The sequence below is a fragment of the Aethalodelphis obliquidens genome, unplaced genomic scaffold, assembly GCF_003676395.1.
Source record: "Aethalodelphis obliquidens isolate GAN/ISIS:26980383/991018 unplaced genomic scaffold, ASM367639v1 scaffold8, whole genome shotgun sequence".
Classification (NCBI taxonomy): domain Eukaryota; kingdom Metazoa; phylum Chordata; class Mammalia; order Artiodactyla; family Delphinidae; genus Aethalodelphis; species Aethalodelphis obliquidens.
In genome coordinates, this window is record NW_020837952.1 from 37,066,606 (window position 1) to 37,138,694 (window position 72,089).

Sequence of the window (72,089 nt, forward strand, 5' to 3'; positions counted from 1 at the left end):
GTGCTATGCCTTGGAAAATCACTGTAGACATTCTTGCTGAAAACAGAGGAAAATGGAAGTACACAATCGTCATTGGTTCAATGAAATTTTGAAATCTAGCCAGGCAAACATTCCCTGTTCCTTCTTCAGGTCTCAGTCCTACTGCCTAGGAAGGATTTTCCCACTTCTCCTGGGTCTCCCCTTTCAGTCTTGGTTCCTCTTAAATTATCTTGGTTCCCTTTAAATTATCTTTCCTTTTATACAAAATGTGCCCTGTATTGGAAGCTGAATAGTTTTATCAGCCTGTCTCCTGCCCATAGAAATTCTGGAATCTAAAGATCTCTTTTTGTTTCTAACTATTTTTGTCCCTTTTAGTCCATGCTGGCAAAATGTTAATCAATAAAATCTTGTCACTGTATTTTTTAAAATTGTAACCATGTGTGGTGATGGATGTTAACTAGACTTATTGAGGTGATCATTTTACAATATACACAAATATTGAATCATGTTGTATACCTGAAATAAAAATAATGTTATATGTCAATTATATCTCAATAAAAAACAAAACAACAAACCCCCCCCAAAAAAAAACCCAGCAAAAACCTCTGTGGACTTCTCATCATTTTTATTAGAGTATACTCCATTAGACAAAAACTTCCCCACAAATCTTTTCGATGTAAGTCCTTCTCTACCTTGGGATTCCTGTAAAGCTGCAATGGGACCATTACTTTAAGATTATTAGAAGCCCCACTGTTTAACTAAGAGAGTCTGCCTGGTATGCCCTTAAGATGCTTAGAGAAACTTTGTCTGTTTCAAGGGGTCTATGAGACATTACCCACAAAGGCTCTTTGGCTTTTGGATTTGATCTTTGGTCTGACACCCTTTCTTAATCTGAGAATCTTCTGCTGTATGGAGAAACTGGGAATGAGAAATACTTTTATATTTGAATGTAGCAAGCACTGGATCTTTTATATATTTTCTTTAAGTTTTCTTGAAAACGAAACAGTTCCCATTTTGAACTCATCTCTCTACATATTTATATGTGACTAAAAGAAGCCATCTGGCATTTTCAACATTCTGGCTGAAATTCTTTTTAGCCAAATCTACCAGTCCACTCGATACCTTTTGTATTTATCGTGTCACTGCAGGTGACATCTTGCTAACATTCTAGTAGCCTCTTCAAGGGCCATCAGGCTTCTGTGCACAGTCTCTTCAAAATCCCTCCAACTTCTGCCCACCACTCTGTCCCAGAGTCAATGTCCCACGTTTTAGGTTTTGTTACAGCAGCACCCAACTTCCAGTTCTCAGAATCTGTTCCAATTGTCTACTATCATGCATAAAACATCTCAAACAGTGGCTTAAAACAACAGTAACACTTATTTTTCTCACAAATCCTGGGTTTGACTGGGCTTGGGTAAGTGGTTCTCACGCAGGATCTTATGAGGTTGTAATAGTGCCCGGGACTGGAATTATCACCAAGGCTTCATCACTCACAACTGACATCTAGACTGGGAAGCCTTTTGGGTACCACTTTCTCGATTTGGTATCTCCACATGATCTTTCTAAGTGATGGACACAGGGTAAATGAACTTCTTACGTGGGGGAAAAGCTCCCAGAGTGACTGTCCCAGGAAACACTGGAAGAGGCCACATGGACTTCTCCATCCTAGACTCAGAAGTCACCCAGATCTCCTCCCTGGAATTGTCAAGGCAGTCACAAAGACCTGCCGGATTTAAGGAGGGGGTGGGACATGGACTCTCCTTCTTGATTTCTCCTTCTGATAAAAAACTTATAGACATATATTAACACTACCTCAGATATGTCTGAAGGACTGGTAACTTTAGCAGGAAAGGCAATCCAAACTTCTAATGATGCAACTGGTTTCTGCCAGTGATGTTGGAAACACCTCATGTATGAGGCAGCTGATCTGTGTGGATGGTCAGGAGAGAGAGATGGTGGTCTTTTTTTTTTTTTTTTTTGAAGAAGGTGATGATATGAATTTGGAGAGAAAATTGGGATCTAGAGGAAGTAAAGATATCAAATTCTTAACACCCACATAGATCCATCTTTTTAAGGAAGTTAGAATATGTTATTTAGAACAGGGAAGGTTGAAAGCCACTCTCTCTTTTCAGATTTAGGGAAATTCCAAGGTGTAACACTATGTTCCAAGAATATCAGGCTTGTGGAATGCACTTTATTGGAGGCAGACAGGAAATTCCCTGCTGCACAGTAATCAATATTTTCACGCCCTGTCCTGCAAATGCAAATAGGAATCTTGCTCTAAATTCTTGTTGCCTTTCAGAAAGTTACAGGGCATATTTTTTCCTGTCCTCTTTCTTTCTTTCCTTGATAGCAGCCAACCGGGGATTCAGTTGTTATTATTATAATTTAACATTTATTTATCTTTTCTTTGAGAATCCCATACCTTTGGTACAGGAAGGAGTAGCTAAGTTCAGAGTCATAATAAAGATTAGGGAGGCAATACAGAGTTGAGACATCTGCATTTGGGCCACCGGATTTGATGTCTCTGAGCCTTGCTTTCTTCTTGTGAGTAGATGAGCTAGTGGATGTTGACTTCTACTAGAATTGACACCTATAAACAATGCTGTATGTGTCTTGGAGTGAATTAAAAAGTGAATTAAAAACAGAAAATATCTTTGCACTAACATTTCTTTTAAGTCCTCTCATAGTGCTACCATTGTGGGATCAGGTGGATGAATTTCTTTCTTTCTTTCAAGAAGTCTGGGTTTTTTTAATGTCTAAACGTTATTAAATCTAGATTAATGTCAGAAAAACAATGCTGGCTGGCACATTCATATTTTTAGGAAGTCTTCATTTCTCTGAGTGTAAGTATCTGGTCTATAATTCTTTGAGAGGAGCAAGCATCTGCCATCAGTGGCTGCTTCATGTGTTTGCACTTTTGGCCTAGGCCTCCTTTTGTACTGAATGTGGACCGTTTTGCATTGCTGTTTATTTTTCAGTGGCTTTGTCCCTCTCCTGCGTCTACACCACATGTTCCACAACGTCTGGTGTATTTGTAGGTACTCAATAAATGTTTGAAAAAGGAATGAATTTGTTTTCCCATCACTTTCCAAAATGCCTATAAACATCGGACCTGAGTTATAAGTTGGGGATGATGATGTTTCTAAACTGGATACAAGCACATAAGCTCTTGTTTCTGCCATTTTGAGAGAATCACGTGAGTGCACTGGCCACCTTTCATCCTTATGTTGCACATTTGCAACATAAGTGGCCACAGTTGTTTACCAACCCTGATTCATTTCCCATCTCTGACCTCGTCTCTCTAATCCACTAATATCAGGTCACTATATATTTTAAACTCATTCAGTTTCCAGGAAAAGATCTGCTGTCATAATCAGCTATCAGCTGAGGACTGAAAGCCATGATATGAAAGTCTAGCATCCTGTGACAAACTTGGATTAGACTACGATTGCTTAAGTGTTGTCACTGCAAAATGCAAGGTCAGAATTTACATACTATTACTCAGCCATAAAAAGAAATGAAATTGAGTTATTTGTAGTGAGGTGGATGGACCTAGAGTCTGTCATACAGAGTGAAGTAAGTCAGAAAGAGAAAAACAAATACCGTATGCTAACACATATATATGGAATCTAACAACAACAAAAAAGTGGTTCTGACGAACCTAGGGCCAGGACTGGAATAAAGACGCAGATGTAGAGAATGGACTTGAGGATATGGGGAGGGGGAAGGGTAAGCTGAGACAAAGTGAGAGAGTGGCATGGACATATATACACTACCAAACGTAAAACAGATAGCTAGTGGGAAGCAGCCGCATAGCACATGGAGATCAGCTCTGTGCTTTGTGACCACCTAGAGGGGTGGGAGGGAGGCGCAAGAGGGAGGAGATATAGGAATATATGTATACATATAGCTGATTCACTTTGTCACACAGCAGAAACTAACACACCATTGTAAATCAATTATACTCCAATAAAAATGTTAAAAAAAAAAAGAATTTACATACTTTTCCTTAATGATTCCTTTCTAGCTTTGGCTTCACTATGCTGAAATCAACTGAAATACATTCTATTATTGGCAATCTTTTATCTTCTAGTCAAATCTAGCTTGGCGGATCTTGTTATTCCTTATTATTTTTGAAACTATTAAACTAAACAATGTGTGATCTTTCCAGGAAATGCTGCAAGGGAGGCGGCTTCTGGACATGGCCTCTTTATTGTTCTATTTCTGATAAATAATCAGTTCTGTTCCCTCTAAATAATTACTGAGATTGCTCTATTGTTCCGATGACCTCTTTTGAGACAGGGATTTTCCCCTCTGCCTTCTTCCCCATTAATTTCTATCTTTAATGAATGCAAGTACAGTGAGAACTTACAGTGTTGATTGTCCCTATAATTGTTATTGCCGGTTGTGGACATTCTCTATTCACAGTAGTGATTCCTACAAGTTTTCAAGTTACCATATGGAAGTGCAGACCCAATGGAGAGAGAGCACAGGGCTCCCTGAGTCCTGTTCTGCCCTGCAGTGCTGAGGCATTGCTGAGTAATCAACAGGAGCGATCTGCTTTAGATTCCGACGTACCTGTTTTCGCAGTCTCCGAGTCCATGACACTTGGGTAAGTGACACTTCTTAGTAAGTCTCAGTGCCCGTGTCTATATAAGAGGGTGGTAACCATCTCATGGAACAATGTCTGGGTAAATGAGATGATGCTTATAAAGTGTTTAGCACAGAGCTGGGAGCATAATGAGTTCAGTCAATGGTATCCATTACTATTGCATCTCAAATAATGTCTGACTTTTGTGAATCTATTGGGAAAAAGAATTCAAAACTCTCTCAGTATAGGGGTGTGAAATACCTAAGTATTTGCTTCCATGTTCATAGGGTCCCTGTTTGAAGCTTTGCAGATGTGGAATACAACATTTTGGCAGGCTTGCCTCAGCGGAGTGAGTCATTTCAGGGTTTCTCCACATGCCGGAACAATTTTTTCTTTACCCATTTTAGACACATGTAGGAGTTCCTGGTAGGGGCCATGCTAATGACATGAAATAAACACAGGTTTTATAGCCAGAGACCTGGGTGACCTTGGGAAATTCATTAACATCACTGAGGCTCCATGTTTTCAGCTGTAAAAGAGGTATAAGACTTGCTTTGAAGAGTGGTCCTGAGTGTAAAAGAGGAGAAATGAGATCTCTATGTAAAATGCTTTAGTGTAACACCAAGCAGTATAGAGAGACAAAACAAGGAGAACCTACTGTATCTCATTTTTTCCTACTAATAAATATCCCTTTTCTTCTCCTCCAACCTCATGGCATATGTTGCAAGCCTTTGGAGTACCTGAAGAGTAGTTGGTAATTCTCCCTTAGGAGAAGACAACTGGGTGATGCTGCATTGGTCTCAGCCACAGTAAACCTTTTGCCCATTGAAGAAAGTAAAGTCTGCTAGCAGAAAGCTGGTACCCTCTCTTACTGGCCTTTAGAAAGGACCTGATTCCCATCAACAAAATGAGTGATTGCTGTTGGAAAACAGGCTGTGTGCATTTATATAGTGAGAGGTGTCTTATGGGATTAGGTGAGTAATGAAAGAGTAATCATTATAATAATTTTATAACCTAGACGTAAAAGAGAAGTGGAGAAGGACCAGTTCTCTTCTTAAATATTTGCCATTTAATATCTTCAGGCAAGTCAATGTGTTTTCTTATAAATCAGCAAGAAGTAGACTCAGGTGTTTTAGGGGAGGAATGGACCTTAGATGCCATGTGGCATGGTCTGCCTTTCAGAAAGAGGAACAAACGCAGGACCACAGAGGGCCAGGGAATACGCCCAAGGTCAGGAACTGCCATTTGTTTTGACTACCTCTGGAGAGATATTCTCATGACAACACACTGCCTCTCCCTGGAAAGTGAGGTAAGAGTTGCCCAATCGAATTCTGAAATAGGTCAGTTATAGATGCCCGTGGCAGCCACCTTCTCTTTAATTATTTAGAAAATGCTTGTCTGAACTTGTTATCAGGAGACACACACTGAGAGAGAAGGAATATATTTTTTCATATGTCAGGAAGCCAGGGGTAATAGAACATCCACATCTGGAGAAAGGTGTGATAATAAATCGCCGTGAAATACAGACTGTTCACGAGCTGTTTTTGAAATCCTGGCTTTGTGAAAAAGAACCAAAGGCAACAGAAAGTAAAATTCGTAACCAGGTGCTTCTTGGTATGGATGTGTTGGACTGAATGTCCATATGACTAGATCACAGAAATGAACCACTGGAAAGAAGGGTGCACTGTTTCTCAAAGGGAGACAAGGGAGGAAACCAACATTTGTTGAGCTTTCCTTGGCCCTGGAAGTGCTTGCAAATGGCAAGGTCAGGACTTGAACCCAGGTTCAGCTAAGCTTAAAGCCCAGGTTATTTCCCAACAAGCCAAAGAAATGTCCCAACTCCATGCTCCTCCTGGCAATGTGGACAAGCAAGCATCTCTTCCAGCAGGTGATTTTAGTTTCCACAGATGGGAATTGTGTACAGGGCTGGGGGAAAGGCCAGCAGCTCCATTGCTTGGCATGAAGGCTGGAACTGCAGGAACTATTGCAGACGAACTAGTCATCACAGATGATTGGTAAGGGAAATCGACTTTAGTGAACCAATATCTGCAGGCATCTTCATCACACCATTATGTAGACAGACTAAACTAATTGGTTAGCCTAATAGTTAAGTACAGACTTTGTTTTGGAACCTAAATGTTTATAAGATACGAGAGAGAAGAAGCTTGCTGGAACACAGACTGCTGGAACACAGTCAAGAAGGAGATTCAGGGAGAGGGAATTCCCCTTAACATGGGAACCCAAATATTTCAAAACTAAAATTTTGATGACACATTATACAAAATAAAACCAAATCCCATATTACAAAAATAATGAACTCATAGGTCATAGTATGTGCTCAGGGCTTTATATGTTATCCCACTTAATATGCAGGATTAGGCTTATGAAGGAGGCTTTATCATAACAAATTTTATAGATGAGGACACTGAAGTTTAGGAGAGTTAAGACGCCCAAACCACCTATACTGCAAATGATATCATCTTTTAAAAGGCCGGTGAGCATTACTGACCCGATGACTCCCCATGCAGGGGACATCCTGGAGAAGATGGAGGGATGGGCTAGAGTTCCAGCGTCCCAGTCCAAGGAGAGGGCCTTTACCCCTCAAGTCCTGCCAGTGGACTAGGAGACAGCAGGTGAAGGAACCTTTTATTGATGGCTGCCTCAGGCATTTTGATTTTAAAGAGCTCCTGTTTGTGCATTCCCAGCACCACTGCCTAGGACGGTGAGAACACAATACTCTCCACTTCTGGACTCATAGTGAATGTATTTGTGAAAGTACATGCCCTTTCACAGAGGAGGAAAGATAGACTAGAACACTTAGAATTCAGTGATTCTACAAGATGGAGCAAAAAGAGTTCATAGAATTGCAAATAATTCTGGGTAGAGTTTAGAGAGTGCTAGTGTTTGGACTTTGTCTGGCAGGCAAAGGAGAGCCATCAAAGGACCATTAGCAGGACAATTGTATGATTTGTCTTAGGCACATCTGAAAGGACATCAACTGGGGAGGAAATTGCATTTTCATTGCAACTCTACCCCAACACGAACTACCTTACCTCTAATAAAACCTTCAAAAGCTTCAAAAATGTTGGCACCTTCCTTGGTTTCAGACATTACAAACAGGAAACTCTACCCATGAACTAACCTTCGCCCTGTCCTTTCCTGAAACAAAGAACAGCTGTTCTCCCACTTGGATATGCCTGGAGGAAAGAAAGGCCCCTAGTATTCTTAGCTGACTGCAAAGAGACTGACTTGACTTCATAAGATTAGTCACAGGTACATACAGATGGTCACAGAGTCAACGTATTGGGACATTTTAGTTTTTACAGGTATTTGTCTCTGATAGGATGCTGTCAACATTGGCAGGGGGGAACCCTGGAATCATAGCTGCTACAGAGAAAATATAATTCATTCCTTGGAAGAGGGCCTGAACTCTAAAGAAATTAAGCAGTAGTGATGTACTAAGTGCTCTTTCTCTAATTATCAGTACACAAGTCCATTCGCACATCAACTAAGACTTTAGAACAGCTTTAGCTATTGTTTGTGATGGTGGGTGTTATGTTCTTTGTTTATATTTGGATTTACTTCTTTGCCTTAATTCTAAGATACACTGTCAATTTAACGACAATGTTTTGGGGGAAGAAGAAGGAGGAGGAAAAGATTAAATTTAATGTTTGTTTTAATTGTGAAATAATCTGATTTCAAAAATGTTGAAATATATATATATATAGGGGTGGATATAGGAAAAGGTATACTCTATCATAAAAATTTCCAGGAGTGAAATCAAAGATTTCTAAAGGTACTAGGAATGTTATAATCAGTGGCATCCAAAGCTCTGTTTTCAGACAGAGAAATCTGAGGCCCAGGAAGGCTAAGAGATTTGCTTCAGGTTCTAAAGGAAATTATTTGATAATGAGCCCAGAGCCAGAAACCTCATCTCCCAACCTCAAGTTTGGTTTGCTTTCCATAACACCAGAACACTCCAAAAAATTTCTGTGACAAAAAAACACTCATCATTTCCACTCACCCTCATATTTATGGCCGGGGAAACTATTCAGAGATAAAGCATGTAAACAAGTAAAATGTGTCATAACTAAGTATATTTTACCAAAGAAACAAGGGAAAGATCATGGCACTTCAGTCCTTAACAAGAACTGTTAATTTATTCAATGGCTGTTATCAGGAGTATGCGACACCCGCATATCAAATTGCATTTTAGTATGTTGAAATGAATGCTTTTACTTGTTCTTTGGTTCCTAAAGCTAATTATTATTTTTAACACCTTTTGATATGCTAAGTGAGGCTCATAAGAGATTTCTTGTGTGTTTATTAGTCATCACCGTCATCTCACATATGTATATATATTTTTACTACTTTCAAAGTGTTAGTAAATTATATTTGAGCCTCAGAAGAACATCATAAAGCAGCTATTACCTTAGTATTTCTCCTAGGAAATACTTAATTGGCAGAAAGATGTGGTATCAGACCATATAGTTTCAAACCCTTCTCCTGTCACCAGCTGTGTGGCCTTGAGTAAATTACTTAATCCCTCTGTGCTTCACCTGTAATATGGAGCAACAGGAGTAGCTGTCTTGTGCGCTTGCTTTTGGAATTAAATAAGGTAATCCATGCAAACTGCTTATCGAGTCACCTGGCATATTCTACCTATACTATATTGTTAGCTAGACTATTTATCCATCATAAATTATGTATTGATAGCCTCTAATAACTAACACTTAATGAATGCTTATTAGGTACCAAGTACCATTCTAAGAACCTGACAGTAGTAAGACAATTTTCACAATGACTGTTTGAGGTGAGAACTATTATTACTATGTCTGTTTTGCAAATGAGAAAATTGAGACACAAAGGTAAACTCACTTGTCCAAAGTCTCGCAGGTGGGAGGTTGTAGAGCTGGGACTCAAACTCAGAAAGTGGTTATAGGCTCTACTCTGCTATCTCCCTATATGTGCTAGGCATGGGGGGTGGGGAGGGGAATAGCACAGAGAACCACATGGTTCCTGCCCTCTGAGAGCTCACTGAAAACCAGTGCAGTCTCCCTAAAAGAGAGGTAAGCTCTCTGCAAAATGGTGACACAAAAGAGAGAGTTCTGAACCCTTCCCTGGAGCTTGGGAAAGTGTCAGTTACTGGCAGTCCTCCTACTGTTCAGATCTGCTTTCTCCGCTCTCCGTGGGCCATGCACAAACCCTGAGCTGAGAATCACAGTGCTACCAAACCTCTGGTCCCTCCCTACGACACTTGCTACCCTATCCTGAAAGGCTACACCCAGATTCCAGGTCCCTGACCATCTCTATATACAGGCCCTGTCATTTTCATGATAACCTTTCTAATATTCTAAATTTCCTTTCTGTGGGTTGCCAGGCAAATACATCCTTGGCCCTCAGTGAGGGCCCCTTGTTCAAAATGTCACACATTACAAAGATGATGATTCAACACACATTTGTGAGTGTGTCCAACCTATATGTTACAGTGCTAGAAATGAATTCATGTTTCTTTATACTACAGTGTCATCTCTCCTGAGGGTGAGGCCTGTATTGCTTCTGCATCCAATTTCTCATACGTATATTATGACTTCTACTTTTGCAAAACAGGACGTTGTTTAACCAAGTACTTATGGGAGGAAGCACGGCCCAGTAAACAGAACAATGATTTGAAAGTCCTGGGTTCTATTTTCAGCTCCACTGTTGACTAGCTGTGCATTCAGTCCTATGAAAGTCAAAAGCAGAATGGCCTTGTGCTGCTGACTTTCTCCGTATGTACAGCTCTGGATGGAAAACAAATCAGGCATCTGGCTCTCAGCCTTGAGAAGCTATGGTCTTTGGAGAATAGATGTGTAGTCACACTTTGTTTTCCTTTTTTAAAGCAAAAGAACAGAACAAACTCTCTTGGAGGGGGGAGGGGTGGTGCAAAATGAGCTGGCAGAGAACGCAAAAGAGAAACCGAATAAACTTTTAAACAATCCAGGGGTTAAGGGACTATGTGAGCCATTTAGAGCAAAGAAGTCTCTGTGGAGTATGTTGGAATTGCCCGTGTTTCAACACAGAAGGGGCTAAGGTTTGAAAGACTTCTCCAAACTTGGACAATAGCAGGCATCCAGAACTCTTCCTATAGGTGCCTATAGGGGCCAGGAAGGGAATGCCAGTGAGTGAGGCTTATGGGCAAACGGGGAAGGATAGGCCCCTTCTAAAGCCATCTGCTTCGACCCAGCACAAGCTACTTGTCATGGGGAGAAGCAGGCCACCGTTGCTTGAATAGCTGAGTTTTCAAGAGAAACTAAACAATTAAAATAGACATTTCTCCAAAGAAGATATACAGATTGCCGACAAACACATGAAAGAATGCTCAACATCACTAATCATTAGAGAAATGCAAATCAAAACTACAATGAGATATCATCTCACACCAGTCAGAATGGCCATCATCAAAAAGTCTACAAACAATAAATGCTGGAGAGGGTGTAGAGAAAAGGGAACCCTCTTGCACTGTTGATGGGAATGTAAATTGTTACAGCCATTATGGAGAACAGTATGGGGTTTCCTTAAAAAACTAAAAATAGAACTACCATATGACCCAGCAATCCCACTACTGGGCATATACCCAGAGAAAACCATAATTCAAAAAGAGTCATGTGCCACAATGTTCATTGCAGCTCTATTTACAATAGCCAGGACATGGAAACAACCTAAGTGTCCACTGACAGATGATAATAAAGATAAAGAAGGATAGGATAAAGGATAAAGAAGATGTGGCACATACATACAATGGAATATTATTCAGCCATAAAAAGAAACGAAATTGAGTTATTTTTAGTGAGGTGGATGGACCTAGAGTCTGTCGTACAGAGTAAAGTAAGTCAGAAAGAGAAAAACAAATACCGTATGCTAACACATATATATGGAATCTAAAAAAAAAGATTCTGAAGAACCTTAAGGGCAGCACAGGAATAAAGATGCAGATATAGAGAACGGACTTGAGGACACAGGGAGTGGGAAGGGTAAGTTGGGATGAAGTGAGAGAGTGGCATGGACATATATACACTACCAAACGTAAAATAGATAGCTAGTGGGAAGCAGCCGCATAGCACAGGGAGATCAGCTCAGTGCTTTGTGACCATCTAGAGGGGTGGGATAGGGAGGGTGGGAGGGAGACGCAAGAGGGAGGGGATATGGGGATATATGTACACATATAGCTGATTCACTTTGTTATACAGCAGAAACTAACACACCATTATAAAGCAATTATACTCCAATAAAGACATTAACAAAAATAAAGTAAAAAAAAAAATTTTGTCATTAGAACTGGATTTTTTTTGTTTTTCCTTCTTTTCTTTATTTATTTGTGCTATACAATAGGTCCTTGTTGGTTATCCTTTTTAAATATAGTAGTGTGTACATGTCAATCCCAAACTCCCTAACTATCCCTTCCCTCCACACTTCCACCCCTGACCATCCGCCATATACAGAAGTTCATTCTCTAAGTCTGAGTCCATTTCTGTTTTGTAAATACAAAGAACTAGACTTTAAATGATGGAGCCTAATCAACATTTAAAGAGGCACTGAGCAGGCAAACCAAACTTCTCACAGCCTAGGCAATGTACTCTCCAACTCTTCTACCTAAGGATGGGATAGAGTTCCACAGGGATTTTAATTATGTGCTCTGCTATGAATGGACAGAAGCTACACATCAGGCAAAAGGTGTTAGCAGTGGCTCTCAAACTTGGTTGTACTCATACCTGGGCCCCAACACAAAAATTCTGATTTAATTAGAGTGGGCTGCAGTCTGAGTATTAGAATTTTTGAATACTCCACAAGTGATTCTAATATGCAATCCCGATTGAGAGGCACTGTGTTAGGGTATTATAAAAAAAAGTGGAAGAATTTCAGAAAGTTGTGTGAATTTTTAACTTGATAAAATACACAGTTAATCCCCGAACATCAGTCAGAGAATTGACATTCACTATGAACTTTTTCTTTTTTTAGCTGGGACTCTTAACTCTAGCATCATTGCTGGTGGCCTTAATATCTTTGAGCTCGTTAGGAACCAGCGCTGACAACTCGAGATTTCTGGGCAAACAAGGGTATTGTTGTAAAGGTCAAACACAACAAAAACCAAAGGACAAGTGCAAGCCTAAGCACAGATAAGTATTTATAGGGGAAATTAATTTGTTGTCCGATGGCCATGAACTAGGGGATAGAGAAAAGTGAGCCTTTTATAAGTGAAATTCAATCTCTGTCCACATTCTAATGGCTGTAAAACTCATCATATGAAGCTAATAATTGGTACATAAAACTAACATTTTCCATTTTTTTTCTTCCTTATTTTGTAGGCCTTATGAATTATAAAAAATATAATTAAGTCTCAGTGGTTATATCTCTGGCTAGTTCTTATTTCAGCTACGGTTTCTCTTGCTATATTTCTCATAAAAGATATCAGCGTGGATTGAGTATATTAAGTCATGTGCAATGGGAAGTTCCTCTTTTCTATAGGTCTCAGAAGAGGCCCAATAGAGTTGGTGCCAAGGAGCCCACATTCTAAAGCTAGGTGGTAGCTTAAGAGACCCCACAACAGGTTACGGAAGTGGTTCTACCCATGTAATCACATTGGCAACCTCCAACCTATCAAGGGTAACTTCAAAGAAGTTGGCACTGAGGATTCTTTGGAGGATGTTATCAATTTAGTAAGTGTCCCCATCCCTACCCTCAACCCCAGATAGAAGTGTTTCTTTAACACAAACCAAAAGAGAGGCACATCAATGGAACCACTCGGAGAGCTTACTACATGTCTTCCAGTCTTTAAGAGACATAGGGACTGATGTCTGACTCATACTTGAAAATACAGGGGACTGTGGCCTGAGCTACCCTTTTCCGGTGTCTAGGACTGAGCTATATTGGGAATAAGCAGCACTTCCAGAATTTGGTGGGGCGAATAAGGATCTGCTCAAGAAAGGCAGATTGGGTCATCTTGGAAGAGACTGCCTGGAAGGGTGACATGACCACATTAGTGACGATGTACCACTAGAAGCCAAGAGAATGAAGAAGTCATCAGTGGCTGGCCTGAGAAGGCATAACTAGAGCCAGCAGAACAGTTACTGAAAGGTGCCCTGTGATGTAGGCAAAGGGAGATGTCTTCAAAAACAACTCACCAAAATGCCCCTTGAGAGGAAATTCAATTGGGATTCCACTACACTCAGAGGATTGCAATGGCAGATTGTAATGGCACCGGTCAAGCTTATTCCAACTTTCCACCTTAGCCTTGCTTTCCCCCACCTCCCCTATTGCTGGAGAGGCCAGAAATCACAGCTAGAAAAGGGGGAGAAGATACTGACTGGGGAAAGTGAGGAAACCCACCTGGACCCTCCCGCTATTTGTGGATTTTCAGTCTGAGTGATAGCTGTGAGAGAAGACAGAGATAACATTTACATGGATTGGACTTTCTACTGCATTAGACTTTTTACCACCTTGAAAAAAAAGATTTTTCATTTATTACCTGTCGGTAATCAGAAAAGCTGATGGAGAACTGCCCAGAGTTGTATTGGTTAGTGGAACCTAGGGGTTAGGGGTGAATAGTGAAAATAGCAGGTTTGAAGGGGCAGAAGCAAAATTAAAATTGCTTTCTATGTGTAACTTACCAAGTCCAGCTCATACAATAAACCAGTTTAACTTGAACACTTAAAATATTTTTGTGGTGTAGATTCAATTTAACAAGGGTGAGATGTGATGTCACAGTCATCTTTTCAAATTCTCATCTTTAATATCAGCTTTGCTACCTCAAAGATATACTGGGTTGTGACAGCATTTCTGCAGAATGCTAATAGATAGTCCCTAAAAAAGAGTTCCATGGTCAAAGATACTGGCAAAAAGCTAGTTTACTCAAAAAATAAATAGGTTTTCTTGCTGTAGGTATTCAAATAGTCTTTAATAGTTTTTTTTTTATAGTTACTTAACAGTATCATTCCAATATTATTTATTTAATTTTGATAGTTCTCACATGGTTATGTTTTTATTTATTTTTTTAACATCTTTATTGGAGTACAATTGCTTTACAATGGTATGTTAGTTTCTGCTTTATAACAAAGTGAATCAGCTATACATATATCCCCATATCTCCTCCCTCTTGCATCTCCCTCCCACCTTCTCTATCTCACCCCTCTAGGTGGACACAAAGCACCGAGCTGATCTCCCTATGCTATGCGGCTTCCCAATAGCTATCTATTTTACATTTGGTAGTGTATATATGTCCATGACACTCTCTCACTTCGTGCCAGCTTACCCTTCCCCCTCCCTGTGTCCTCAAGTCCATTATTAATGTCTGCGTCTTTATTCCTGTCCTGCCCCTAGGTTCTTAGGAACCATTTCTTTTTTTATAGATTCCATATATGTGTTAGCATATGGTATTTGTTTTTCTCTTTCTGACTTACTTCACTCTGTACGACAGACTCCAGGTCCATCTACCTCACTAAAAATAACTCAATTTCGTTTCTTTTTCATTTGTTTCTTTTTACGACTGAGTAATACCCCATTGTATCTACGTGCCACATCTTCTTTATCCATTCATCTGTTGATGGACACTTAGGTTGCTCCCATGTCCTGGCTATTGTAAACAGAGCTGCAATGAATATTGTGGTGCATGTGTCTTTTTGAATTATGTTTTTCTCTGGGTATATGCCCAGTAGTGGGATTGCTGGGTCATATGGTAGTTCTATTTTTAGTTTTTTGAGGAACCTCCATACTGTACTCCATAGTGGATGTATCAGTTTACATTCCCACCAACAGTGCAAGAGGGTTCCCTTTTCTCCACACCCTCTCCAGCATTTACTGTTTGCAGATTTCTTGATGATGGCCATTCTGACTGGTGTGAGGTGATACCTCATTGTAATTTTGATTTGCATTTCTCTAATGATTAGTGGTGTTGAGCATCCTTTCGTGTATTTGTAGGCAATCTGTATATCTTTTTTGGAGAAATGTCTATTTAGGTCTTCTGCCCATTTTTGGATTGGGTTGTTTGTTTTTGCGATACTGAGCTTTATGAGCTGCTTGTATATTTTAGAGATTAATCCTTTGTCAGTTGCTTCGTTTGCAAATATTTTCTCCCATTCTGAGGGTTGTCTTTTCTTCTTGTTTATGGTTTCTTTGCTGTGCAAAAGCTTTTAAGTTTCATTAGGTCCCATGTCTTTATTTTTGTTTTTATTTCCATTTCTCTAGGAGGTGGGTTAAAAAGGATCTTGCTGTGATTTATGACATAGAATGTTCTGCCTATGTTTTCCTCTAAGAGTTTATAGTGTCTGGCTTTATATTTAGGTCTTTAATCCACTTTGAGTTTATTTTTGTGTATGGTGTTTCGGAGTGTTCTAATTTCATTCCTTTACATGTAGTTATCCGGTTTTCCCAGCACCACTTATTGAAATGGCTGTCTTTTCTCCATTGTATATTCTTGCCTCCTTTATCAAATTTAAGGTGACCGTATGTGTGTGGGTCTACCTCTGGGCTTTCTATCCTGTTCCATTGATCTGTATTTCTGTTTTTGTGCCAGCACCATACTGTCTTGATTACTGCAGCTTTGTAGTATAGTCTGAAGTCAGGGAGCCTGATTCCTCCAGCTCTGTTCTTCTTTCTCAAGATTGCTTTGGCTATTTGGGGTCTTTTGTGTCTCCATACAAATTGTGAAATTTTTTGTTCTAGTTCTGTGAAAAATGCCGTTGGTAGTGTGACAGGGATGGCACTGAATCTGTAGATTGCTTTGGGTAGTATAGTCATTTTCACAATGTTGATTCTTCCAATCCAAGAACATGGTATATCTCTCCATCTGTTTGTATCATCTTTGATTTCTCTCATCAGTATCTTATAGTTTTCTGCATACATGTCTTTTGTCTCCTTAGGTAGGTTTCTTCCTAGGTATTTTATTCTTTTTGTTGCAATGGTAAATGGGAGTGTTTCCTTAATTTCTCTTTCAGATTTTTCATCATTAGTGTATAGGAATGTTAGAGATTTCTGTGCATTAATTTTGTATCCTGCTACTTTACCAAATTCATTGATTAGCTCTAGTAGTTTTCTGGTAGCATCTTTAGGAGTCTCTATGTATAGCAGTATCATGTCATCTGCAAACAGTGACAGTTTTACTTCTTCTTTTCCAATTTGGATTCCTTTTGTTTCTTTTTTGTCTTTGATTGCTGTGGCTAAATCTTCCAAAGCTATGTTGAATAAGAGTGGTGAGAGTGGCAACCTTGTCTTGTTCCTGATCTCAGAGGAAGTGCTTTCAGTTTTTCACCATTGAGGACGATGTTGGCTGTGGGTTTGTCATATATGGCCTTTATTATGTTGAGGTAAGTTCCCTCTATGCCTACTTTCTGGAGGGTTTTTATCATAAATCGTTGTTGAATTTTGTCAAAAGCTTTTTCTGCATCTATTGAGATGATCACATGGTTTTTATCCTTCAATTTGTTAATATGGTGTATCACATTGATTGATTTGTGTATATTGAAGAATCCTTGCATTCCTGGGATAAACCCCACTTGATCATGGTGTATGATCCTTTTAATGTGCTGTTGGATTCTGGTTGCTAGTATTTTGTTGAGGATTTTTGCATCTATGTTCATCAGTGGTATTGGCCTGTAGTTTTCTTTTTTTGTGGCATCTTTGTCTGGTTTTGGTATCAGGGTGATGGTGGCCTTGTAGAATGAGTTTGGGAGTGTTGCTATCTGTGCTATATTTTGGAAGAGTTTGAGAAGGATAAGTGTTAGCTCTTCTCTAAATGTTTGATAGAGTTTGCCTGTGAAGCCATCTGGTCCTGGGCTTTTGTTTGTTGGAAGATTTTTAATCACAGTTTCAATTTCAGTGCTTGTGATTGGTCTGTTTTTATTTTCTATTTTCCCTGGTTCAGTCTCGGACGGTTGTGCTTTTCTAAGAATTTGTCCATTTCTTCCAGGTTGCCCATTTTATTGGCATAGAGTTGCTTAATCTCTCATGATCCTTTGTATTTCTGTAGTGTCAGTTGTTACTTCTTCTTTTTTATTTCTAATTCTATTGATTTGAGTCTTCTCCCTTTTTTTCTTGAGGAGTCTGGCCAGTGGTTTATCAATTTTGTTTATCTTCTCAAAGAACGAGCTTTTAGTTTTATTGATCTTTGCTATCATTTCCTTCCTTTCTTTTTCATTTATTTCTGATCTGATCTTGATTATTTCTTTCCTTCTGCTAACTTTGGGGGTTTTTTGTTCTTCTTTCTCTAATTGCTTTAGGTGTATGGTTAGGTTGTTTATTCGGATGTTTCTTGTTTCTTGAGGTAGGATTGTATTGCTATAAACTTCCCTCTTAAAACTGCTTTTGCTGCATCCCATAGGTTGTGGATTATTGTGTTTTCATTGTCATTTGTCTCTAGTTATTTTTTGATTTCCTCCTTGATTTCTTTAGTGATCTCTTGGTTATTTCATATTGTATTGTTTAGCCTCCATGTGTTTGTATTTTTACAGGTTTTTTCCTGTAATTGATATCTAGTCTCATAGCATTGTGGTTGGAAAAGATACATGATGCTTGATTTGTGACCCCAGATATGATCTATCCTGGAGAATGGTCCATGAGCACTTGAGAAGAAAGTGTAATGTGCTGTTTTGGGATGGAATGTCCTATAAATATCAATTAAGTCCATCTTGTTTAATGTATTAATAGTTTGATACATACTGTGAATCTAAAAAGTGGTGTTGGATATTGCAGTTTCATACTCATTTGTCCATTGAATGTTTTTACCCTCTAAACTTCAGGCTTTCATTCAATAATTATTTGCTGAACACCTACCATATGCAGGCATGAGTGATGGGAGTTGAGGATTAATTGAATACATCAGACATGGTCCCTTCCCTAAAAGACCTTATATTCTAGTGGGTTGCTTAGCTTAGTCCCTTGTTCTGTAGAATTCTCTTAAAAGATATCTGCTCTATGCCATGTTTTCAGATTTCTGTCACTGAAAAGCTATTTGTTAACACAAATATACAGATCACCTAAGCACGAAATTGCCTTGTAAGAGAGATGTGATTTTTTTTTAACAGAGAAAGAGAAATACCATATGATATCACTTATATGCAGAATCTTAAAAAAAATGATACAAATGAACTTATTTACAAACAGAAACAGACTCATAGACTTAGAGAATGAAATTATGGCTACCAGGGGGAAGGGTGGAGGGGAGGGATAGTTAGGGAGTTCAGGGAGTTTGGGATTGATATGTACACACTGCTATATTTAAAATGGATAACCATCTAGGACCTACTGTATATCACAGGGAACTCTGCTCAGTATTAAGTGACAATCTAAATGGGAAAAGAATTTGAAAAAGAATAGATACATGTATATGTAAAAAAAAAAAAAAAAAGAGAGATGTGATTTTTTGGGGTTTTTTTTTGCGGTACGCGGGCCTCTCACTGTTGTGGCCTCTCCCGTTGCAGAGCACAGGCTCCGAAGGCGCAGGCTTAGCAGCCATAGCTCACGGGCCCAGCCGCTCCGCGGCATGTGGGGTCCTCCCGGACCGGGGCACGAACCCGTGTCCCTTGCATCGGCAGGTGGACTCCCAACCACTGCGCCACCAGGGAAGCCCAAGAGATGTGTTTTTATAAAAGGGAATAAAACAAGCATTCACAATCAAGCATGACACGAATGTTTCTGTTTCCTTTTCTATCTTTGGTCAGTTTTAGCTAATGATAAAGTCACAAAGCTGTCCACCTCTCTTCTCTTTTTCTCCCTTGGGCCTGACTCCTTCCTCTGTATCAGACATCACATTCCTGCATGTTTCTTCCTCTGCTCACTGAGAAAAGATCTGACATCAACACTCTGAATTTGTTTGGGCTTCCTGTGAGGCATTTCCACAAAGGTTTTGGTTATATGTTGGTGACTACTGATGGATAGTTTTTGGCACTTAACTTTTTTCCAAATCAGCCTAACACTCATGTACACACAGGCATGTACACATGTAAGTGTGCACATGCACACACACACACACACACACACACACACACACACACATACCTTCCCTTAAAATAGGGCAAAATTCAAGGTTCTATTCTCCTTGCAGGTGAAGTAAGATGCCCAGATGCATTCAGTTAGATAAAACAGACATTATTATGAGCTATAAAATAACTCTCAATAAATTTAAGGGGAGTAATATTATGTTCTCTGATCATAAAGTATGTTCTCTGATCGTAAGATGATTAAACTAGAACTCAATAACAGTAATATATCTAAAAAACACTCCAAATATTTGGAAATTAACCCATGCATCAAAGAGGAAATCACAAAAGGTATCTTAAAAACGTTTTGATCTGAATGAAAATAAAAAGACAATATACCAAATCTGTGGAATGCAATGAAAGCAGTGCTTAAACAGAAGTTTATAGCATGAAATGTTTCCATTAGAAAAGAAGAAAAATAAATCAGTTGTCTTAGCTTCTACCTTAGGAAACTAGACAAAGTAGAGGAAATTAAAGCCAAAGTTAGCAAAAGGAAAAATAATAATGAAAGCTACCCTAGTTGAACACATACTGTGACCCAGGCATTGTCTTAAGTGCTTTATGCCCAAGTATCTTTTCTAACCTGGTCACAATCTATGACTTAGTCATGATTATTACATTTTTCAGATGAGGAAATTGAACCTTGCTGAGGTTCAATAACTTTCCCAAGTTCATATAGTCAGTTAAGAGTCAGAATTGTGATTTAAACTCAGATCTCTATGCAACATCCTGCAGATTTAATTGAGCATATTTATACTATTAAGCATATTTTATTATCTTCAAGCTTGATATTTCTATTATATATACATATATATGATATGGTACACATATACAATATAGTACACATATGTATATTTACATATATATACATATGTATATATTGTATATATGCATATACAATATATAATTTATATTTATACAACATATATGTGTATACATAATGTATATGTATGTATACATGTATAAGTATAAACACACACTCACAAATTCTTTATCAACCTAGAATCAAAAGGTCCCATTCCTAGCATGCATGCCTCTTGGCATGTCAGAGAACAGTTTAGAGATCAGCCATTGCTATTATCATCCCTGAAAATTGTTCTATCAATGAAATGATCTACCATGAAGGACATCTGTGGAAACACAGTCTGTGACTACAGCCCATGAATAATTTCCACTTGCTCCTGCCAGTCTTTTAAGTTACGTGTCCTTGAGTCACAGAGACGTGGATGGGCAGCTGAAAGTATCACAGCGTGTTCCATGGCCACCATAATTTATTCAAGTGTTAATAGCTCCTCACAGGGATACATCCAGCCTCCCCCAAATATTAGGCAATCAAACTTGTGTTCTTTACACGAGAAGCCAAATGTATCTCTCTTCAAGCACACAGTAGTAAAGAGCACTGGATGCCTGATTCTTATTCCTGGGACCACTATACAATTACTCTCTCAACTTGGGCAAGTTGCTTTGGGATCTTCTGTTTTCTCACTTTGTATCTTTAGTTTTTTAAGTTGTTTAATGGAAGGGAGGAAGCATCTCCAAATGTCCTCTCCCTGTTGATTATTTTCTACCCCTTCTCTCCTACACAATCTCCATGAAAGTAAAAGTCAGATCTTAATATTCACCTGCTCCAAATCCTCTGCTGGTTTTCCATTTCACTAGAATAAAACCTTAAGTCTCTACAATGACCTGTAAAGTCCCACAACATAATTCTCCCCCTTTCCCTCGGCACAAACTCCTATTATTTTGCTGACTTTACCTATTACTCTTCTCCTTGGTACTAGTTTGCTAGGGCTGCCATAATAAAATACCACAGAATGGGTGACTTAAACAACAGAAGTTTGTTTTCTCACAGCTCTGGAGGCTGGTAGTCCAAGATCAAAGTTTCAACAAGTTTGGTTTCTTCTGAGGTCTCTCTCCTTGGCTTTAAAATGGCTACCTTCTCACTGTGTCCTCACATGGTCTTTCCTCTTTTAACAAGGACACCAGTCAGATAGGATTAGGGCCCACTTTAACGTCCAATCATCTCTTAAAAGGCCCTATCTCCAAACACAGTTCTATTCTCATGTACTGGAGGTTAAGGCTTCAACATATGAAATTCGAGGGGACACAATTCATCCCACGGCACCGTCACTCACTCTGTCCCAGCCAAACTGGCTTCCTGCATGTTATTCAAACATGCTACTTGCCTTTGGACTGTCTATTCCTTGCCTCTCAAACACTGCAAAACATAATAATGTCTGCTGCAATCTTGTAACTTTAAGGATGTGGCTGTAACTTAACAGACACATCAACCCTTGGCTAGAACACTGTAAGATTTATCCTAAGCTTCTTTTTGTCTCCTTGCTTCTCACTCTTTCTCAGTTTGTTCCCTTTCGCTTCCTTAAGTCTTCACTCTAATGCCTTCACAGGTAATGTCTTTACAGTTTGACTTCCCTTGTTTCATTCAACCTAGTCAGGTGTAGAGCTTTCATCTTCACTCTGGCATGGCTACCATATATAGATTGTGCTGATTTATCCATTCAAAAGGAGCACACTGAATACCAGGTTATGATCCAGTCACTGTTAGCGTCTAGGGATACTCAGGAAAACCTTAAGATTGGGATTGCTGAGGACTAATGAATATTGTAGCAGTATATACACAGGGCACTTTCAGAACAGAGAGAAGGAACATTTAAATGAATAGACATCAAGACAGCTTCTGGAAAGAGATGGCAATAGAGCTGAAGTTTGAAAAATAACAGTTAGCAGGCATATAATGGGGAAGATAATTTTCTTGGCTGTGTTAGCAACATGTGTGAAAGTACAGAAGCATGAAAAAGCATGATATAGACAGAGTAATGAGAGGGGTGAGATAATCAGGCTTGACTGAGTTGGGGCTAGAGAATAAAAATCATACGTGCTAAGATACTGTTACTTAAAAGCTCTAGGGAGCATCAACAAATTCTTAACAAGGGAATAATTTGGTCAGATCTCTAAGTTAGGAAATTAGTCAGCCATCACTGAAGAGGATGATTTATAAGAGCTGGTTCTAGACAGAGGAGTCCAGTTAGGAAGTTACTACAGTAATTCTGCTGTGAAAACGTAAGAACCAGAATTGAGTCAGAGGTAACACAAATAGAATGGAATGGATAGCTGTACAATAAATTAAGGAAAATGAATCTACAGGATTGGTGTTGGGTGTAGACGTGGGAGTTGAGTAAGAAGAAAAACCTAGGACAACTCCCAGGTTTCTGGGTTTGGCAGTGAAAGAGATGATGATGTTATTATTCATTATGAGAAGGAAGATAAACAAATTCAGTTGCAGTCATGTTGAGTGAGACATGAAAAAAGACTTCCAGTAGGCAGTTAGTCGTACTTACAGTTTTTTGTAACCACCAGTGAGAGTGTGTAGTTGGGTACAACAAAGTCTCAGTTGGTAGAGGCCTACCTAGCTGCCTTGTTCTCCTTGTAAGAATTCTATTCTTCTAATCACACCATAGAATCTTAAGCAAAAGGAAGAATGCTAGAGTTGCTTTTATACGAAACCAAAAAGACATAGTACATCCACAACACCTCTCCCACAGTGCAGCATCTCTTAAGGTGCATTTGCCCCTTGGATCCCAAAAATGTGGTGGGTGACTCAGTGTGACACGGCATAAACATTAACCACACTATAGTGACTACATAGTAACCTCCTGATCTCTACTGTAAAACAAGATATAGTGATTAATGCAAAAGTACATTGCTTCACAGATAACCAAGTGTTTTGTCGTTGTTGTTTTTTACCTCAAAAATTTAGTGAAGTAGGTAAAAGAGACAATATTTTCTGGTTTTCATTTTACTGATGAGGAATCTGACAACTAAAGAGATTAAGTGACTTGTCCAAGGTCATAGTTAATCTACTGTGAACGAGATTAAGTCTTGTGACTCTTAATTCTGCTCTTTCCAAGATATCACACAGCTTCCCCCAGCAGAGCACACTTACAAAGGACATATAATCTGCTCCCCATACCAGTTTAACAGTAAAAGCAATTTAATCTAAGTAATCAACCCAGGCTTTCCACTTAGCAGTGAAATTGTGGGTGGAAACTATAGAACTTGAAACTCTCTACCTTTCACATTTCTGTATTGATCCTATTTGATGGTTAGTGATATTAAGGGGATACATCCTACATCTAGTGTTTCACAACCAAGCCCTTCAAGGCAGAGTAATCCACAACACAGAAGGTGCTAAATTCCCTTCTTGCCTCTACAGGGTCATTATTCTTGACCTCTCTTTTCTGTCCAGCTGCTCAAAACAACTGGCTTTCATCCTAATAATTATCATCATCATTATTCTATCAGTTTATCAAGAATCCCCTAAATTTTAATGTGGTCTGGAATACCTACTGAGATAATATTCTTCTATGTACTAAGTGCTAGTGTCATAATTACCATCTGCTAAACACTAATATCTCAGAAGTTGTAATTCCCTATTAAGTTCACAACTGTAGCATCATAAATTGCCAAACTGTGAGGCTTTTTAGAAAGTTAAAAATATAACATACGTCTGATTAATCCTGCTTTAATTACTTTCTTTTGATTTTTGTGGTTTCTCAGGGATGCAATTTGCAGGGTCTACGTAAATGTTTTTATTTCATGTGATAAATTAAGACGTGAATCTTTTGTAAAAGAGAGAAAGGAGAGTAATTTGATTCTCTGCAGAGATGGCAATGTATTGGAGACAGCGTGAAATGTTTTATCTTTATCTACTAAAAATTCCAGGCTGAAAAGAGTAAAATTACCTCCTCTCTCTAAATGCTTTTACCCTAGTGGCATTATATAATTATCCACAAAAGGGTGTGTCATATTACACAATCACTACCTTTCCCTTAGCTGGAGATTTCAAAGATAAATACATGAGAAATGATGTCGTTCAAAAGAGGCATCAAAAATTCATCCAGACTAGCTTCCTTGAACTGGTCTCTCTTTTAGTAAATGAAGCTATATATTTTCATTAAAAAAAATGTAAAACCTTAACTTGTTCCTCTTTTTTGACGTGGCCCAGGAGGCCCTTTGTTCATTCTCCAGCCTCACCTCCTTCCACTCTCCCCAACCATGCTGTCATCTTTTCAGCTCACTGAACCCCTCAAGTTTATTCATTGTGCTTCAGGGCCTTTGTACATCCAGATAATTCTTCCTGTCCACCCTCCACAACCACCTCGGTCCATTTGAAATGGCTCCTATCATTTTTTATCCTCTGTCACTTCACCCTGTTCATTTTTCTTGTAGTGCTTATAAAATTTGCAAAAACTATATATATATTTTTTTGGTGTTACTTCTTATCTGTCTTCTCTAGCTCCAGGGCTGCTACCATGTCATCTACAACCAGTGGTTAGTACTGTACATCACTGGTACTCAATATATATTTGTTGAATGGATGAATGACAGGAATTTCTACTCAAATTTTCAGTTGTTGCCTTGTATGCTTACAACTTAATAGCATACCCTATATCCTAAATGCACACATATTTCTATAGGTAGGAGAAATATCACCCACAGAAACAGTTCACCAAGGATGTAAGTACTGGAATTATAAAACTTAGCATCCATTCTGTTAATGTTCACTTACTAATACATTTCAAATATGTTACCAAAATGGAGGATGAGGCTTCAAACTATCAATGAGATATTAACAAATATAATGATGAAATTTTTTGACTAACAGGGCTCTGTCAACTTGGTAGAATGAAATGTACTACCTGTATCATTTCCCTACCTCCCTCAAATTATTTATTCCTTAAGTTACAGAAAAGAGATTCCATAAACTACAATTTAAACTCAAAGGAAATAGTTACTTTATTTAACTTAGTAACATCCAATTTAATACTATGTCTTTTGTTTGGTTTTCATTCATGATGGAGAATAGCCCAAAATTTTTCTTTAAAAAAATCATTCTTAGGGCTTCCCTGGTGGCGCAGTGGTTGAGAATCTGCCTGCTAATGCAGGGAACACGGGTTTGATCCCTGGTCTGGAAAGATCCCACATGCCGCGGAGCGGCTGGGCCTGTGAGCCACAGCTACTGAGCCTGCGCATCTGGAGCCTGTGCTCCGCAACAAGAGAGGCCGCAATAGTGATAGGCCCACGCACCGTGATGAAGAGTGGCCCCCGCTTGCCACAACTAGAGAAAGCCCTCGCACAGAAATGAAGACCCAACACAGCCATAAATAAATAAATAAATAAATAAATAAATAAATAAATAAATAAAAAGCCAAGCATTTGAAGCCCTTTAAAAAAAAAAATCATTCTTCAATTTTGGAAACATTAAAGTATTAAATCATTTCTGAGTCATCAGTAGCTTGAGTTTCTTAATCCCAACTTAAAAAAAAAATCCTGATAAACATGGCCATGTTTTATGATGTACAAGCCAAACTAAAACTTTTTTAATACAAACCAAAATGTATCAGTAGACTGAGCAGTGTTAGGGTGGTAGCAGGGAGAACACTTACTGTACCCCAAACAACTTCATAAATTCTGGTTTCACGCAAGCTCATTCATGAGGCCTCATCCTTGTCTTCTCCTTCAACTACACACACCTGAATTGCTATCTTAGATGGTTCTGCGTTATGGGGAGTTGACAAAAATACAGTCATTATATTAGATCCAGGGGTGACAAACTTTCCCTGTAAAGCACCAGATAGTACTTTAGACTTTGTGAGTCATACAGTCTCTGTCACAAATACATGGACTACACATAAAAGAATATGAGTAGGAGTGTTATAATAAAACTTTACTTACATGAACAGGCTATGGGCTGGATTTCACCTGCAGCTGTAGTTTGCCAGTCCCTGTATGAAATGATCACTACATAGATGGCTTTGCCAAGGGGAATCAGCCATAGGGTAAATTCCACGTCAGCAAACATCTATTAAACACCTACTAAATGCCAAGGTTTTCAGATAGTGTCATAACTAAACCTCACAACTGATCCGTATTTGGTAGATGCGAAACTGAAATTACCTGGCTACTAAGTTGTATAGCGAGACCATGAATTCATTCTCCTCCAGGACTTAAGACCATGGAGTTAAACAACCTGGATTTGAATCTTACCTCAGCTATTTTTCAACTGTGTGCTTTATGAAAAATTACTCGACCTTTGTGTGTCTCAGGGTCTTCACCTGCTTCAGGCAGTGGTCGTAAGAATTAACAAATAAACCACAAATAGTGTTTGGAACACTATCCTGTGCTCAATGCATGTGACCAGCTACAAACACAGTTCTGTAGACACCTAAGGCTCCAGAGAGTTCTTTCAAAGTTTCCATGAATATTTGACCCAAACACTGCTGTTTTTCACTATTTAAAACACTTCAATAAAAAGAAACTTATACTCATGCAATGCATACCAAATTTAATCTGTCTTCCTCCTCTATGCTTAACTTGTGCTGTCAGTTAGCTTTTTTGTGCTCAGATATTAGAGCAAAGCTTTTCCTGTTCTTCCTGTTTATTTAAAGATTCTGCAGTGAATTCAAGGTAAGCTGATAAATATAATTACGACCATTTTTAACTACTTCTCTATGTGAATCAGAATTGTCTTGACATCGTGCAACCAAACAAATATAAAATTAGAGGTTGACATGGGTATAAAATTCTCATTTCTAATTTTGTATTAATCAGAAAAGTTTCATTATTCTCAATAACTGACTTTATAATAAGTACATATTACAAATTACTTAAAAAACCTTTATACTAAAAATGTCTCACTGTTTTTTTTCTGTTTTTTTTTTGTGTGTGTGGTACGCGGGCCTCTCACTGGTGTGGCCTCTCCCGTTGCGGAGCACAGGCTCCGGACGCGCAGGCTCAGCGGCCATCGCTCACGGACCCAGCCGCTCCGCGGCATGTGAGATCTTCCCGGACTGGGGCACAAACCCGTGTCCCCTGCATCGGCAGGCGGACTCTCAACCACTGTGCCACCAGGGAAGCCCCTCTGTTTTATATATTGAAGTTTCATGTAAGTTTTCCTTTGGAGCTAAAAAAAAAGGCATTCCCCAACAAAAACATTTAACTAAAGACCAGTTTGCTTCTTTAAATTAATGCTTTTTTTTTAGACCAAGACTTCAAATTCCTAGCATGAGAATGATTCTTACGTATCTTTTAAAAATATAACACCCTGGGCTTCCCTGGTGGCGCAGTGGTTGAGAGTCCGCCTGCCGATGCAGGGGACACGGGTTCGTGCCCCGGTCCGGGAAGATCCCACATCCCGCGGAGCGGCTGGGCCCGTGAGCCATGGCCGCTGGGCCTGTGCGTCCGGAGCCTGTGCTCTGCAACGAGAAGGCCACAACACTGAGAGACCCACGTACCACAAAAAAAGTTTTTAAATAAAATAAAATAAAAATATCACACCCTGATAATTAGGACAAGGCAAACAGTTACCAAGGAGAGTTCTTCATTCTCCTCTACTCCCTCATCATCATCATTATGCCCTAGTGGCATTAATATATATTTTCTCCTTCGATCTTCCTGACAACCCTCTGAGTTTGCCAGGCAGGTGGTATTAGTCTCATTTTATACATGAAGAAGTTGAATGAGACTGGCTTCCCAAGATCATACTACTAAGCAAGTAGCAGAGTTAAAACTCAAATCAGGAGACTTATGACTACTGCTCCAGGGCTTTCCCCACCAGTTTGATACCAAAAAGATGACTGGGATTTTGGAATGGAGCTTTGGAGGTTCAGTGGTAAACCTTCAACCCATCGCTGAGGCTGGTGGAGATGAAGGCTCACCAAGCACATCTTATTCCTTGGTCTTTTTCCTACATGCTGACCAAGCTCTCTAAGGGCATCCTAAACACTTCTAATGTGCTTTCATTATTTTTCTGGACTCTGTCTCACTTTCTGCAAGAGTCATTTGACATAATGCTTTGCTAAAAATCCACACATAGGTCTCAAACTCAGTCCTGGTTATGGTCTCCTAGAGTTTATGCCCTGTGAAGGCAGGGGCAGTATTGGATATTTATAGCTACAGCAGAGACGTATCCAAATCATACATGTGAATAAATGTATAATGGAGTCAAGCACCACTCTACGATCTTCTTTTTCTTTAGATCTCTTTTCTTTTTGTGACCACTATTTTTGGGCCACTTACGTAGGAATGTTATAATAAGTTTCCAAGTGATTTTTGAAATTTTGATCCTACCTCCCTCCATTTTTTTCTGTATATCACTGTCAGTGTAATCTTCTCAAAGCCTCCAGCAACGTTTCTCCAGTGCCTCTCAAAACAAGGCAAGATTCTCTCCCTGAGATTCAAGTTTCTCCATGATGTAACATGCCTTATTAGTATCTATCATGCATCTTCTCCATAACCCTTCATATAGAGGGCATGCCCACTGCTGCTTTGTGTCTTGGTCATTGCTTGTCTGTCTGCTGTTTCAATTCTCTCCACAGATCCAAATCCTACCCATGATTTCAGACCCAGTCCAACCTTAATTTTCCATGAATTCTTTCTTCCCCAGTAATTTTAGCCTTTTGAATGTTTGTAGTACAAATTTTGTAGTAGTTGATGATACTTGTATTATTTTATGGGTTAGTCCAATACCTGTGGAGACTATTGGCAACCATAAGAATTGCACCCACATTTCCCTACCTCCCCCACTGTAATATCCACTAAATTAGAGTAAATTCTTAATTAAATAATTCACAGATTTAATTAAACTGAAATAAGCCCAAAGCACAGATATAAAATCAAACAGGTTTCTGAGATATGTCCAACCCATAGTCCATGTCTATCTCAAGAAAATTTTCCACTATACTTTTAATAAAAGAGAAACCTAAATTACAATTTATAGTTTGTTCTTCCTCCTTGGGCATTGCCATTGTTATTGATATTCACAAATAAAATATGCCACTGAAGTATCTAGAAACACCCAAGGATGAATTATAGCAAATATTTAACAAACGACTACCTCCTAATTGGTTAAACAAAATGAATGATACATTAGCTAGTCAAACTCCTTTTGCCTGGGAAGATCTCTACCGATTTCCTTTAGTGTTATCTAGAAGATTCGGGAAAGTCTAACCACATTTCAAAAGATTTCACTGAGTGGGGGCATAATTCTACCTTTCATATCCCCCGAATAGAGAGAAAAACTAAACACAGAAAAAGATTCTATTGAGTAAATTTCCCTCTGTGATTCTTCAACCCTTATGTGTTTTTTTTTTTTTAAACTACAGTGGGAATGAAAGACAAATTTTATTGTATTTAAGAAATGAGAAAAGAGGACCTGTAGGTTGTTACTATCAGAGAATATTTTGCCCTGTTCCAGAAGATGAATATGCATTTTTGTCTTGGAGCCAGTCTGTAAGTCAAGTTCCTTCAAAACAGGCAAAGTCTATATAGCTGGTTCACTTTGCTGTGCAGCAGAAGCTAGCACAACATTGTAAAGCAACTATACCTGAATTAAAAAAATATATATTGGGCTTCCCTGGTGGCGCAGTGGTTGCGTGTCCGCCGGCCAATGCAGGGGACACGGGTTCGTGCCCCGGTCCAGGAAGATTCCACATGCTGCAGAGCGGCTAGGCCCGCCATGGCCGCTGAGCCTGCGTGTCCGGAGCCTGTGCTCCACAACGAGAGAGGCCACAACGGTGAGAGGCCCGCATACAACAACAACAACAAGAACAACAACAACAACAACAACAAAAATATATATATATACATATAACAGGCAAAGTCTAGCCTTGTTTCTGGGTATAGCCCATGTGGAAAGGAAAGGGTGAGGAAGAGGGGTCTACCCCGGGCATCAAGTTTTATCCATTCTGATATGTAATATTCTTTTTCCACCTGAAGTTGATGTCAGGGTGACTGGAAAGCAAGAACTTGGTTGACTGAGCAGAAGCAATCTGTTGTATTCTGTTCTTTGAACCCAGAGATAATCAAAGACTGTTATTTCATCTCCTGGCTAACCTAACGTTTGAGTGGAAAATGAACTAAGAATGTGAGATAACTGGTTCATTTGAGCCAGTATGCCTCAATGAAATTGGTCAGACTTAGCTGATATTTTTTGTTCTCTTTACTAGCAACTTGGATTTTTTTTCTATATTCCAGACTCCTCTCTTGCTGTAGGATTTAATCCATTGGATAAGAGTAAATGACTTAAACTGTCATCATATTCACAAAAAGCACAGAAAAGATGATAAGGCTGTAAACAACACAGAATTATATCCCGAGGTAGAAATTCGCTAGGCGAATTGGGACAGAACTCTGAAAATTTAAATGTTTTCCTTGAATTTCTAATTGGAAATTGCTACTATATGTGTTGCTGTTCATTAGTCATTCCAGCGTTGGTCATGTAGAGTCTATTGAGACTACCCCACGCTTAGGGCATGGGAGAAAATGTTGAGTGAACACATTTTTTAAGAAAAAGGGCACTGGACTGGGTGGAAGTTGCAAGACCTCAGTTCCAGTCCCAGCACATTCCTGTGTGGCCTTGGACAAGCATCTTCACCTCTCTGGTCTATCCAGTGTAAACAGAAAAGATTGAATTGGCATAGAATTCCAAACTGTGCTCAGTTAGTGGGTGTGGTAGGGAACAGCAAAGCCTGCCTCAGGATGTTCACACTCTCTTTTCCACTCCCTAGAATGTTCATCACCCCAACTTCACCCCCACTCCCACCCCACCTCCAGATCTGCGCACAGTTCATTCCTTCCCATCATTTAATTCTCTGCTATCGTGTACTCCCTTAATAGTGCCTCCTGCTACTGTACAGCACAGGGAACTCTACTCAGTACTCTGTAATGGCCTATATGGGAAAAGAATCTTAAAAAGAGCGAATATATGTATATGTAAAACTGATTCACTTTGCTGTACGGTAGAAACTAACACAACATTGTAAATCAACCTTACTCCAATAAAATAAAAAACAAGTAGCACAAATAAAATAAAATAAACCAAGTAGCACAAAAATAGTCCCTCCTGGACAGTTCTCTCTAATACCTCCTTTTCCAGTTACTCCCTATCTCCTACCCTGTTTCACTTTTCTTGGCATTTATCACTACTTACAAATATGTATGTTTTTATGTATTCCCTTTTTTGTCTGCTGTCTGCTTCCCTAGAGTATAAGCACTAAGAAAGCAGGGACCTTGTCTATTTTATATGTGCTTAAAACTGTGCCTGGCATGTAGTAAGCACGTAATAAGTATTTGTTCAAGGAATGAAAGGATGAATGAATCCCCACCTGGCAAAGACGACAATATACTTGAAGGGAACAGCAGTTGCCTCCTCCGGGCATCCAGTTTGCCACAGTCCCCACCACTCCTACTGTGTTCCCAGCACTGACATCATTTGTTACCGGAGCTGCTTTCCTTATACTTCACCACTTTTCCACCACTGATGCTCCTGTTTGTTCTATGTAGGTATTTTCATTTATGACATGATGCTCCTGGTCCAAGATGTGTTTGGGCAAAAAAAAAAAAAAAAAAAAAAAATCTGCTGCTAAAAATAATTTGAAAACTCCTAGACAAGAGGACCTTTCAAATCCCTTCCAGCTCTAACAACCAGTAAATTCATGCTTCTCAGCCATTCAGATCTATAAGTATGAAATACAAGACGAGTGTATTCAACTTTCCTTCATCGCCTCCTTTAAATACTTTTTTTTCCTTTTTTTGAGTCAATCCCCGCAGGAGCCGACCATGTGAGCCCATTAAGAGAACAGTTCCTTCCCACCTGCCGCCTGGAGCCAGCCAACAATCTCAGCTTCACCACTCCATTCTTGATTATGTACAGCCATTCCAATCCTGAGTGGCAGGATTTTGCAAAGACAGCTGTTGGGCTCCAGGAACATTTGGAGGAGGGGAAAAATGTGAGGTAGGTTGCTCCATTCTTCTACTCCTTTTTTTACTGAAAGAAAACAGCTGCGATCTTCACATGGAAGATGAAGTAAACAAAAGCTATGGTGCCCAGCACCATTCAGCAGCCAGCATTCAAATGTATTTTCCCCACCACCAATGTCGACGTCATCTCAACCCCCCCTCCCCCCAGGCTCAGTTCCCCACAGCGCGTGGGGAAGCGGGGTCTTTGCATGCCTTGTTCACTTGACCAAATGCTGCAATTCTCTCCAATAAAAGGAGGGAGATTCAAGTCCCCTGACTGGGTCAGCATTCCATTACTGGTTATCGCACACAGCATTTTCAAGTTTCAGCAACCTCTGTGTGAATCAGGCAAACAGGCAGTGTTAATCTCTGAGAGGCAAGCATTCTTAGGTTCAGCGGCAGGAGTATCTGCATCTGGGCTGATGCTGAACTGGCTCATGGGACAGTAGATCTCTTATAGGAAAGTCAAGGTATGTTTAGAGGGACTCTCTGATTCAACTGTGGCTGGCTCATTTCTTTCGTTTCCTCTTCTCTTTTATTTGCTTATACAGAAAACAGAGTATTCATTTATTCCTTTTCCCACCCCCATCCCTCTTAACTGCCAGGGCCATCTGTCCGTCTGAAACCATCTCTGGTTGCACAGTTTTGAATCCAGGTGACAATCAAAATGAAGACGTGATTGTCCCTTAATGTTTTCTCTGAAGGGATTAAACATTTTTGAAAGCCTTTGTTTGTGTTTGTTTCGAGTTCTCCAGTTGAAATACTGTACTCTTTGAATAGCAGGGAATAAAGCCTGTGAGCTGATGTAATGTAAATGTGTTAAGCAGGGGCACTGTTTCCTAAATATGCTAAAATAAGCAACTTCTTTAAAACATGGATGGGACTTTTGATGTTTAACAGAGTTATATTTTCAATCTCTTCTGCTTGGTTTAAAACTAAGATTGTTTGTTTTCGTGTGTGCCACTTAAGGCAGCTTGGTTGGCAAGTAAATGCATTGGAAAAAAAAAAAAAGAATTCTTTTTTGCCCTGACCTCCATAAATTTGGTAACTTAATATATCCAATATATCCATACACATATGATTTTTAAACAAAGATGGGGTAAGGAATAAAGAGGGACTTTGTCTACAGGATTCTTTTATCCCCTTATGCTTCATGTCACCCAGTTGTGTTAGTTTTTTACAAAGCCATTGCCACTCTAAGAAGTATTGATTTTGTCTAGCTAAACATGTCAAGTCAGAAGAAATGATCAGTGGATTACTTCTTCTAAACACTTATTCCCCCAATGGAATCTGCTGATTTTTATAATCTCAAAGAGGCAGATAGAGAAGTTGAAGGAAGAAGATAAAATTTGAAATATTTCCTTCATTTTTTTTTCTCATGTCTATAAATGAAAACCCAAGTTAAGGAATATTGTTTTCTAGGTCTCTTATTCTACCTCCCTATATTATCATCACCTTTTATTGCTGCTGCTGTGTGTGACCTGAAGGAACATGAGATGGCCTTCCTCAAATATCTCAGTTTTAAATTCAGTTCCTATCTCTTAATTGGGTTCGGTCAGTAATGACTCACTGCCCCAAGGTCCAAAAGCATTCACAGCTGAAGAAAACAAACACATTCTCCAATGGGTCCATCTTTCCAACCATCTCCTGGACTCTGGTAGCCTTTCCTGAGCCAAAGCTAAAATCACTCACTACCATTTTGTGATGTTCAGGAATGGCTGAAGTCCTTACAATCCCAGATGGACTGGGAGGAAAACCACTTTGAATAGATGCTTTCCATGATCTCCAAAATTCAAATAAACAATATTTCTTAAAATTAATGGAAATAAGCATATAACAGGTTCAGCATGGGATCAACTCAAGAGGAATTTCTGACTAAAGTACCAACAGCGTTTACTATAAGACAGTTTAGCCAAGGGGGAACCCCAGTAGGTCTCTGCAACAGAACTGCAGGCATCTACAAGGCCAGTGCCCAGGTCATTGCTTCTCACTGTCTCTTAATTAGAAGAATGGTCAGCTGTCATTTGTTAAGGGCACCCTTTGGAACTGTGCTTATATGTGGTATCTTTACTACTCACAAGTATGCCAGATAGGAACTAGGTGATTTTTTTTTTTTTTCCAGATTAGGAACTTGAGTCATAAGAACGTGGCCCTAGGCCATACAATTTGATAAATACCACTTAAAAACCACCTTTTCAAATGTGTCATAAAGACTCAGAGTGCCAATTTCATCCACAGTTTAATGTATTCCTGAAAAGGAGGAATTTGGGAGAGCTAAATTAATTCCTTGCTATGTCCTAGGATGCTTATGTGCTCTTTGAGGGTCATTCATTTTTATATACTAAATACTTACTTGAAAGGATCACTGCCTTATTCCATGTGCTAATTTGTGGAGAGAAGTTTATGTATTGGGGGAATCTAATTCATTCCTGCATTTTATCCAGGAAATGAGAGCCAGATGTTTTTGGACATTTGTTATTTGCTTTAAGTAAAAGTCTAGGTTAAGATAAGAGAGATATATTGATTGGCTATTGCATCTTCCTCTGGAGAAAGTAAACTTTTCCTATCTTACATTTTATCATACCTTAAAACTTCAGGACAGGCTCTAATAAGAGGAAAACTTTTTGAATGTCCTTTTCTTTGTAGATGGCAGGGATGGGAAGGTGCACTCAATTAACAGAGCTCTCAATTAATTTAAATTCGAAGCGAAGGACCCCCTAAGAGTCAGGGACCTTGAGAAAAAGTGCTTTCTAGGAGAGTCCACTGTCAGGTTCACAGAGAGGCCACGGTCCTCCTGCACTCCCGAGACCAGATCCTTAGATTCCATTTCAGGCAGCCACACTCCAACAGTAAGAGGAGCTCGCTGAGCCTGTCCACATGCGTCTGCTGGCTCGCCCGCCTGTCTGGCATCTCTGCACCTCTCCTCTTCCACACTCCCTTCCACAACCTTCCCAGCCAAATGAGCTGTCCTTCCAAATATGACCCTAACTCATGCAACAGCTGGAGGCAAGAGCAAAATAGACTGAGCTCATGTGAAGGGTATTAGCATTGAGTCCTTTTTTTTTTTTTTTTTTTTTCCAGCACTGAAAGATGTTTGGAAAATTCATCTAAGGAACTTTAAAAAATTTTTTTCATTCATAAAGATTGTTGAAGGATTTCTCAGAGTTTCAGTTTAGCAGATCTTTTGGAAGGTATGAATGCCAAGTTTATTATTTTTCCTTCTCCTGTTCCTGAGCTTGGGGAGGATCAGAGAGTCGGGCAAGGAGAGAAGACTCACAGCTGGCTATCCACACTTTTCCTTGGAGATTCTGATGATCTCCATGCCATGGTCCCTGGAGGTTCTTTGGAAGAACCGAGAGATACTGTATTTGCAAGAGAACTAGACCATGTGTTGAAGACCCAGGCTTTCTTCCTCTACTTGCCCTTGAAATTGTCTTCATTCTGATCTGAGAGTCAAAGAAGCGATCTGTCATACGCTTAGGGAAGTACCACAAAATCTGTTAGGCTCTGTAGAAATAAGGTACATTCCCTGCCTTCTTTACACAGTTTTGTTTTGACTTAGGGGACTTGAAAAAAAACTCAAACAATTGAGTCATGGTGAGTTCACGCAGTGCACCTCATATCACACTAACATCATTTTCTTTCTTTGCTTTTTTTTTTTTTTTCTAGTTAGATCAGGGGAATCCCAAATGCATAGTATATCATATTGTCAGCAAGGTGTATGACAAACTCTGGTCTTGAAGGTCCTGATAGAGTTGTTCAGTGAATTAAAGTCCACTTGGGGAGAAGTGGCTAATGTGTGCTGCTGAGCTTAGTCCCTGGCCCTATACCTGACTGGAGATCACAAACCGGGAAGGACAGGTAACGTATTGAATAACAGGATCAGGATTCAGTAGCATCTTAGGAGCCTAGCATGTGGACCAAACCCAATATGATAAAATTTAGCAATACTAATTACTTATGAAATTCTGCATTTAAGTTTTAAAAATTAATATAGCTTTGGGGTAAGAGAGGCCAAGCTTAGTACTCGTTAAAAATATTTTGGAGATTTCTATTGTCCATCATCAGATGTGATGTAACCTCCAAAATATCCTAAGTAATCTTAAACTCAATTAACAATAAAAGTAACATCTGTCATTTATTGAGTACCTCGTATGTGCTAAGGTAACAAACCTATAATGATGGTGTAACTATTCCCATCTTACAGATGAGAAAACGGAGGAGATTAAGTAACCAGCACTAGGTCAAAATGGCTAGCAAACAGCAGAGCCAAGACCTCAGTCAAAGCTGGATGCCATTAATGAAAAATATTTTCTAAGAACTTTGCATTGGTTATTCATATCACCTATGAAGAATGTTATTCATCTTAAGGAAACAAAATTAAATAAAAATACTGACGAGTGTCTAGAGAAAGATGACCAGGAGAATGAAGAGTCTGGAAGCCATGTAATAAAAGGCATGGTTGAAGAAATGGTAAATATTTAACATGAAAAATAGAAGATCTGGATGGATATGGAAGATATCTTCAAAAACTGAAGACCTAGGGTGAACTGGAAGGTATAGACAAAGAAATTTTAACCTTAAGTGAAGTTTCCAACAATAAAATTACAAACAAGGGCAGAGAAAGCTCCAAAAGGATTGAGCACATTAATCACTAGAAGTACTCAAGCAGATACGGAGAGCTATCCACTAGGGTTGTTCCTGAGTGAAATACCACTTTTGGAGACATTTGGCCTAGTTGAGGGATTCTTAATTTGAGATCCATAGGTGAACTTCATGAAGTTGAATCCCTAGAAATTATATGCAAAATTTTTATATGTATATATATATAGTGTTCCCCACACCCCTCCTGGGGAGATGGTGAATGTATTTCTTCAGATCATCAAAGCAATGCCGTAAAATCTGTGAACCAAAAAATGGAGTCCACTCCAATTCTGCAATCCTATTATTCTGTTCTGTAAAACTAGTCTTATCCGTCACAGAGGTGCACCCAACAGAATTGTGTGATTGATTTAATGTTAGGGACAAAGGAGAATGAATATATTCAGGAAAACTTCAAGGTTTTGAGCCTAGTTACTGAGAAGATTTGATACCACTGAGAGATAAAGAAAAGGAAGGTGAAGCAATAAGTCCTAATCAGAGGAAGATAATTAAGTAGAAATAAATAGACAAACTGAAGCCTGTCTAAGATTCCAGCACTGAGTGTGTAATCCAAATAGTCCTTTACTTCATGGCAGAAAAATGCTGAAATCTAGAGATGTATAAATAGAGAAAAAGCTACAGAAATTTAGAACCATTAAATGTTGTAACTCTAACTGGTCTAGAGATCACTTACTTCAATCCCCTAATATTATAAATGAAGAAACCACATCTCAGAAAACTAAGAGACATATTCTTTATCATTGGTACCTACCTGGTTGCCAAACCAAGTCTATGTCTACAAATTTAAGGGGAAAAAAAATCCGTATTTCTAAAACATTCAAATCTGCATTAAGTATACCACTTAAATTTTCCAGGACAAAAAAAGTTAATCTTAACTATAAGTAATACACAAATGTCCATTTTATTATAAGTCCAGACCGTAACACTGACCCTTAAGCATTTTTTTTATCACACATCTTTATTGGAGTACAATTGCTTTAAAATGGTGTTAGTTTCTGCTTTATAACAAAGTGAAACAGCTACATGTATACATATATCCCCATATCCCCGCCCTCTTGTGCCTCCCTCCCATCCTCCCTATCCCACCCCTATAGAAGGTCACAAAGCACAGAGCTGATCTCCCTGTGCTATGCGGCTGCTTCCCACTAGCTATCTATTTTACATTTGGCAGTGTATATATGGCAATACTACTCTCTCACTCCGTCCCAGCTTAGCCTTCCCCTCCCCGTTTCCTCAAGTTCATTCTCTACATCTGCGTCTTTATTCTTCTCCTGCCCCTAGGTCCATCAGAATCTTTTTTTTTCTTTTTAGATTCTATATATATGCGTTAGCATACAGTATTTGTTTCTCTCTTTCTGACTTACTTCACTGTGTATGACAGACTCTATATCCATCCACCTCATTACAAACAACAATTACATTCCTTTTTATGGCTGAGTAATATTCCATTGTATATATATGTGCCACATCTTTATCCATTCATCCGTCAATGGACACTTAGGTTGCTTCCATGTCACTGTAAATAGTGCTGCAATGAACATTGTGATACATGTCTATTTTTGAATTACGGTTTTCTCAGGGTATATGAGCAGTAGTGTGATTGCTGGGTCATATGGTAGTTCTACTTTTACTTTTTTTTAGGAACCTCCATACTGTTCTCCATAGTGGATGTATCAATTTACATTCCCACCAACAGTGCAAGAGGGTTCCCTTTTCTCCACACCCTCTCCAGCATTTATTGTTTGTAGATTTTATGGTGATGGCCATTCGGACTGGTGTGAGGTGATATCTCATTGTAGTTTTGATTTGCATTTCTCTAATGATTAGTGGTGTTGAGCATCCTTTCATGTATTTGTAGGCAATCTGTATATCTTTTTTGGAGAAATGTCTGCTTAGGTCTTCTGCCCATTTTTGGATTGGGTTGTTTGTTTTTGTGATATTGTGCTGCATAAGCTGCTTGTGTATTTTGGAGACTAATCCTTTGTCAGTTGCTTCGTTTGCAAATATTTTCTCCCATTCTGAGGGTTGTCTTTTCAACTTGTTTATGGTTTCCTTTGCTGTGCAAAAGCTTCTAAGTTTCATTAGGTCCCATTTGCTTATTTTTGTTTTTATTTCCATTTGTCTAGGAGGTGAGTCAAAAAGGATCTTGCTTTGATTTATGTCATAGAGTGTTCTGCCTATGTTTTCCTCTAAGAGTTTTATACTGTCTGGTCTTATATTTATATCTTTAAATCATTTTGAGTTTATTTTTGTGTATGGTGTTAGGAAGTGTTTTAATTTCATTCTTTTACATGTAGCTGTCCAGTTTTCCCAGCACCACTTATTGAACTGGCTGTCTTTTCTCCATTGTATATTTTTGCCTCCTTTATCAAAGATAAGGTGACCATATGTGCGTGGTTTATCTCTGGGCTTTCTATCCTGTTCCATTGATCTATATTTCTGTTTTTGTGCCAGCACCATACTGTCTTGATTACTGTAGCTTTGTAGTATAGTCCTGAAGTCAGGGAGCCTGATTCCTCCAGCTCCTTTTGTCTTTCTCAAGATGACTTTGGCTATGCAGGATCTTTTGTTTTTCCATACAAATTGTGAAATTTTTTGTTCTACCTCTCTGAAAAATGCCATTGGTAGTCTGATAGAGATTGCACTGAATCTGTAGATTGCTTTGGGTAGTAAAGTAATTTTCACAATGTTGATTCTTCCAATCCAAGAACATGGTATATCTCTCCATCTGTTTGTATCATCTTTAATTTCTTTCATCAGTGTCTGATAATTTTCTGCATACACGTCTTTTGTCTCCTTAGGTTTTTTTCCTTGGGGTTTTTTTTTTTTTTTTTTTGCGGTACACGGGCTCTCACTGTTGTGGCCTCTCCCATTACGTAGCACAGGCTCCGGACGCACAGGCTCAGCGGCCATGGCTCACAGGCCCAGCCGCTCCGCACCATGTGGGATCTTCCCAGACCGGGGCACGAACCCGTGTCCCCTGCATCGGCAGGCGGACTCTCAACCACTGCGCCACCAGGGAAGCCCTATTCCTAGGTATTTTATTCTTTTTGTTGCAATGGTAAGTGGGAGTATCTCCTTAATTTCTCTTTCAGATTTCTCATTGTTAGAGTATAGGAATGCAAGAGATTTCTGTGCATTAATTTTGTATCCTGCTACTTTACCAAATTTATTAATTAGCTTTAGTAGTTTTCTGGTAGCATCTATAGGATTCTCTATGTATAGTATCATGTTATCTGCAAACACGGACCGTTTTACTTCTTCTTTTCCAATTAGGATTCCTATTATTTCTTTTTCTTCTCTGATTGCCATGGCTAAAAATTCCAAAACTATGTTGAATAACAGTGGTGAGAGTGGGCAACCTTGTCTTCTTCATGATCTTAGAGGAAATGGTTTCAGTTTTTCACCATTAAGAATGATGTTGGCTGTGGATTTGTCATATATGGCGTTTATTATGTTGAGGTAGGTTCCCTCTATGCCTACTTTCTGGAGGGTTTTTATCATAAATGGTTGTTGAATTTTGTCAAAAGCTTTTTCTGCATCTATTGAGATGATCATATGGTTTTTATCCTTCAATTTGTTATATGGTGTATCACATTGAATGATTTGCATATATTGAAGAATCCTTACATTCCTGGGAAAAACCACACTTCATCATGGTATATGACCCTTTTGATGTGCGGTTGGATCTGTTTGCTAGTATTTTGTTGAGCATCTTTGCATCTGTGTTCATCAGTGATATTGGCCTGTAGTTTTCTTTCTTTGTGACATCTTTGTCTGGTTTTGATATCAGGGTGATGGTGGCCTCACAGAATGAATTTGGGAGTGTTCCTACCTGTGCTATATTTTGTAAGAGTTTGAGAAGGATAGGTGTTAGCTCTTCTCTAAATGTTTGATAGAGTTTGCCTGTGAAGTCATCTGGTCCTGGGCTTTTGTTTGTTGGAAGATTTTTAATCACAGTCTCAATTTCAGTGCTTGTGATTGGTCTGTTTAAATTTTCCATTTCTTCCTGGTGCAGTCTCGGACGGTTGTGCTTTTCTAAGAATTTGTCCATTTCTTCCAGGTTGTCCATTTCATTCGTGTATAGTTGCTTGTAGTATGTCTCATGATCCTTTGTATTTATGCAGTGTCAGTTATTTATCCTTTTTCATTTCTAATTCTGTTGACTTGAGTCTATTCTTTTTTTTTCTTGAGGAGTCTAGCTCGTGGTTTTTCAATTTTGTTTATCTTCTCAAAGAACAAGCTTTTAGGTTTATTGATCTTGTTTTGTTTCCTTGATATTGTTTCCTTCATTTCTTGTTTATTTATTTCTGATCTGATCGTTATGATTTCTTTCCTTCTGCTAACTTTGGGGTTTTTTTGTTCTTCTTTCCTCAATTGCTTTAGGTGTAAGGTTAGGTTGTTTATTTGAGATTTTTATTGTTTCTTGAGGTAGGATTGTATTGCTATAAACGTCCTTCTTAGAACTGGTTTTGCTGCATCCGATAGGTTTTGGATGGTTGTGTTTTCATTGCCATTTGTTTCTAGGTATTTTTTGATTTCTTCAGTGATCTCTTGGTTATTTAGTATTGTACTGTTTAGCCTCCATGTGTTTGTATTTTTTACAGATTTCTTCCTGTAATTGATATCTAGTCTCATAGTGCTGTGGTTGGAAAAGATACTTGATATGATTTCAATTTTCTTAAATTTACCAAGCCTTGATTTGTGACCCAAGGTATGATCTATCCTGGAGAATGTTCCATGAACACTTGAGAAGAAAGTGTATTCTGTTGTTTTTGGATGGAATGTCCTATAAATATCAATAAGTCCATCTTGTTTAATGTATCATTTAAAGCTTGTGTTTCCTTATTTATTTTCATTTTGGTTGATCTGTGGGGTGAAAGTCCACTTTGGTGAAAGTGGGGTATTAGGTGAAAGTGGGGTATTAAAGTCCCCTACTATGGCTGTGTTACGGTCGATTCCCCCTTTTATGGCTGTTAGCATTTGCCTTACATATTGAGGTGTTCCTATATAGCGTGCATATTTACAATTGTTATATCTTCTTCCTGGATTGATCCCTTGATCATTATGTAGTGTCCTTCTTCATTTCTTGTAATAGTGTTTATTTTAAAGTCTATTTACTCTGATATGAGAATTGCTACTCCAGCTTTCTTTTGATTTCCATTTGCATGGAATACCTTTTTCCACCCCTTCACTTTCAGTCTGTATGTGTCCCTAGATCTGAAGTGGGTCTGTTGTAGACAGCATATATATGGGTCTTGTTTTTGTATCCATTTGGGCAGTCTATGTCTTTTGGTTGGAATATTTAATCCATTTACATTTAAGGTAATTATCGATATGTATTCTCCTATTACCATTTTCTTAATTGTTTTGGGTTTGTTTTTGTAGGTCTTTTCCTTTTCTTTTGTTTCCTGACTAGAGAAGTTCCTTTAGCATTTGCTGTAAAGTTGGTTTGATGGTGCTGAATTCTCTTAGCTTTCGTTTGTCTATAAAGGTTTTAATTTCTCTGTCAAATTTGAATGAGATCGTTGCTGGGTAGAGTAATCTTGGTTGTACGTTTTTCCCTTTTAGCGCTTTAAATATATCCTGCCACTGCCTTCTGGCTCGCAGAGTTTCTGCTGAAACATCAGCTGTTAATCTTCTGAGAATTGCCTTGTATGTTATTTTTTGCTTTTCCCCTGCTGCTTTTAATATTTTTTCTTTGTATTTAAATTTTGATAGTTTGATTAATATGTATCTTGGAGTGTTTCTCCTTGGATTTATCCTGATGGGACTCTCTGTGCTTCCTGGACTTCATTGACTATTTCCTTTCCGTTAGGTAAGTTTTCAACTATAATCTCTTCAAATATTTTCTCAGACCCTTTCCTTTTCTCTTCTTCTTCTGGGACCCCTATACTTCAAATGTTGGTGCGTTTAATGTTGTCCCAGAGGTCTTGAGACTGTCCTCAATTCTTTTCATTCTTTTTCTTTATTCTGCTCTGCAGTAGTTATTTGCACTATTTTATCTTCCAGATCACTTATCCGTTCTTCTGCCTCAGTTATTCTGTTATTGATTCCTTCTAAAGTATTTTAAATTATCATTGTTTGTTTGTTCTTTAGTTCTTCTAGGTACTTGTTAAACATTTCTTGTATTTTCTCCATTCTATTTCCAAGATTTGGGATCATCTTTACTATCATTACTCTGAATTCTTTTTCAGGTAGACTGCCTATTTCCTCTTCATTTGTTTGGTTTGCTGGGTTTTTATGTTGCTTCTTCATCTGCTGCATATTTCTGTGTCTTCTCATTTTGTTTAACTTACTTTGTTCAGGTCTCCTTTTTGCAGGCTGCAGGTTCGTAGTCCTGTTGTTTTTTGTGTCTGCCCCCGTGGGTCAGGTTGGTTCAGTGGCTTGTGTAGGCTTCCTGGTGGAGGGGACTAGTGCCTGTGTTCTGGTAGATGAGGCTGGATCTTGTCTTTCTTGTGGGCAGCAACATGTCTGGTGGTGTTTTTTGGGGTGTCTGTGACCTTATTATGATTTTAGTTAGCCTCTCTGCTAATGGGTGGGGTTGTGTTCCTGTCTTGCTAGTTGTTTGGCATGGGGCATCCAGCACTGGAGCTTGATGGCCGTTGGGTGGGGCTGGCTCTTAGAGTTGAGACAGAGATCTCTGGGAGAGCTCTCGCCAATTGATATTACATGGGGCTGGGAGGTTTCTGGTGGTCTAAAGTCCTGGACTTGGCTCTCCCACCTTGGAGGCTCAGGCCTGACACCAGGCCAGAGCACCAAGATGCTGTCAGCCACACAGCCAGGAATTGGGGATTTTCCTGCCTTCTGGGAAATGTGAGGTCTTCTGCCAGCATTCAGTAGGTGTTCTGTAGGAGTTGTTCCACATTTAGATGTATTTTTGTTGTATTTGTGGGGAGGAAGGTGATCTCTACATCTTACTCCTCTGCCATCTTGAAGGTTCCCCTGCAATAGGAGACTCCACTGAAGACACCAACCTCTGAGGAGCTAGAAGTGCAGAGGCAGTTTTTTTCAGAGGGTTTGCAGCTTGCTTATTTTTTTTCTTTTCCTTTATGCTTCGTCTAGTTTCACTTGTTCACAGGGTGCTTTATGCAGAGGCCTCGCACCCAGCAGTTCAGATCAGAGTACCCAGTGAGAAATGGCTGTGCTGACACCTCCAAAAGCCAAATTCTTAAAGACCTCCTCTCCCCAGCTCAGTGTGAAGGAAGCTCTTCTCCAGGCATGTGCCACCAAGAAGGCAGGGGTCCCTTTCCACCTTGCTCCCCATCCAGGGATATGGTTTCACCCGGGGAGGGGCTGGCCACCAACACTTCTCATCTCCAGCCCCCAGTTCTGTCTTGCAGAAGCACTATTCCAGGCAGGCTTAGACAAGAAAACCTGTCTTCTTTCCTCAAGTCTTTCCCCGCTCACAGAGAGGAAGCTGTAGTCCAGGGGCAGTAGGTGGAGAATACTGAGCCTTAAATGCTTCTACCCAAGCTCATTTCCAGTGTGCAGATTCCATGCCAGGAGGAAAAAATTAAGAAGACTGATGTCCACTGTCCCCACCCAGAGCTTTTCTCCAAGAGTTTATAGTGTGAATTCCACTCATCAGTATGCTCTGGGATGTTTTCACAGTATTTTTAACCTTGGCCTTCATAGTCTGATTTACCTCAGGAAAATTACATGGATTCTTAAGCTACAAAGAACAGAGAAGCATATGGTTGTGTTGGTGGATTAGCCACACAACTCTTTGGCTTTCCTTTAAGATGTCTTATTTATTTCTTAGATCAGAGGGAGACTAGCTGTAGATGTGCTCATGCCTCAGATGGTCTTTGGTTCCATCTCTACCCGTCTAATGAAAAGACTCATTCTGTGCCACATGAGGTTCCCCCAGGCCGGGTTTTGACTCAGCAGGTCTTTAGTATATATATAAATTTTTCCACTGTTTCATTTTTTAAAATCCATCTGACAAGGTCAAAATGAGGTTGAGACAAGAAAAATTTGGAACTAGTCCCATTTGAGACTTATTTCCTGAGAAAACAAACTGTTTTTCATAATCTGAAAATTTATGGAATTTTGACATGCAAGTTATGGGTGTGTGTGTGTGTTCACTTTTTGAGGGACTCAAATTAAATAAAATTTTGGTTGGGAGTTTCCGAAATGACTCAGGTGTCAGCTGCCATAACTTCAACTTTAAATATTAAACCCAAACATGGGCTCCATGTTCTAATTCATACTAAAGCTTTATAATATATGGCCTTGGAGTAGAGGTAAAATGATCTCTTGGGAGAGGCAAGGTCCAATTAAAATTCAGCTCATTGTCTTTCAGAAAGACATAGCAGTTGTATATCCTTTGAGAGAGTCTTAGGAAATACACACCTGAGCTATACACGGCTACTCATTAAAGTTGAATTTTAATTCATCTGGGAGTCAGAGCATAAGAAAGAATTCAAATAACAACACGCTGTATTTCTTGGTGTGTTACCAGGGAGAAAAGAGCTCCTGGAAAACTAATGCCTTACACATTTGCAGATATTACCAACCACTTATAAAAACAACACTATTGTTATGTGTAAAAGTCATTCCTTTTAGGGGAAGCCTTAGAGTGAATTGAAACGTGGCTGACATTTCTATGACAAGATAAAATTTTTTTTAATATCATGTTTAAGTGCTCTAAGTTAAAACAAAAAAGAAAGAAAAGGAAAAGGAAAGAAAAAATCTATAACCCAGCATTCATAAGCAATTCCCATAAAATAACTCCCAGGAAGACGTTATACTTCTAAACACGAAAGCTATTAGCAGCCTGTACTAATTCTCTTTCAGTTCAGAAAGGGAATTATTGACTATATTTTCTATAAAAAAGGACAAACATACGCAATAGATTGAAGAGAAAACATACAGACAAATGCTCTCTATTTCATTCATTAGTTGACTACTAAGATGAAACACTGTCTCAATGTATGTATAAGAGCTTCCCCAGAGAAGCAAGAAGAACTACAATTCTGCAGCATGTGGAAGGAAAACCACATTCACAGAAAGACAGACAAAATGAAAAGACAGAGGACTTTGTATCAGATGAAGGAACAAGATAAAACCCCAGAAAAACAACTAAATAAGTGGAGACAGGCAACTTTCCAAAAAAAGAATTCAGAATAATGATAGTGAAGATGATCCAGGACCTCTGAAAAAGAATGGAGGCAAAGATTGAAAAGATTCAAGAAATGTTTAACAAAGACTTAGAAGAATTAAAGAACAAACAAACAGACATGAACAATACAATAACTGAAATGAAAAATACACTAGAAGGAATCAATAGCAGAATAACTGAGCCAAAGAACGCATAAGTGACCTGGAGGACAGAATGGTGGAATTCACTGCTGTGGAACAGAATAAAGAATGAAAAGAAATGAAGGCAGCTTAAGAGACCTCTGGGACAACATTAAACGTAACAACATTCATATTATAGGGGTCACAGAAGGTGAAGAGAGAAAGGACCCAAGAAAATACTTGAAGAGATTATAGTTGAAAACTTCCCTAATATGGGAAAGGAAATAGCCACCCAAGTCTAGGAAGTGCAGAGAGTCCCAGGCAGGATAAACCCAAGGAGGAACACGCCAAGACACATAGTAAACACACTGACAAAAATTAAAGACACAAAAATTACTGAAAGCAGCAAAGGAAAAATGACAAATGACATACAAGGGAACTCCCATAAGGTCAACAGCTGATTTCTCAGCAGAAACTCTACAATCCAGAGGGAGTGGCATGATATACTGAAAATGATGAAAGGGAAGAACCTACAGCCAAGATTACTCTACCTGGCAAGGATCTCATTCATATTCAATGGAGAAATCAAAGGTTTTATAGACAAGCAAAAGCTAAGAGAATTCACCACCACCAAACCAGCTCTACAACAAATGCTAAAGGAACTTCTCTAAGTGGGAAACACAGGAGAAGAAAAGGATCTAAAAAAACAAACCCATAATAATTGAGAAAATGGTAATAGGAACATAAATATCAATAATTACCTTAAATGTGAATGGATTAAATGCTCCAACCAAAAGACACAGGCTCGCTGACTGGATACAAAAACAAGACCCATATATATGCTGTCTACAAGAGACCCACTTCAGACCTAGGGAAACATAGAGACTGAAAGAGAGGGGATGGAAAAAGATACTCCATGCAAATGGAAATCAAAAGAAAGCTGGAGTAGCAATACTCATATCAGATAAAATAGACTTTAAAATAACGAATGTTACAGGAGACAAGGAAGGACACTACATAATGGTCAAGGGATCAATCCAACAAGACGATATAACAATTATAAATACATATGCACCCAACATAGGAACACCTCAGTACATAAGGCAACAGCTAACAGCTCTAAAAGAGGAAATCGACAGTAACACAATAATAGTGGGGAACTTTAACACCTCATTTACACCAATGGACAGATCATCCAGACAGAAAATTAATAAGGAAACACTAGCTTTAAATGACAAAATAGATCAGATAGAGTTAATTGATATTTACAGGACATTCCATCCAAAAACAGCAGATTACACTTTCTTCTCAAGTGAACATTCTCCAGGATAGATCACATCCTGGGTCACAAATCAAGCCTTGGTAAATTTAAGAAAACTGAAATCATATCAAGCAACTTTTCCAACCACAGTGCTATGAGATTAGAAATCAGTTACAGGGAAATAAATGTAAAAAACACAAACACATGGAGGCTAAACAATACGTTGCTAAATAACCAAGAGATCACTGAAGAAATCAAAGAGGAAATCAGAAAATACCTAGAGACAAATTTCAATGAAAACACGATGATCCAAAACCTATGGATGCGGCAAAAGCAGTTCTAAGAGGGAAGTTTATAGCAATGCAAACCTACTTCAAGAAACAAGAAAAATCTCAAATAAACAATCTACCCTTACACCTAAAGAAACTAGAGAAAGAAGAACAAACAAAACCCAAAGTTAGTAGAAGGAAAGAACTCATAAAGATCAGAGCAGAAATAAATGAAATAGAAACAAAGAAAACAATAGCAAAGATCAATAAAACTAAAAGCTGGTTCTTTGAGAAGAAAAACAAAAATGATAAACCTCTAGACAACCTCATCAAGTAAAAGAGGGAGAGGACTCAAATCAATAAAATTAGAAATGAAAAAGGAGAAGTTACAATGGACACCTCAGAAATACAAAGCATCCTAAGAGACTAGTACAAGCAACTCTATGCCAATAAAATGGACAACGTGGAAGAAATGGACAAATTCTTAGAAAGATATATCCTGCTAAGACTGAACCAGGAAGAAATAGAAAATATGAACAGACCAATCACAAGTAATGTAATTGAAACGGTGATTAAAAATCTTCCAACAAACAAAAGTCCAGGACCAGATGGCTTCACAGGTGAATTCTATCAAATATTTAGACAAGAGCTAACACCCATCCTTCTCAAACTCTTCCAAAAAATTGCAGAGGAAGGAACACTCCCAAACTCATTCTATGAGGCCACCATCAGCTTGATACCAAAACCAAACAAAGATGCTTCAAAAAAAGAAAATTACAGACCAGTATCACTGATGAATATAGATGCAAAAATCCTCAACAAAATACTAGCAACTAGAATCCAACAGCACATTAAAAGGATCATACACCATGATCAAGTGGGGTTTATCCCAGGAATGCAAGGATTGTGCAATATACACAAATCAATCAATGTGATACACCATATTAACAAACTGAAGGATAAAAACCATATGTTCATCTCAGTAGACGCAGAAAAGGCTTTTTACAAAATTCAACACCCATTTATCATAAAAACTCTCCAGAAAGCGGGCATAGAGGGAACCTACCTCAACATAAAAAAGGTCACATATGACAAACCCACAGCAAACATCATTCTCAATGGTGAAAAACTGAAAGCATTTCCTCTAAGATCAGGAAGAAGAGAAGGATGTCCACTGTCACCACTATTATTCAACATAGTTTTGGAAGTCCTAGCCACAGCAATCAGAGAAGAAAAAGAAATAAAAGGAATCCAAACTGGAAAAGAAGTAAAACTGTCACTGTTTGCAGATGACATGATACTATACATAGAGAATCCTAAAGACGCCAGCAGAAAACTACTAGAGCTAATCAATGAATTTGGTAAAGTTGCAGGATACAAAATTAATGCAGAGAAATCTCTTGCATTCCTATACACTAACAACAAAAGATCAGAAAGAGAAATTCAGGAAAGAATCCCATTCACCACTGCAACAAAAAGAATAAAATACCTGGGGAAAAAAAACAGAGCTTCCCCACCCCCACTTCACTCAGTGGCTCTTTTGCTTCCTTATGTTTTTTTACATGGGTCTAATGCCTTTTTTTTAAAAAGAAAAAAGAAAAGCCACTATATTGCCTGAAAGCTACTCTATCTCACTGTCCCACTTCAAATTCTGATAGACTATTTACTGTTTTTATTTGAGACCACAGACAGATTGATGAAATAAGATCAATGGGTTCATCATATACCCCTATTTAGGTACTAAATGGCATTGTACTAGGAACGATTTAATTATAGAGCCCACTTACTCCTTCAACAAATTTGTTGAACAGCAGTATTAGTTAAGGCAATGCAAACTCATGTAGTAAATCAACTCTCACATTTCAGTGGCCAGATTTTAATACCATAAAGGTTTAATTATCATCGACAGATACAATGCAACGAGAGTGACTTAGATTCAGAGAGCCAGAATCCCTTCATCCCGTGTCTCCAGCATCTTCTAGAGCCTCAGAGACCTGTACATTTATCCAAGATAAGAGAAAAAAATGCTCGTGAAGGCTCCCCTGTTTGTAACACCTTCTGCTCACACATTTTTGGAATGAACAAATCACAGAGCCATGCCTAGATACAAGATGGATGAGAAATGTGTTTCCCAATGGGGCAGCCACTTTCCAGTGACAACTTCATACTCTGGTAAAGTTTACCCACAATACCTATGATAGGATACTGTGCTGGGCATTGTGGAATTTTCAAAAATAAATCAAAGTGGGATCTTATATTCCAGTAGCATGCACTTAGCAAATTTTTCCAAGTATCCTATTTCCTTATCAATAATAATGGTTAATATGTATTAAAAGCTTGCTGTACATCAAGCTCATTATAGATCCAGAGAGTGTATAGGTGGTATTTCAGGACTCAAACCCCGATGTGTAAATGTCCATATCCATGTTTTTACCACCTGATCTCTGTAGTTTTCTAATCACTTGAGGCAGGACTCAAGTCTGGTTCTCCTAACAGTTCCCATCACAAGGCAGAGTCCACACCAAACAATGAATGAATGTGTTAAATTATACTAAACAGAGCCCTGGCAGCTACTGCTAGGTAGCTATTGGTCATATATTAGGGCCTAACTCCAACTCATAAAAAGCTGTACTTCAAAACACAATAACCTATAAAAGGAAGTTTTTGTAAAATGTGGGAGGCCTATACTAAAATACTGATTAATCATTTAGAAAGAAAAGCTGACTCAATTGAGATGCATATGCTAATTCATTTGAGTAGAAAAGCAATACGTGTATTAATGGGAAAAAACTTATTTAAAAAAGTACTTGAGAAGAGACCTTCAAGATGGCAGAGAAGTAAGACGTGGAGATCACCTTCCTCCCCACAAATACATCAGAAATACATCTACATATGGAACAACTCCTACAAAACACCTACTGAACCCTTGCAGAAGACTTTGGACTTCCCAAAAGAGCAAAGAACAGACGCCCTCAGGCGACCTACACACGGCGGGGGAGGGGGGGGCAAATACAAAGCTGAACCCCAGGAGCTGTGCAAACAAAAAAGAGAAAGGGAAATCTCTCCCAGCAGCCTCAGGAGCAGCAAATTAAATCTCCACAATCAACCTGATGTACCACGCATATGTGCAATACCTGAAGAGACAACGAATCATCCCGAAATTGAGGGGGTGGACTTTGTGTGATTTTGTCTGTATAGCTTTCCTTTTACCATTTATCTCACGGTTCTGTCTGTTTTTTGTTTGTCGGTTTTTTGTTTTAGTATAGTGTTTAGCACTTGTTATCATTGGTGGATTTGTTTTTGGTTTGGTTGCTCTCTTTCTATCTTTCCTTCCTTTTTAATCACTTTATAATCGTTTTTTAAATTGTTTTTTATTTAAAAAATTTATTTTATTTTGTTTGTTTGTTTCTTTCTTTCTTTTCTTCTCCCTTTTCTTCTGAGCCGTGTGGCTGACAGGGTCTTGGTGCTCTGGCCAGGTGTCAGGCCTGTGCCTCTGAGGTGGGAGAGCCGAGTTCAGAGACAATGGTCCACCAGAGATCTCCCAGCTCCACTTATTATCAAATGGTGAAAGCTCTCCCAGAGATCTCCATCTCAACACTAAGAGCCAGCTCCACTCAATGACAAGCAAGCTACAGTGCTGGACAACTATTGCCAAACAACTAGCAAGACAGGAACACAACCCCACCGATTAGCAGAGAGGCTGCCTAAAATCATAATAAGGTCAGACACCCCAAAACACACCACCAGACGTGGTCCTGCCCACCAGAAAGACAAGAACTAGCCTCATCCACCAGAACACAGGCACCAGTCCCCTCCAACAGGAAGCCTACAAAACCCACTGTAACAAGCTTACCCACTGGGATCAGACACCAAAAACGGGAACTACGAACCTACAGCCTGCAAAAAGGAGACCCCAAACACAGTAAGTTAAGCAAAATGAGAAGACAGAGAAACACACAGCAGATGAAGGAGCAAGATAAAAACCCAGCAGACCAAACAAATGAAGAGGAAATAGGCAGTCTACCTGAAAAAGAATTCAGAGTAATGAGAGTAAATATGATCCAAAATTGTGGAAATAGAATGAAGAAAAATATAAGAAATGTTTAACAAGGATGTAGAAGACATAAAGAGCAAACAAAGAATGATGAACAACACAACAAATTAAATGAAAAATTCTCTAGAAGGAATCAATAGCAGAATAACTGAGGCAAAAGAACGGATAAGTGACCTAGAAGATAAAATAGTGGAAATAACTATCACACAGCAGAATATAGAAAAAAAAAATGAAAAGAATTGAGGACAGCCTCAGAGATCTCTGGGACAATATTAAATGCACCAGCATTCAAATTTAGGGGTCACAGAAGAAGAAGAGAAAAAGAAAGGGACTGAGAATATATTTGAAGAGACTATAGTTGAAAACATCCCTAATATGGGAAAGGAAATAGTCAATCAAGTCCAGAAAGCGCAGAGAGTCCCATCAGGATAAATCCAAGGAGAAACACACCAAGACACATTTTAATCAATCTATCAAAAATTAAATACAAAGAAAAAATATTAAAAGCAGCAAGGGAAAAACAACAAATAATGTACAAGGGAATCCTCATAAGGTTAAAAGCTTACCCTTCAGCAGAAACACTGCAAGCCAGAAGGCATGTCAGGACATATTTAAAGTGATGAAAGGGAAAAACTACAACCAAGATTACTCTACCCAGCAAGGATCTCATTCAGATTCGACGGAGAAATCAAAAGCTTTACAGACAAGCAAAAGCTAAGAGAATTCAGCACCACCAAACCAGCTTTACAACAAATGCTAAAGAAACTTCACAGGCAGGGAAAACAAGAGAAGGAAAAGAACTACAACAACAACCCCAAAACAATTAAAAAAATGGTAATGGGAACATACATATCGGTAACTACCTTAAATGTAAATGGATTAAATGCTCCAACCAAAAGACACAGACTGGCTGAATGGATACAAAAAACAAGACCTGTATATATACTGTCTATAAAAGACCCACTTCAGACCTAGACTGAAAGTGAGGGGATGGAAAAAGATATTCCATGCAAATGGAAATCAAAAGAAAGCTAGAGTAGCAATTCTCATATCAGACAAAAAAGACTTTAAAATAAAGACTATTACAAGAGACAAAGGACAGTACATAATGATCAAGGGATCAATTCAAGAAGAAGATATAACAACTGTAAATATTTATGTACCCAACATAGGAGCACCTCAATACATAAGGCAAATGCTAACAGCTATAAAAGGGGAAATCGACAGTAACACAATAATAGTAGGGGACTTCAACACCCCACTTTCACCAATGGACAGATCATCCAAAATGAAAATAAATAAGGAAACACAAGCTTTAAGAGACACATTAAACAAGATGGACTTATTGATATTTATAGGACATTCCATCCAAAAACAACAGAATACACATTTTTCTCAAGTGCTCATGGAACAATCTCCAGGATAGATCATACCTTGGGTCACAAATCAAGCCTTGGTAAATTTAAGAAAATTGAAATCGTATCAAGTATCTTTTCCAACAACAACATTATGAGACTAGATATCAATTACAGGAAAAAATCTGTAAGAAGTACAAACACATGGAGGCTAAACAATACACTACTAAATAACCAAGAGATCACTGAAGAAATCAAAGAGGAAATCAAAAAATACCTCGAAACAAATGACAATGAAAACACAACGACCCAAAACCTATGTGATGCAGCAAAAGCAGTTCTAAGTGGCAAGTTTATAGCAATACAAGCCTACCTCAAGAAACAAGAAACATCTCAAATAAACAACCTAACCTTACACCTAAAGCAATTAGAGAAAGAACAAAAAAACCCCAAAGTTAGCAGAAGGAAAGAAATCATAAAGATCAGATCAGAAACAAATGAAAAAGAAATGAAGGAAACAATAGCAAAGATCAATAAAAATAAAAGCTGGTTCTTTGAGAAGATAAACAAAATTGATAAACCATTAGCCAGGCTCACCAAGAAAAAAGGGAGAAGAAAAATCAATAGAATTATAAATTAAAAAGGAGAAGTGACAACTGACACTTCAGAAATACAAAGGATCATGAGAGATTACTATAAGCAACTGTATGTCAATAAAATGGACAACCTGGAAGAAATGGACAAAATCTTAGAAAAGCACAACCTTCTGAGACTGAACCAGGAAGAAACAGAAAATTTAAACAGACAAATAACAAGCACTGAAATTGAAACTGTGATTAAAAATCTTCCAACAAACAAAAGCCCAGGACCAGATGGCTTCACAGGCGAATTCTATCAAACATTTAGAGAAGAGCTAACATCTATCCTTCTCAAACTCTTCCATAATATAGCAGAGGGAGGAACACTCCCCAACTCACATTACGAAGCCACCATCACCCTGATACCAAAACCAGACAAAGATGTCACAAAGAAAGAAAACTACAAGCCAATATCACTGATGAACATAGATGCAAAAATCCTCAACAAAATACTAGCAACCAGAATCCAACAGCATATTAAAGGCTCATACACCATGATCAAGTAGGGTTTATCAAAGGAATGCAAGGATTCTTCAGTATATGCAAATCGATCAATGTGATACACCATATTAACAAATTGAAGGAGAAAAACCATATGATCATCTAAATAGATGCAGAGAAAGCTTTCGAAAAATTCAACACCCATTTATGATAAAAACCCTCCAGAAAGTAGGCATAGAGGGAACTTACCTCAACATAATAAAGGCCATATATGACAAACCCGCAGCCAACATCATTCTCAATGGTGAAAAACTGAAAGCATTTCCCCTAATAACAGGAACAAGACAAGGTTGCCTACTCTCATCACTATTGTTCAACAGTTTTGGAATTTTTAGCCATGGCAATCAGAGAAGAAAAAGAAATAAAAGGAATCCAAATCGGAAAAGAAGTAAAACTGTCATTGTTTGCAGATGACATCATACTATACATAGAGAATCCTAAAGATGCTACCAGAAAACTACTAGAGCTAATCAATGAATTTGGTAAAGTAGCAGGATACAAAAATTAATCCACAGAAATCTCTTGCATTCCTATACACGAATGATTAAAAATTTGAAAGCGAAATTAAGAAAACACTCCCATTTACCACTGCAACAAAAAGAATAAAATACCTAGGAATAAATGTACCTAAGGAGACAAAAGACCTGTATGCAGAAAATTATAAGACACTGATGAAAGAAATTAAAGATGATACAAACAGATGGAGAGATATACTATGTTCTTGGATTGGAGGACTCAACATTGTGAAAATGGCTATACTACCCAAAGCAATCTACAGATTCAATGCAATCCCTATCAAACTACCAATGGCATTTTTCACAGAACTAGAACAAAAATTTTCACAATTTGAATGGAAACACAAAAGACTCCAAATAGCCAAAGCAATCTTGAGAAAGAAAAACGGAGCTGGAGGAATCAGGCTTGCAGACTTCAGACTATACTACAAAGCTACAGTAATCAAGACAGTATGGTACTGGCACCAAAATAGAAATATAGATCAGTGGAACAGGATAGAAAGCCCAGCGATAAACCCACACACATGTGTTCACCTTTATTTATTTTTTTCTTTGCGGCATGCGGGCCTCTCACTGCTGTGGCCTCCCCCGCTGCAGAGCACAGGCTCCGGACGTGCATAGAACCTTAGGGGCAGCACAGGAATAAAGACGCAGACATAAAGAATGGACTTGAGGACACGGGTTGGGGGAAGAGTAAGCTGGACGAAGTGAGAGAGTGGCATGGACATATATACACTACCAGATGTAAAATAGATAGCTAGTGGGAAGCAGCCCCATAGCACAGGGAGATCAGTTCGGTGCTTTGTGACCACCTAGAGTTGTGGGATAGGGAGGTGGGAGGGAGACACAAGAGGGAGGAGATATGGGGATATATGTATGTGCATGGCTGATTCACTTTGTTATAAAGCAGAAACTAACACACCATTGTAAAACAATTATACTCTAATAAAGGTGTTAATAAAAATAAATTTAAAAAATAAAATTTACATTACTATTTTAATGCCAAGAAATATAAAAAATAAAAAAGTACTCGCGACAGAACAAGATGCCTAAGGTAGGTCACCACAACATTTTAACTAGGATGTTCTACCATATTTTCCCTGCACATCCACCCTCAGTGGACATGCTTCACATGATCCATTCCCAATTTGACAGCTTTTTCTCTCAAAGAAATGAAGAAAGGATTCCTCTAACTCTGGTTTCCTGTGACAATTCTCTCAGGTTTTAGGGGCAGGGTTTCAAAAGAAGGAATTTCAGATACAGAACAGTCCTTGATTTGCAGCAAAAAACTGTATGGATTCTAGTAAGGGATCTACGTTCATATGCATGAATAACTTGAATATGAGGTAGAACTGGGGATAAATACCTATAAAATGTGTAGTGAGAGTCTATCAGAGGAGAGCGACTACATGCAGTTCTGCAAAAGAAGTGAATTTTAGCTAGGGCTTTTAGAAACATGTAAAATTAGTGGATTTGACCAAGTGCAGAGAAAATAGGAAACTGCCATTTGGAAGCATATCATCCATTCAGCTAGTCAACCAAAAAATAAGTTGAGTGCCTCTATGCAAGGTAGGGTGTAAAGTATGGAGGGGAGGAGGGACTGTAAAAATGTGCAAGACAGCATCTGCCCTCACTGAGGTCAGCAGCTAAAAGCAAGAACAGAGGAGAACAACTGGCATGTATGGAGCACCCACCTGTGCCTGGTAACGTGCTAAGTTGTATTATCTCATTTGGCATTAACAATATAAAACACTCAGCCAGGTGCCTGGGACAGAAAGTGTGCAATGGTGGTATCTGTGATTTCAATGCCAATTTTATGTGGAGGTTATTACCATCTCAGCTTTCATAATATATATTTAAAACCCCTTAGCTGGAGAAATAAGATATAATACAGATGGCAAGTTCAATAATTCTGGGAAAATGGTGGCCCGAGCACCCACCCTGCTACCCCCTCTCTTACCTCTCCTCGCCGCATTCTAATTCTAATCAACTTCCAGCTACCTATCTTAAGCAGAGCATCTTTGGGGCAGGGTGACAGAGGGGGTCTGGAGGATGCATGCAAGACCTCTCATTTGTGGGAGTCCAGCTGGAGAGAGCTAGTGCTGAGCTGATTTCCATGCAACAGCAATGATGAACCGGCAACAAGAGTCAGAGCACCAAGCTTCCTGGATAGAATGCGGCCCTGGGGGATCTGTGAACCCTTAAAGTGCAGTGTGGTAGCTTGAGGGATGACCTTAAGTGCACCTGCTGGTCTTCTTTGCTTTGGAGAAGTTTGGACAGAGCTGGACAGATGGGCTCAGGTACTCTCTGACTTTGAGGGTGATCGACCACCTTGCAGCTTTGTGTAAAAGTGACTGCCTCATGACAGCTGAGGTAGTAGTGATGTATCTCCCTCCGTTCCTGCAACTCAAGGTTCCTCCATGCTAACCCAGGCAATTAGAACCAGGGGTCAGCAGTGAAGATAACGAACACCCCAAGGGGACTTAGATGGAGGAATAATAATCCACACACCAAGGTGAATATTCTTCTGCTAAAATAAAACTTCTGGAGGAGACAGAAAACCACTCTAACAAAGAATAAAAAGCACACTTCAAGAGATGAAAAAGTAGCATTAAAATAATTTTCCAGCAATAAAATATACTCTTTAAATTTTAAAAATTTAATTCAGTTAAGGAAGGTATGATCCCAGATGAAGAAGGCTCCCTAACAGCATGAGGCAGTATATGGTAAATGCCAAGGGAGTAGTTTTAATTCTCAAATCGAGCTGATCATTAGCTCCACCTGGAATGCCTATTAAAAATATAGATTTTTCCAACTTAGCCAGCCCTAATAAGTCAGCAACTCTGGAAGCTGAGCCAAAGAAACTGCACTTTTGTGTGAAGCGGGTACTGCTTTTGTTTGATGAGCACTGGTTATGGGGAAGTGTTGAGATTGGAGGCAAACATTCAATGATTTAGATCACCAGCCTGCAGGGGTGTTAAAAGGGAGCTGAAATGAACTGTGATGGGTGGGTAGTGTTTGTAAATAGTGGCTTACAAATATGAAATGAAGATTTATGAATGTTTTGTTTGCATGATCTCAACTTTTCACGGGGTATAGTCACAAACCTTTGTCATGATCGTAGAGCAAATATCAAGCCTAAAACTTTCATATGTATAAGTCTAGCCTTAAATAATGTAAAACACACGGGAGAAATAAGAAATTGAAGTACTGCAATTTTGCAAAAATTTAAAAAGATTGGACTCATCTAGTTCACATTTCCCTTGCTCTGTGTTTAGTAACTAAAATAACGCAAGTTAAATTTTTGCAGTCTTATTTTTTTTATCCATTCACAATAACAATGGTCCATTTCTCTCCCAATGTTCCCTTTCAACAAAGATGGGATCACAGTGTTGGCAAGGTATGAGTGAACAACAATAGGAATAAATGGAGGGCTTGGAAGACAAATGTGAAGTGGTGTGTTCAATTTGATAGAGTCACCCTTGCCCACTTTTCTGCTGCACTCCCTGAACTGTTCCCATGAAGGCAGACAACTTAGAACTTCTTGGTTTTTTTCCTTTCCACAGGCTGCTTCCAGCATCGCTGATGTAAAATAGCAGGAATCAAAAGATTCATGGATCAAGAGAGATCGTTTCTGATAATTTCCAGTAATCCCTTCCCTGGGAGCTGGCTTTTTCCAGGAGGTGTGATGGATTTGAATGAAGGCATTCAAAAATTTTCACCCCCGCCCTTATTTACTGAAAGCAGCAAAGCTCCATGAGGCTGACCTTTCTGCAGTTGTGAGACCCACAGCATGACTACTTCCTCAAGAGAAAAGAGCCCAACATTTCCCTGCGTCAGAACCACATAACACCAGTCTCCTGAAATACTCTGCAACAAATGAAAAGCACTCTGTTATCAAATTTGAAATGAGATGCAGACTCAGTCCTCTCTCAGAAGGCCCTGGGTCACATTAGCATGTGAGATTAGCATCTGAGCTTCTGAGGGCCCTGCAGCAGAAAAACCGATTTAACTCTCTTTAACTCCGAATTTCCAAAATTTATTTAACCGCTTATATTAGTTTGCTAGAGCTGCCGTAAGAAAATACCAAAAACTGTGTGGTTTAAACAACAGAAATTTTTTGTCTCACAGTTCTGGAGGCTAGGAGGCCAAGATGAAGGCGTGGGCAGGGTTGGTTCCTTCTGAGGGCTGTGAGGGAAGGATATTCCAGACCTCCCTCCTTGGCTTATAGATGCCATCTTCATGTTCACATCGTGTTCTCCCTGTATATCTGTCTGTGCCCAAACATCCCCTTTTGATATTGGAATAGGGTCTACACTAATGACTTCATTTAAACTTTATAACTTCATAAAACCATCTCCAAATAAGGTCACATTCTGAGGCACTGAGAATTAGGACTTACTTACCTATGAATTTGGGAGGGGTGGGGACACAATTTGACCCATTACACCATTCAATCCTTTTTTCAAATGTCATCTATTAACAGCCTGCAGCACACATTTTCGTAAATGTTACTGTGACCTCACAGGTCATGCTCTGCCTCAGTCGTTCCAGGATGCTATTTGCAGAATATACACACAATCACTGGGGTGCTTTTTAAGATTCTAGATTCTTGGGTCTCAGCTCCACAGGTTGAAATCCACTAGATCTAGGAAGTAACTCAGGCACCTGCAATAGTAAAACCTGCCCAGGTCCAGATGTGTAACCAGATTGGAGTTCTACTGCCATTCAGCACTCCCTTATTATTTTTAGGCGTGATTTGGGCCAGAAATCTCAGAATAGCTGCGTAAGAATTGTACCTCTTCTTAACATAGTATGAACATAGGATCGTTTCCTCATCTCTGGTTTTTATCATATCTTGTATCTGCCTCCATCATGATACAAACCACTTAATATAGAGGGAGACCCTGCCTATACATCTTTTCCATTCTCAGTGCCTAGCAGAGAGATGGCACATAATGAGCATTTAGTAAGTGTTTAATGAATTAACAAGTATCTAAAACAATGCATATGAAAGTGCACAACTGTTTTATTGTTTTAAAAAAAGTTCTTAATGTTGACATATCTTTATCCTTGAGATTTCGTCTACTCTTAAGACTTTAAAACATAACCCATGCAGCCTTCCTCCCCTACTCCTCTTTATTCCAGCCCTAACATGCCTTTAGTTTTCCAGGCACTTCATACTCTTTCTAGTCTCAAGACCTTTTGCTACCTGCTACGTCGGAATCTTCCCTCTGCCCACTTCACGCACCCCACGCCCAACTAATATTGGAGAGAGTCACCACTCTCTCCAAACTAATATTGGTCCTGCCCTTCAAATTTGAAGTGGTGACTCTGTTAAGCATTTCCATACAGTGCTTTGGTTTTCCATCGAGACATTGGTTATACTTGTGAAAATTAGTTCATAGGCTGCTCTCCTCGCCAGACTCTAAGCTACATGTGGGCAGCCTTCATGTCTGTTGTGTTTATTTTTGAAACTACAGAGGCTTACACAAAGTAGGAATTCCAACATCAATTGAATGGTTCTGTACTTTATGGTGGTGACATGCTTTTCTCCACCATTAAAATGAGAGCTTCTCTAGAAAAGGGACTAAGTTTAAGTCATTTTTCTATTTTTGGCACCTGGCCTGGTGCCTGGAAGACAGAATGTTTTCAATAAATTTCTTTAAAATTGTTAAGGATTTTATTTGTATCTTTGTTTACTTTTGCCTAGAGGAAAGCCTGGGATAGAAATTTATGATAAAGGATAGATTTTGGTGAAAATATAAAAATAGATTTGTTCTCTCATCATTAGAGCCCAAATTTAAAATATCTGTAAAATAAAAATAAACCAGAATAACAGGGAATGTTTAACAGAATCAGGGCACCCCAGACAGCTGGATATGCTTCTAAAAAAGCAGAAGGTAACAGTAAATGAACTTACAGTTTAAAAGTCAGTTTTCAAATTGCCAAAAGACCATTTCAAATACAGCTCTTGATAGTCATCGTCTATAAAGAAACTGGAGTATTTGTGGGTGGTGATTCTGCCAGTTCACTATTTCTAAAGGCAGAAAAACCCCGAGGACACATGCACGGCGACAGCTCCTTGGAACTGTGGCGATGACCAGACTTCAAGTTATGGAAGTGACTGGAACTTCGTGTGGCATACGTCTCTTCCTGAGCATGCTACTCAGCTTTTTAAACTCTTATAATGTTTTGTTCTTTCAGTGACTAGTCTGAAGCAGACTAGTTGTTTCTTCCATAATATTGAAAATTGGTTTCCTGGTAACTTGCTGTTGCTACTTCTGGACAATTATGTAAGATAAGGGGAACGTGCACCTATTTCTCTAGGGAAGGTGGAAATGTCTCTTGTCTCTTCCCAATATCCCCAATGTAGACAGCTGGTCACAAGGGGAAATTTTGCACTGTACCATATTACCTCCTTAGAAATAAAAAAGGGTGTGATCCCAACCATTTTCCTTGAAGATTAAATGGATTTTTGATATCATTAATGGATTGGGATCATTAATGGTCACGGACCTTAACCTCAGTTAAGGTCTCTTGGCAGTAAAAGGAACCAAAAAAGGGCTCCCTCTTAGGGAAAGGATGTCTAGACTAGTGATAAAACCTCAAAGTTAGGGCTTGGGGTTCTGAGTGGCTAAGGCTAGAGGCATCTCCTGATGTAAATATGACAGTGTTTGGTAAATGGCTTGCCCCTTGGAGAGACCGAGATCATTCTCACCTGAATCATCAAGGCCCTGGCCCAGTAAGGCCATAATCACAGCAATAGGTACTTGTGTACCAAACTTCAAAGGTTTTTACTGAGATATTGTGAAACCCACAGCCCATCTCTGGTGGATCAGAGTCCCCCTCTCTCTTGCCACCGGGGGTTTCCAAGAAGCACTGGGCTTTTTGTTCTAGATTGATTCCTGAGATTCTGGGTTACACAAAGAGAAAAGCCTCAAGGAAAAGAAAAGTGAAGGTTATAGTGATTACGTTTTTTTTCTGTTTTTACAATGTTGCTTTTTTCAATACTCCAGGCTGATGAATGGGCCATTTTGACCACAGTGGCAAAGAATGAATTATTGTCACTGTAACAGTTTCTCATTACTACCATAACAAATTAACACAAACACAGTGGCTTAAAACAATACAAATTCATCATTCTATAGTTCTGGAAGTCAGAAGTCCAAAACGGATCTTACTGGGCTAAAATTAAAGTTTGTTGGAGTTGTGTTGCTTCTAGAGGCTCTAGGGGAAATTCTGTTTTGTTGCCTTTTTCAGGTTTCGGAAGCTGTCTACATTCCTTGCCTGGTGGCCTCTTCCTCCAATCTTCAAAGCCAGCAGTGTAGCATCTTCAAAATCTCCCTTTTCCTCATCCCTACTTCTCTCCTTCTTTCTCTGTTTCCAGAGTCGCATTTCCTTCTCTTTTTAATATGAGCCTCGTGCCTCCCTCTTATCAGGACCCTTGTGATTACATTGGACCCACCCAGAACATCAAGATGGTCTCTCCATCTCAAGGTCTGTATCCTTAATCACATCTACAAAGTCCCTTTTGCCATGTAAGGTAACCTATTCACAGGTTGCAGGGACTAAGATATAGATGCCTTGGTGGAGGTGCATTATTCTGTCTACTGTAGGCACCCTTCATCATCTTAGGAATGAATGACATCATCTTAGCAGACAGTAGGGCTCTTTAAAAGGGTACTCACTGGTTAAGAAAGGGAAAAGGAGAATAAGACTTAAACGTGAAGTATCATTAGTGCAATGGACAAGACTTGGTAACTTTGGATTCTGGTTTGGATAGATGGCATGGATATAAGTGCCATTAATTGAGGCCAGAAATGCATGAGAAGGCTTCAGAAAAAAATATATGATTTTAGATATTTTCAGTTTGAGAGATAATATGGCATAAATTAATCCAATGCCAGATACAAATGCAAACATCCTTACAATATATTTTGGCAAGGTTTGGGCTATATACTGTTATACATTATAAGCTGACATAGTTCAGAAAAAGATCACGGCATTTAAGATACTGCAATGTAGATAACTTATATGTCAATTCACTTCTCAACTCTTTTTTGATTCCACACCAACCAAGACACAGAAGTAACTTTTCACCCATTTTCATAAGAAACACAAACACAATAGACCTAATGTGATTTCTGCAATTTTTCCTGAAGATTTGTGGAGGTGTGCAGAGCAGTCACAGTGCACAGAGCTCTACCATGCCCCTCCCATTTTTGCAAAGTTACTCCTCTATTATTTGAAGTCATGATCCAACCAACTCTCAAGCTCTGGAAATTCGCCCCAGAGCAGATCTACCCTGAAGCCAGTGACAGTTAAGCTTCAGGCCCCACTTCCACACTCCCAATGAGTTCCGGGAGTCACTAGGAATTATAGAGTATTCTAGGTAGATCAGGTGGCAAAATGAAGCAGTAATTTTTAGTAATTTTTCTGTGGTTTCTATTCTCATTCTAGTTAGTCACTTTTGAATCTGATTTTGAATTAATAATTTTATATTCTCTCAAAAAGGGCCCTCCAAATTCCATCAGCTTCAAGCTTTATAAAACCTATCTATTTTGCCAAAAGTGATTTATGAAAGTACTTACGAAACAAAGATGGCCCTCCCCCAGGAGGACTTTTCATACAAGACTCCTAGATAACAACATTTTTTTCATATAATTATGTATAATTAATTTTCCTGTACCTTGTTGGCCAAAGTCATCCATGTCCAATTCATTTTGTGTCCTTGGTGCTCAAAAAGTTATCAGGTGTTCAGTCATAATTTTATAAAAATGTTTTGAATTGTATAAAGATGTATTTTCTAAAAATTGTTAGGTAAAGGGATGGATTAATTTAAATTAATTCTTACACATGATTTGATCTAATGGATAAAATTAGGAACCGAGCATCAGCATTCACTGTGCACTTGCATTCGCCATAATGTTCCAGGAGGGAACAAGATTAGAGGGGCATCGCCAAGGTTGCAGAACAAGAGTTCTCAGCAGACCCTCATTTGTGCCTCCTCCTTGCTAAGAGGCACCTGGTGAAAGTTCTCCACATTCTCCATTGTCTGGCTGCTCTTCCAGTGACCAGAAGGGACAATTTAAGGTGGAACTTGGTTCTGACCTCAGGGCAAGTCAGGGGCTCCAGTCCAGCTTTATTAGCAATAGCTAATATTTTGATCTCCCATCTACCTCCTGTATCTATTTACCTAGTTTTTATAGCTTATAGTGGGGAAGGGCATGTTTAGTTATCACCCTTAACCCAAAACAATTCCTTCTGAAACACAGCATCTTATGCTCTGGTGTTTGCTCTGCGAAGAAATTCCTGCTCTGAAAGTTCCAGAAAAAGATTTGCCCAAATTTGAACTAATTTCAGGAAAAAAAAAAAACCCCAAAACAAAAATCCCTCCAAGGTTAAGAGGTGCCTTCTGACTAATAGCAGAATGAACAGGAAGGCAAGGAAAACAGTCCTCTGAGATTTAGGCCAAAGGGAAATGAAGAGAAGGATGGTAGAGCAGCCCAGAGGAGGATCAGGCAATGGAAAACTCAAGAAAAATTAGTGGGAGGACAGAACAGAACTGAGGGCCTGGAGGATCATGGGAGAAAGAATGAAAGGAAGCAGATGCAAGATTCTAGAGCCCAGAGAAATGGCCAGGCCCCCTGAGGGTGAGGAGGGAGGGCAAATCAAAGGGTAGAAGCACAAGGAGAAAGGTTTGAAGGACTGTGCACTGCTGGGGGTGGGGACACAAATGTATTGGTTGTGTTAATGTTTTTTGTTAATGTTTTTCATCTAGTTCTTTTACAATTTTAGTTTAGAATTTCTTTAAATAGCTGTAAAGCAGGACCATTAGCTGGGAGTTATTATAAATCATAAACAAAACAAAACCATTCCTAACAAGTGGGAGTTCTCATACCCCTAATCAGAAAGGCCTGTGTCGGGTTTCCAAATCCTGTCCCTAGAGACTATGAGAAGTTTTTAATGATAGCGTTTCCATAAAAGCCTGATTTAATACAATCACCACCCAGACCAAATGTGGGGGGAAATCAAAAAACTGCTTTCAAATCCAAATCCTTCTTTGAAATTTAAAATTATACTCTAGGATGATGGTTAATATAAATTCTAAAGCAAGGGAACAAACTAAAAGAAGCAGCACAAGGAATTTTTTTTTTTCAAAAGCAGGGTAGGAAAAAGGACAAGCCAGAGTTTGATTACATCTACTCCTGAAACACAACAGGCCTCATAAGCATTTGAGATCTGAGCCCAGTGGTTACGAGTCTTGGAAACTCATTTTAAACAAACTACCTGGAGAAACACCTTATACAATTAAGTGTTCAGGACAGTTGTACATCTCCAGTTTAGCCATGCATTCAAAGTACCCAAACTCAACCCTCCGTAGTCACTAAAATGGTACAAGTCCCAGAAAATCCACTGCCAATCACAATGGCCATCGATTCTGGTAGTTTATGTGATGACAAACATTAGTTTTAATGGCATAGCCTTCCTTTGATATCTGTTTGAAATTCTGCAGTTGGGAGATGTTTATGTTCACGTGAAAATGTAAGCAAACCATCTTATGGTAAACATCTCTCCAGAAAAAACAAATTCCATCTTTTTACACAGAAAAAGGCAACAGCAAAATGAACCTTATGCTTTCGGTTCATGGCATTGTAAAGTTATCTGGAAGCTCTTTAACACTGCCCTAAGAAATCATTTCATTTGGATTATTTCAGGGTATATCACTCCCATAAAGCTGCTCTGGGCAGCTGCATCTTTAATGAGGCTGATTAGATAACAGGAACAAATACTCTCTAGATTGAAAGCTGTCTCAACGAATGTGGAACAACTGTATTTATTTAATTTAATTCAACCAATGGGTTTATTTATACCCCTCCTTCTTCCAGAAAGGATTTAAGGCAGCTTAGCTAGCGTGAAGGTCTGAAGGTATAGGGACTCCTGAAAGCCTCAGATTAATATCTAGAACATATAACATGTCCAGATAGTTTTCAATTATCAATGCGTTAATCTAAGCTTGGAAAGAGCTTTTAAACAGCAGTGAAACATCAACTAGCTTCGAACTTGCATTTTTAGTAAGCTATTTTGTCATTTGGAGGCCTGCACAATAAACCTTTTGTTCCTTTTTTTTAAAAAAGAGAAAGAAAGAAAAGCAACCTTCTGGTATTGCTTTTGTTCATCTTATCATCTTATCATTCAGCAGCCTATTCAGGATCACATGTGGGAAAGTATGTGTGTAAAACTGAGCCCTATACTCAGGGCAGGGATTCCTTGGAAAAACATCCTTCTTAAATGGGTATCTATGTAAGAAACAAAAGAGAAATTCTACTTTTAGGCTGACGTTGGTATTTTAAGTCCATATGTTGAAAATCTAATGTTTAAAGTTAAGAAAATGGAAAGCAGACCAACTATGTGGCTGTTTTCACACTCCATTTTCATGACAACAGTCTGCTTAACCGAGGCTATTAGTGGATTCTTGCACTAAGAAGGAGACAGTATCTCTTTAAGACAATCTGCTCTGTCTCAATATCTCTTTGTTTTTGAGATTAAAGGGTGACAAAGAGATATTTTTTCTACTGAATTGTGCCAATATTACATGAATATTATGGGGATAAGAATAGTCACTAAGTTCCCTAAATATATCAGTGTGTATGATTTGAGGATCCATGACAGAATCGAAAAAAAATTATTGAGTTCTGATCTCAACACTGAAACAGACTCATTTTGGAATCCTGATAACTGGAGTAACCCAATTTATACCCAGATTCCATCTGGGAGATTCAGTGGAACCAAACATCTTGCAATTGAAGAATATTTGTTATAAATAGCATTTACAGATGTGACAAACAATTGGTCAGACGCTACTGGACATTTAGAAACCTCACTGGGTTTTCCACTAAATTTGCTGACAGCTGATTAATTAAAAAGCCCATTCTACAACTACCACAATTTTCCCTTGAACAATTTCATAGCTATTACTTCACTGAAAAGAAAAATGAATTAATTATGATCTCAATAATATGTGAATAACTATTACAAACACTTTAATTTCTACAGGGTTTATTCCTATCCTATACCACTGAGCTTGGCCATGGCCCAGGGCTTCAATACTAAGGAGGAAGAGAGGAATGGCTATTGGGAAGCAAGTAGTGGACTCCAACCTCCAAGCTACCCAAACATATCTAGGTACTCATTCCCATGCATGGAACAAGTTTCATCTGTTTACTACACCTTGCTTAAAGCCTAGAATCTCTGTGTACTTTCCTCTCTGTTGGGTTCAGATGTGGCTGCTACAAAACTAAAAGATAAGTTATTACTCCAATTAAACCAAATATAAAATGGTAGTGGAGGGAATAGGGAAATTGCAATAAGGAATTCTGGGGGAAGAACAAAAAGGGGATACACAGCCGTTACAGTTCCCCAGCAATGAGCAAATTCTGCAGGGCAGAAACAGCACACCCGTGACAGGACCATGGCAATGGGAAGTTGAGTGTTGACCCAGCTGACAGCCCATGGTTCTAATCCCTGAGGGTGTTCCTTTGATGCATTGTCCCCTAAGACTCCAACACTGGTTACTCCAGAAAGTTTTTCTTTGTCCATTATCTATCGCAACTACAGGTGAGGTAGACATTGTAGGCTATTTCTTTCCTTGGTGTCTTAGCTTGGGGTGCCATTACAAAATATCATAGACTGGGTAGTTTAAACAACATTTACTTCTCACATTTCTGGAAGCTGGGAAGTCCAAGATCAAGATGCCAGCATGGTCAGTTTCTGGTGAGGGCTCTTCCTGGCTTACAGATGGCTCCCTTCCAGCTGTGTTCTCACAGGGTGGTAGGGGGGGCAAGAGGGCTAGGGGACAAGGGGGAGCTTCCTCTTTTTATAAGGACACTGTCCTGTTATGGGGACCTTACCCTCATCTAAACCCAGTCATCTCCCAGACTTCCCTGATGGTCCAGCAGCTTGGACTCCACTCTTCCACTGCAGGGGGCACAGGTTCAATCCCTGGTCGGGGAACTAGGATCCCGCATCCCGCGCGGTATGACCAAAATAAATCATTTACAAAAAATTTTTTTAAATTAAAAAAACCTAGTCACCTCCCAAAAGCCCCACCTCCAAATAACATCATGCTGGATGTTAGGGCTTCAACATATTAGCTTTGAGGGGACATGAACATTCAGCCTATAACACTTGAGGTTACCTAGCTTCAGCAGCCCACTTCCAGGTGGCCTGGGTTTAGGGGTCTGGAAGTTTACTTAAGGAGTTTTACAGGCACAAGCTATTTCAGATAGGCTCAGGGTTTCTTTGGCTGTACAGTTCTCTTAAAAGCTTAGTAGACTTCCTATCCATTTGCTGTTGATAAGTTTCTGTGCAGGTAGCCACAGTCAAATATTGTATCTAGACATAGTTTTTAAGTCCAGAGATGTTCTTTCACCTAGCCTCTGTGCTCTGTCATTCCCAAATCCTCAAAAGAAGGGCAGGTACCTTGAATCCATTTGAAACAAAGGTCTCAAGTCAGAAGGCAACAACCTAAATCCCACCTTGCTGGGGGCCCACCACGTGAGTGTGGCAATCTCCTGCTCAGGATGCTACTAGCTAAACTGCTTTAGCCTGGGATGTAGAAGTAGTTGGCTTCCATCCCAACAAAACTTCGAATTACTGGACTCTAAAGGACCTAAATTGCAGACTTCAGGTAGAGAAGAGCTACCTGAATCATGCATCATTTCTCTTTAACTCTTCTGCAGATTGGTCAACTCCAGGCTGAGGTCATCTCTTGCTGATATAGCAGGCAACACATACTGGTATTCTGGCAACACTGGTTGCCAATTATCAGTCCTCAAGTGACATGTTTCCTTTCAGAGAAAGTTGGAAATCAGATGTGTCACTTGCAGGTCTGCCCAGTGAGTTTCTCTTTGCCATTTTCCTCCAGGGCTACCCCTGCAACCACTGCAGTCCCCTTCCAGCTGCCACCAACCCATAGTGTGTACAGTTATCTGGAAACCAGACTCAATATTTTCTTCTCCACCAGCCAACTTGTCATGGAGAGCACCTGAAGAATCCTTAGGAGTAGGTTAAGGTAGAGCTGGTGGGAAAGGAAGAGTAGGAACCTTAGGAGTGTGAGTCTCCTACTCATTCACTTACTCAAGTAAGGACACCTTTGCACTCTCCTTACATGAATTATCAAATCAACTTGCTGCTGCAATGCTAATTGGCCTGCTTGGCTTTATAACCCACACCTGTGCTGTCCAATATGGCAGTCACTAGCCACATATGGCTCCTGAGCATTTGAACGTGGCTTATCTGAACTGAGCTGCGATAGGGGTGTGAAATACACATCATAGCTTGAAAACTTAGTACAAAAAATGTAAACTATCTCAATAAATTTTATGAGTACTTTTACTTGAGGGATTTGATGAAGTTTTGAATTCAGCCTACATTGTAATTCAGCAACCCACTGATCAGTCTCACCACTGATACTTGGCTGCTAGAGATAGGAGATTGTTTGAAGGCAATCACTGAAACACCATGGTTTATTAACCAGGACTTGAATAGTGAATTCAAAGCTTTGCACCTGACATTTTTTAAAGCCCTTTAGTACAAGAAGCCAACACACCAGCTTTCTATTACTGGTTATAAAGTAGTCATAAATAGAACAAGTGCTAGAGTCCTATCACTTAGGGACTCTGCTGGCAGCATTAGTTTTGTGGAAACAAATGCACAGAAATAATAGTGAAAAACAAATTCTTCATCCAGATCCCTGATCAGTTTTAAAGCAGCAGTCCTGGGAGTAATGTGATTCCCATCATACTCCATGATTTTAGCAGCTTCCAATTATCTGAGATGATATCCTTTTCTTTCTTTCTTTTTTCTCCATACGAATATCTATGCAAATGTAATTTGGAAAATTTAAGTGGTCACCAGAGGATCTAGGATTATAATGGTCTCATTCTCCTTTATTCAGAAAGGGTAGTTTTGTTTTTGGCTTTGGTGTATATATATATATATATATATATATCTCAGGCTGAACAAGCCAAGCAAAATGTAAACCACACACATCCAATGCTCAAATGTATTTCCTGGTTCTCATATAGGAAGAGAGTCATTATTATAAATAAGATATTGACTGGACTACCAGCACTGCAATTTTTGGAGAAAATATCATCAGAAATGTAGAGCCAAGGAAAGGTCAAGTTTCCATTTTATCCATCATCAGAAAAATCACTTCTGTGGAACAGAATACCTAAAATCGTTCTAAAACTTCAGCTGACACCCTGTCTTCTGGTGGGGGTTGGGGGAAAGGGAGAGACTTGTTAAAACACCATAGGCTGAGCCTTAATCCCAGAGCTTCTGATTCAGCAAGTCTGAGGGGGGACCCAAGAGTTTGCATTTCTGACACGTTTATAGGCGACGCTGATCCTATTGTTCTGGAGAACGCCACTTTGAGAACCACATCCTTAAGGTATCATTGGAAAGGAGAATGTGCTTCACCTGATCAGTTCAATGCCTGCAGCTGAAATGCTTCTGGGGGAGGGAGGATCAATTTGCAATCAGCTTGAGATCCAGAACCCTAACCCATCCACCTCCCAGATCACCGTTTCGGGGGCGGGGGGGGGAGGGTGGCCAAGTTGAGATACGGGAGATACTGTTTCAAACAACTATAAATAAGTGCAGCTTATTCATCACTCTTTTGGAGGAAATAGGTTTGAAATAAGATTCTCCTCAGCAATCTTCACAGATAAAGAGCCAGGAAACACTGCATGACGTTTCACCTCCCACACTGACAGAAATCTTAGTTTTGTTGCTCTTCCCAGTAGTAGAATCTAAGAATCACCGGCAGAACCCCCTCAAAGATTCCAGTGATGGCGCTGATTAGACTGAGTCCTGGTGCTAAGGTGAAGTCAAGCAGGACAGTTTCCTGTCCAGAGGAAAAGAATCTCCGAGTCACAAGAATATGACAGTGATTTAGGTGTAGTTTCTGAGTGCCTGCTGTATTCCCTGCCTCTAAGAGTACTCTATGCATCGCACACAGGGCCTTGTATGTAGCAGGGCCTTAATAAACACTGAATTAATTCGTTAATTAATTTGATTTAATTAATGTCACAGTGTTTGCTATATGATGTCACACAAGCCCGATGAACTTGATGAGTTAAAGTCTATGCTTTAGCAATATTGACCTCAACTTCTACGCTTTGTATCAGCATCAGTTACTTTGAGAGGAAGGCACAAATTGTGGCATCTGCCCAGCTCACAGAAACTGTTCCAGTGGCTACCTCCAATTCATTCACTTTCCATCTTCTTAGTCAGAGTGGGCAAGACCAATCAGTACATCCCATTTTCCTGGCCACAGGAAACAGCAGTCAGGTGACCCACCAGGGCCAGTAAGAGTCTTCTCTAGGGTATTTGAAACTGAAATTCCAAAAGATAAATTACTTTTCCTTTCTAGTCACATAGTTTGTAGCATGTTACCCAGGTTGATGCCAACTAGGCAAGTAGATAAGTGAGTCAGGAGTTAAAAGAAGAAAGAAAGTTTCCAGCAACAGGTAAAAAGACAAAAAATTATGAGTGTGATTAGAGACTCATCCCCAAACCTGCTTTTCTTCCTGGGTTCAGATCTGGATTAAAATTTCCAACCACCTTTCCAATTTAATCTAATCATATGACAATTCTAGCCACACATATGAATGAAAATGATAGATACAATTCCAGGCCTGGCCCATAAAAATCTATTGTGCCTGAGCCTTCATACTCTTTCATCTTCTTCTAGCTTCTTACAAACAAATATGACAACTTTAAAAGCTGTGTTAAGTTAAAGAGAGCAGAACCACAAAATGGAAGGAGCCTAAATCTCCACTCTGAGGAGTGCTATCCACTGATCAAGAACACCCACTCTGGGGCTTCCCTGGTGGCGCAGTGGTTGAGAGTCCGCCTGCCGATGCAGGGGACACGGGTTCATGCCCCGGTCCGGGAAGATCCCACATGCCGCGGAGCGGCTGGGCCCGTGAGCCATGGCCGCTGAGCCGCAAAAAAAAAAAAGAACACCCACTCTGGACTTTCTGTCAGTTAGAAGTAGATGTCTACCAGGCTTAATTAGAATTTGTTATAGCAGCTAGCATTATCTTAGCTAATAAAGAAATTATTTAATATATAAATGCCATTTAAAACATGAGGTTATATGACATTTCCTAAG

General features: G+C 39.1%; 1 long non-coding RNA gene across 2 annotated transcripts; it reads left to right on the forward strand.

The window, feature by feature from the left end:
* The first annotated feature begins 4,365 nt into the window (after positions 1–4,365).
* LOC113620828 (uncharacterized) lies at positions 4,366–38,041 on the forward strand. Of its 2 annotated transcripts, XR_003432938.1 has the most exons (4): positions 4,366–4,594; positions 32,199–32,395; positions 35,482–35,591; positions 36,608–38,041. It is a non-coding gene; the product is annotated as an uncharacterized LOC113620828 (long non-coding RNA). The 2 variants fall into 2 exon arrangements; XR_003432937.1 differs by lacking the exon at positions 35,482–35,591 and having other exon boundaries at positions 4,373–4,594; positions 36,608–38,039.
* The last annotated feature ends 34,048 nt before the right edge of the window (positions 38,042–72,089 follow it).